This window comes from Heterocephalus glaber, unplaced genomic scaffold, assembly GCF_053883595.1.
Source record: "Heterocephalus glaber isolate CG9 unplaced genomic scaffold, H.glaber_assembly_v1.0 deba00001479, whole genome shotgun sequence".
Taxonomy (NCBI): domain Eukaryota; kingdom Metazoa; phylum Chordata; class Mammalia; order Rodentia; family Bathyergidae; genus Heterocephalus; species Heterocephalus glaber.
In genome coordinates, this window is record NW_028258316.1 from 15,459,461 (window position 1) to 15,531,549 (window position 72,089).

At 39.3% G+C, this 72,089-nt stretch overlaps 1 protein-coding gene across 2 annotated transcripts; it reads left to right on the plus strand.

Annotated features, from left to right (window-relative positions):
• The first annotated feature begins 22,928 nt into the window (after positions 1-22,928).
• On the plus strand, positions 22,929-59,759 carry LOC110350117 (uncharacterized). 2 transcript variants are annotated; one of them, XR_015439857.1, is made up of 6 exons: positions 22,929-23,035; positions 23,239-23,259; positions 27,877-28,050; positions 28,837-29,094; positions 55,525-55,584; positions 59,488-59,759. XR_015439857.1 is itself a non-coding variant. In XM_087183288.1 (5 exons), the coding sequence occupies exons 3-5, from the start codon at positions 27,993-27,995 to the stop codon at positions 46,399-46,401; spliced, it is 378 nt and encodes a 125-aa protein (XP_087039414.1). In that variant the 5' UTR covers positions 22,929-23,035; positions 23,239-23,259; positions 27,877-27,992; the 3' UTR covers positions 46,402-46,572. The 2 variants fall into 2 exon arrangements, 1 of the variants encoding a protein (XP_087039414.1); XM_087183288.1 differs by lacking the exons at positions 55,525-55,584; positions 59,488-59,759 and adding an exon at positions 46,340-46,572.
• Positions 59,760-72,089: the final 12,330 nt, after the last annotated feature.

The following is a 72,089-nucleotide window of genomic DNA, read 5'->3' on the forward strand; positions in this document are numbered from 1 at the left end:
GGTAATGTAAAATGGTATAGCCATTTTGGATAACATTTTTCCCTTTCTTAAGAAGTAAAATATATATTCATTATATATACTAGTTTGCTAAGTCTGGCTGCCATAACAAAATGGCACAGACTAGGTAGCTTATACAAAAGTTTCTAACAGTTCTGGAGGCTAGAAGTCCAAGACTGGGGCCTTGGCAGGTTTGTTTTTTCCTGAGGCTTCTCTCCAAATACATTTGGCTGTCTCTAAACACATTCACACTCTGAAGTACTATGGTTTAGGGGTTTGACATACAGATTTTTTTGGTGGTGTTGTGGGACACAATTAAGCCTGTAACACCATAGAACCCAGAAATCCCACTTAGGTATTTACTCAAGAGAAATGAAAATGTATGTTCACACAAAAGCATGCAGAAGAATGGTTATAGTACCTCTATTTATAATCATCAAAACCTGGAAACAACCCAAATGTCCATCCAGTAGTAAATGGATAAGCAAATTGTAAGGCATCCATACAATGGAATGGCACTTAACAACTAAAAGGAACAAGCCACTGATGCAGACAACATGAATGAATCTCAAAAGCATTATAGTAAGTGGAAACAAGTTAGACACAAAATACTACATACTGTATGATTCCTTTTATATAACATTCTGGAAAAGACACAACTATGGGAATAGAAGTCAGATCAGTGGTTGCTTGGCACTAAAGGTACAGGAGGGAATGGAATGCAGATAGAATGAGGGAACTTCTGAGGATGACAGAGATATCTAGACCTTAATGGCAGTGGTTTCTGTATACCTTTATATACTTGTCAAAACTCAACAAATTATATATCTAAAAAGCTGAATTTTATCAAATGTAAATTATATTTAAATCAATCATACTTAAAAACTACACTTAAAAAGAAACTGTTTATGGCCCAGAGATGCTTATGAGCTTACTCACAATCTCCCTTAATGTTACTAAGACAGCATCAATTTTCACCCAGCACTTTGTCCATAGTATAATCATTAATGAGATGCTAAGATGAGAGGAAAAGTTATTGTCCCACCAAAGCAAACTCATCAGCCAACGTCTCTTAGAAGGACTGACACTGATGAGGATCCACTGATGGCTCTACGACCTGTCTGTCTCCATCTGCATTTTGATCTCAAGTAGAGGTGGGCCTCTGGCATCAAAGGGCATGTTGGGCTAAGAACTTTTATAACATCAGTTTCAACCCTTGAGATAGTCACATATGGTCCATTTCTAAACTGTCTCTTTTCTTTTTGTTTTTTTGGGGTTTTTTTGGTAACTGGGGATTGAACTCAGGACCTTGTGCTTGCAAGGCAGGTGGTGGAACCACTGAGCTACATCCCCGGCCCTTGTCTTATTTCTTTAAAAGTGTCACTGCAGGTTTCTGGACCTCAGTTTCTCCACCTCTCAGAACTATATGTGCCAATATCATCTCAGAGACAAATCCAGTATGTTTTTAAAAATGAAATAATATCTATCATTTTTATACTTAACATGTGCCTTTCTTTTGCAAGCAATTTATATGTATGTGAAGTTCTCATTTCATTCCTTCAATAATCTCTATTTTTTTGGATCAAATATCTAACACATAGAGATAGGCTACAGAATCAGGGAAAATGTGAGGGACTTCATTTCCCTGTACCCCCACCCTGACCTCTTCAGTGCTCCTGCCCTGAATTCCAACTGCCTGAGACTTTTCTCTATTAAAAATTTCTATCCCTGTCTTAATATTTAGATCTTTAATCCACTTCGATCTTAGTTTAGTGCACGGTGATAGGTATGGGTCTAGTTTTAATCTTTGGCAGGTTGAAGTCCAGTTTTTCCAACACCATTTATTAAATAGGCCATACTCTCAAGGGAAATAAATAGGACACACATGTGTAAATACTGAACAGTGTCTCTAGTATGAGAAACTGAAAGTGTAAATAAGGATTAAAAGGATTAATAACAAATAATTGGTATTTTGAAATAGGAAAAGGTCTAAAGGGGTAGGGGTGGTGGGAAGGGAAGGGGAAAAGAAAAATTATGAGAAAAGAAAAAAAAATGGAAACAAAGTCTATGTAAATAGGGAAGGGTGGGGTGGTGGTGAAGGGGGCACAGGTAATGAGGAAAAAATAAGAACCAAGATACATCATGTACAGGTACAAGCACCCAATGATGAATGTAAATGCATTGTATACTGAAAATGTACCAATAAAAGAATTTAAGGAAAAAAATTTTCTAGCCCTAATGGAGCAGTAGAGAAATGACTCCACTGCCCAATGATGCAAGAGTAGGTTGATGGAAAACTCGCCCTGCTTTTTCTCCTTGAGTGGTGTGACTCTGAAGACCATGCTCTAAACCACCTTCTAGAATTTCCATACTTCTTGGGTCCCCACCCTTCATTGGCTGCCTTCATTTCCCCTATGTCACTTCTCCATTTTCTTACTGGTGTTTATTTCCCCATTGGGAAAAGAGATTCATGTGTCCCTGAGCTCCTGCTCTTTAATATGGGATGAGATGAGAAACTGTATCTGAAATAGACTCTTGAGGAAACTTCTTCATCTTGATCACAAGGTCATGAGAATGAGCAAGGACACAATATGACTTGCTTTGTGATCATCTTTTACATATGGGTAATAATACCTATGCTCTGGGACGGTCATGGGTGATCTTACACTTAGTCCTTGAACAATGCTAGGTTTATTCTTGGAGGAAAGATGTGCCCCCAATATCTACTCCATAAAGTATGCTTGAGATCATGATCAGTACTTCCCCAGGCGATGATTTCATGAGGCAATGTTTGTGGAATGCCAAAATCATACTCATTGAATACCATTAAATCATAATCTAAAGATACAGAAGGAGATGACAAACTTGAAGAGAAATGGTTCATATCTTTCCCCGAGTGATCTCCCCCTTACTTATTTTACCTAAGGGCAAAGCTCCAGAATAGAGGGAGTTTCAACATGCAGCTAATGAGCTTGTATTTCTGGTCTTATCACTTGCAGGGCTCTCCCAAAGCCCAGACTGTTGTATTTAAATTTCAGCTTTATTTTTTTATTAAATAGGTCTTCCTTTCCCAACTGGACAAGCTTCATTCCCTTCTCCCCAAATCCACTTCTGGCTGGCAGCAGGAAATTCTTAATGGGAACTTTGTTTTGGCTCATGGTTACTGTCCAGGCGTAGCTAAAGAGTGGATCCAACCAAAATCATCCTCCTAGGCCTACTGTATCTCCTCTCAGTCTTCTCTTCCTTCCTTCCTCCCATAACGGAGTTACAGAATTCCCAAAGACAGAGAGCATCAAATTTTATCTCCTGAACTCTGAATAATGGAAATTATTTTCTCAGAGACTAGGTCAGCCTACAACTTGATTTTCCCATTCTGTTTTCCAGTTTATTTTTCTTAATTTTAATTTTATTGGTACAATTTAGATAACACATAATGATCACATTCATCACAGGGAATGTGTACCTGTACATGATGTAACTCGAGTTCTCTCTTTTTTTGTCATTCCCCTCCCCTCCCTTCAACCTCTCTTTCTCTCCCTATTTATAAAAACCTCCTTTCCATTTTTCTCTTCTTATTTTTTCTTTTTCCCTCTTTCCTTTTCTCTTCCCCCTGCCTAGTTCCCCTTTCCTTTTGAACATGTTTTCCTATTTCACATTATCTATTTTACATTTTCATCCTTATTTACACTTTCAGTGCCTTACACCAGAAGGACAATGCAATAGTTACATGTGTGTCTGATTTATCTCGCTTAAGAGTATAGCTCAATGGAGGTAGCTGTCTGCCAGTTTAAAGGACATTTTCTTCCACTGTACTCTCCCTTCCTTCCTTCTCCCTCTGTCTCTTCCTCTCTCCTTCCTTGGTTTGTTCATTCTGTTTTGGTATTTTTGTTTGTTTGTTTGTTTGTTTTTCTGAGACAGGGCCTCCCTATGTAGTTCAGGATGGCCTTGAACTCAGTATGTAGCCTAGGCTGGCCTCGAATTCACAGTTATCCTCTTGGTTCAGCTTCCAAGTGCTGGGAATACAGGCATGTGCCAACATGCTGTTTGTTCATTCTTTCTTTCCTTCCTTCTATCTATTTCCTTGAAATTAGGAGTTTCATCTTTTCTCTAAAAGGAGTCACTTCATGAAAGTTGGCCAACAAGGGACAAAGAGCTGTCTAAATTTGTTTTTGTAGTCCTGCTCTGGGATCCAATTGTTTTCAGTGGCCTTTTGCGCTCTTAGTTTATGAAAAATCAATAGTTTAATATAGAAAAAAAAGCCCCCTGGCTATCTATTTAGAGCTATGTTGCCTTCATTGCAGGACTCTCCCTCTGCCTCTCCCTGCCAAGAATTCTTAACACAGCTTTCTTTTGTAGCAGCAGCATAGTGAGGGAGTGGACCCTCCAGACACAGGGAAACAACAATAACAGCACTAACAGAGCCCAGGACGTGTCCAGGGTGGAGGACTTCTCAGAGGCACCTTCTGTGTGATGGCACTCAAGTACATAGTGCACGCTCAGTAAGTGTGTAACTCCATTGCTTCAGACAGATAGTTACAGCAGCCAAGTAGATGAGATAGACACCAATATCTCTACAGTAGTTTTTAAAAGGCTGCTATATGTTGGGTGTCTACTGTATGTTCCACCATTGGTATTAATTTTATTTCCCATTCAGCATACTTGCTTAGAGAAATGACTAATATTGCCATTTAATAGATGAGGAAACTGAAGTTCAGGGTGTTTCTCTAACTCAGCCTAGGGCACTGAGGACAAACATGACTAGATAATAACCCCCTTCAGGTCTGATAAACTCCATGGTTTCTCTGCCTGGCCCTAGAACCTCTTGGCATACAGGAATATGCAACTGAGCAAACCTTACTGATGATCTCCTGAACATCCATGCCTTAGACTTGACCTTGTCTCATGTTCTTTCCCCATCTCAGACAGCAGAAGACTAGATTAAGCAATGCAAACTCTCAAATGGAGGGCAGTAAATCCTTGAACTCTACAGTGACCCATGATCCATGTTCTGTCTCGAGATGAGGCAGCCCAGTGGGTTTCTTCATTAGGAGTTTGAACTTGGGAAGCTCAGAGAGTTGGTAATAGCTCCTATTAGGAAGGTTTATAAACAAGTTGGCTAGGGTGGCCCTTGAGATAACAGTGGAAGTAGTTTAGGGAATGAGGAGAAGAGAGAGGGAGCAAAAGAGGGGGGGAGAGAGCAAGAGAGAGAGAGAGACAGAGAGAGCTCAGAGAGAGAGAAAGAGAGAGAGAGAGAGAGAGAGAGAGAGAGAGTGCTCTGAAGCCTGTCAGTTCAGAATTTCTGGGGATACAAAAGAAATGTACCTTTTTCACATAATCTCCTCCCTACTTCTTAATAGAACTAAAATTAAGAGAGCCAAGTCCAGGTCTGTGACTTCCCCAAGTTCATGGAATGAGTTAGTTTTAGGGAGCCAGGAGAACTCCAATTTCCCAACACCAGCACAGTGTCTCTCCTACTCAGCTAAGGGTCAGGAAACTATAGGCTGCAGGCCAAATACTGCCATCTGATTATTTTTGTAAATCCAGTTTTTTTGGAACATAGCAACACCCTTTCCTTGACGTATTGTCATGGGTTACTTTCAGGCCACAATGGTACAGTTGAAAAGTTGCAACAGTGACTAGATCACTCATAAAGTGTAAAGTATTTACAATCTGGACATTTACAGAAAATGATTACTGACTCAGGCACTAAGCTCTAAAAATTCATGGAGACAGGTCAGGAGTTGGATTAATAATTAAGATCATTTTAAGGTTCATAGATTTCAAAGGTTCTTAGTTTGGGAAACCTTGTGAAATACTTTTAAGGATTTTAATGCATTCTTATTTGTTTCCTTAAAAATTAATAAGATAGAGCTACAGTTTACATAGTTGACAGTATTATATTTTTGAGATGTTTAATTAAACTAGCAATTTTTATTTGGAAGATTGCATGTATGTGTGTGTTTTGAATCAAATTGCCTCTAGGCCCTCATAGATGAAACAGACTTGGTGCCTAGCAACTTACGTGTCATTGTCTCCTTTTATTCTCTCCAACCTATTGTTTTAAGGTATAATTTATATGCCATAAAATTCAGTGATTTTATAATTTTCACATTCAAATATATGATTTAATGATTTTTAAGTTAATTTCCAGAGGTGTGCAACCATCATTGTAATCCAGTGTGCACCTCATTTTAAGGCCAATTTAGATCCTATCTTGTAGTATGATTTTTTTTTTCTAAATAGCTGATCACCTTTCCAAAATATTGTGCTCTTTAAAGGCAGGACTGTGTCATATACAACTTTAGCATTTGCACCTGCTAGTAGTCAGACTACACTAGATCACAGACCTTAAATGTAGCAGGCACATTTGTTCACAACTCACAGATGAGAAATGTGTTGTGTTTAGTTGTTCAGCTGCTGGTTCTTGTCCAGCTGACTAGTGTGAGCACTGTAAGAGGGTCACTAGCACAGTCACCCCTGGAGAAGGTTGGGAAAGGATAATAAATAACTAAAAGGAGAAGTCTATGTTCTTTAGAATCATGGCATTCTGGTTAAGTCTGGTTTGGATTCTTGCCTCTGTCTTCCACTGGCTTTGTGATATTAGACAAGTTATTTGCTTGCATCACCTATAAAGGGCAAAAACAGATGCATGTGCAACACCTGCAATGGTATTTGGAAAATAATATATTGTAATAAATTAGAAAATAAATCCTAGTAATTTGTAGACAATTTTCTCTTAAGGTACAACCAAAATTATTTAGGGGAATATTTGATAAATCTGGGCAGATAGAAGCAAAGTATCTTTGTCTGTTATCTAGTGCTATAACAGCATTACTCAGACTGGGTAAATTATAAACAATAGAAGCTTATTTGGGTTATGGTTCCAGAGGCCAGGAAGTCCTTGGGCATGGACTGGCCTCTAGTGAGGGCCTTCTACTTGCATCATAACATGAGAGAAGGCTTTGAATGGTGTCTTAGGTACTTTCTCATTGTTGAGTCACAATATCCAACACCCACAACTATAAGGAGGAGAGGTTATTCTTGGCTCACAGTCTGCAGAAGTTTCAGTTCACAGTTTGCTGGCTCCAAGGCAGGGCAACATGGCAGATGGGCATAGGAGAGGAGAAACAGCTTATGGCATGGCAGGAGGAAGCAGAAAGAGAGAGGGAGAGAGAGAGAGAGAGAGAGAGAGAGAGAGAGAGAGAGAGAGAGAACAAAGAGGAAGAGGAAAGGGATACAGACCCTTTCAGACATCTCCACAGTGATTCATCTCCTTGGACCAGGCTTTACCTCCCAATGTCATGTTTAGCTATAAGCTCATCAGTGGGCTAATCCCCACTGATGAATATCACACTACTCTGATCCAATCATCTTCCAAAAGCCCCACCTGTGAGTGCATGAGCTTTGGGTGGGAGGGCACCTAGATATAAACCATAACAAATGGGAAAGAGAGGAAAAGGAGTTAAACTGTCTCCTTTTATAACTAACTCATAAGGTGATAATGGCCTTATTTCAATTATGGGGGTGGTCTCCTATTAAATAATCACTGCTTTAAAATCTCAGCTCTTAATGCCATCACAGTGGCAATTAAAGTGCAGCAAGAATTTTGGAAGATACATACAAACCATAGCACTGAGTGTTCTGAGTTGGCCCAAAGACATCCATGATAAAAGTTAAGAGGATGGAGGAAGACAGGTTAATGCTGTACAGTATACAATGCTTTTCACTGTATGAAGAGAATAGATATTGAACAAAATCTTGAGGAAAGCAATGAAAACTCTAAGTTGACAAGGAGAAATAAATAGAGCATACAGGGGTGTGGGGAATGTGTGAGAGGGTTTCTCTAAACTCTGGAAATTCACTTGTGCTGAGACATTGAAAGGTTCCAGAAAATTTTACTTAAATTCAAACTAAGACAGTAACACATATCAGGCAGTGTAGGTGCCATTTATGGAGGATACTTATAAATGCCGTGCCTGGTGACAAGAGGGAGAGCCCATTTTCAACTGAGGGGCTCAGGGAGGCTCCATGAAAGAAGCTTTTAAACTTAGCATTAGATTATATGTAGGATTGTTATATGGTAAGATGAGAAACAAAGGTATCACAGAAGTCGCAGTAGTAAATAAAACAGACAAGACTGGAACATCAAGAAGTCAACATGACCAACACCAAATTCATTTTAAGTTGAGTAATAATATGAACAATAATATTTACCTTATACTACATTAGCTCATAAATTGCGTGTATGTTATTTCATTAATTGTTATATAACACTGTAAAATAGATACTATTATCATCATTTGGTATGTGAAGTAATTGAGGTTCAAAAGAGATTTAGCAACCTGTTCTGGGTGACACTACTGAGAAACTAAGACAGTGATGAATTGCACCTAAGACCTGTGGTGTTTCTATGTCCTTGGGTGGAGCTGAGATGGTAGATGTGCTTGGCTGGGTAGAGGACTTCTGGGTAGAGGCCCACTCTCAATTCCCCCATTTGAAGAGTGTACTTAATATAAACACTGCATGATTAGAAGAGAATTGCTTAATGAGGAGAAATCAGTCTGACTTCCTCTCAGTGTGTTTATGCATCCACCATAGAAGAGTGGGATAACTAAACTTCAGATTTTATATGAGGAATAAAATGAATAATAGGGCATGAGAAATTCTTATGCCATGCTATGTAGCAATTTCTGAAGAAAGGAAAACTAAGCATCCTTAGTTTTCTCAGCTATTATGTTCTAGTACCACAAACCAGGTAGCTTATCACAAAATAAATCAGTTATCTTACAGTTCTGAAAGGTAGAGATCCAAAATGAAGATGAGAGCATGGGTATGTTCCCTTTAAAGCTTCTAGGGAAGAGTCTTTCCTTGCCACTGCCAAGGTACTCTCACTTTATACTAATTCTTAGTGTTTTGGGCTTGTAGATACATCACTTCCATCTCTACCTCGGTCTTTCTTTAGATTTTCTGTGTGTGTCTCTGTGTTTACATGTTATTTTCCTCTCTGTGTATCTGTCAAAATTGCCATTTGTCATTGGATGAGGGCTCATTCTGCTCCAGTAAGACTTTATATTAACTTGATTGCAACTATTAAAACCCTATTTCTGATTCTTTATTTTTTTTCCAGTACTGGGGATTGAACTCAGACCTTGTGTTTTCAAGGCAGGCACAGCACCACTGAGCTAAATCCCAAGCCCCTAAAACCCTATTTTTGAATAATATCACATCTGGAGATTCTGGGTGGGCATGGAAATTGGGGTAATATTTTCAAGGCTGTGCAATCATCACCATCTTCATCCTCCTCCTCCACCTCCTCCTCCTCATTACTATCATTGTAGAAGACAAAATACAAATTGCTTGGCAAGGGGCCAGAGATTTAGCTCAGTGGCACCGTGCCTGCCTTGCAAGCATAAGGTCCTGAGTTCTGTCCCTGGTACCAAAAAAAATGTTTAAAAAATTTAAAAAACACACAAATTGCTTGGCGAATGAATTCTGGCATAGCATAAGTACTAAATAGAAGGCATCATTTAACCATAACAATGATAATATAAACAATAATGATGACAACTAAGATAAGTGTGCATAAAGTATCTAGTATTATACTTACCATATTGTAGGTTTGTTCATTTTCTTTTTTCCCAAAGCATCTATCTCATAGGGATACACACAGTAATATGCTCAATAAATATTAGTTGAACAAAATGGGTGGGTCTTGGAAATAGACCCACCATTTATCTCCAAGAAATTGACATCTGATGTGAGAAGGAGCAAAAAGTAGGGCTGTCCCCTGTGAATAGGAGATGTTTGGGTCTAGATGTCCCCTCAAAGCCTCATGCAGTCTGAGATGGTTGAATTTAGAGTATATGATGCTGAGATTAAGGGTGTGTGATTACTAAATCAGTACACTGATTGGTTTGGCACTGCCCTAATCCCAGTAGCCTGGATACAATAATAAGGCACAGAAGGAGGATTCTCTTCCCCCATTGTTGCTTTTACTGTGTTCTGCTTGCCACAAACTGTTTCCTCTGCATTGCCCCTCTCCCAAGCCACCCTGCCTTGGAGCCAGGTGACTATGGACTGAAACTTCTACAAACTGTGAGCTAAATAAACCCTTCCCCCTTTAACTTTGGGTCAGGTATTTTGTCTCAGCAACAAGAAACATAACTAAAACAGGAGGTGTGAGTGGATGATAGGCTAGCTCCCTGCTGCAGGCACTGATGGCCACTCCTAATGAGACATTGTGAGAAATGAGCTCAGTCTGAGGAACTGTAGTTTAATCTTTCCCAAGCCCACAGGGTCCCAGCATAGTAACACCAAATGTTTTCAGATTCTTTTCTTGAAAATCACAAGCTGTTTTCTTTCCTTTTTTTGTTGTTCAGTGGTGTAGAAAGTACCCATATGATTCACTGTATCCCTCATCCCAGTCTCCAGCACAGACATAGAAAGAAATGGTATAGCTTGGATCCCAAGCCTGACTCTGTACACAGAATCCAAATGGTTATGGGCTAATTTTTTCTTTCTATGACCTTTGACATACTACTACAGTCAGTTGTCTTGAGAAGTAATGAGATAATAAGTCTAAAAAGAACTTCAAAACCTGGAAAGCAATGAAAACATGTTACCTACATCTGAGCCTTGCCATACTGAGGCAAAATTTTTGTTCCACCTGGTGATGCTCCTCATTGATGTGAATTTCTTGTTCTCTATTAATCAAAGGACAGGCTTAGGAAACACACAAAATTTATACAAACCCTAATATCCATGAATATTGTCAATTTCACATATTACTTCCTTATGGATTTCTTCCCAATAGGGACAAAAACCTTGAGCTAGATGAATTTATGTATTCATTCTTTTAGGTGTTTATGCATTCATCTATATATACATTCATTTATTCTTAAACTTATTGTATTGGTCAGCTTTCCCATTACTGGGATATATTACCTGACAGAACTTAAAGGAAGAGAAATTTCATTTGGCTCATGGTTTCAAAGGATTCAGTCCATAGTTGGTTCCAAGGTATGAACACAATTGTGAGAAAATATCCTTAGTTCATGGTGGATGAGGAGCAGTTCAGGGGAATAGTACCAGAGAGGAAGGGACCAGAGACCAGATAAAGTACTGAAGGTTACACTTCTGTAGTCTACCCAGACACACCCAGAAGTGTGCTTTGCCAATTTTCTAGGCAATTCCCAAACCAATCAAGTTAACTATTAAACTTAACCATCACAATTCAACACTTGTGAATTTTACATGCAAACATATCTCTTTAAACCATAGTTAATCTCCAAATAAGCATAATAGCAGGTTAATAATTCTGCTTAGCATGGTACAAAACTCCTGCCTACAACCAAACAGCAACAACAACAAAATGCAATAATAATCCTATGCCCAAAGCCTCAACATTTTCAGCATTTCTTAAAAATCCAAGTCAAAGTCTCCTCTGAGACCCATGGCAAACTCTTAGCTGTCAACTAAACAAAATTTAAAAAGTGAAACAAGCTACATACTCCCAATATATAATGGTACAGGATAAATATTCCCATTCCAAAAGAGAGGAAGAGTAGAATAGAAAAAAATAGGACCAAAGCAAGACAAAAACCCAGTAGGATGAACATTAACTACTGTATATCCATGCCCAGCATCTGTCACAGAGTGCTAAGATGTGCATTTTAGGGAGTTGGGCAATGCCACCCCTATGTTCTTGCTGATTGCACTCCACATATTCTCTCCCATAGGCTGGCTCTGTTCCTTTCTTGAACATTTTTTTCCACAGACATTCCAGATTCACAGCCTCTGGACCTTTCCGGCATCTCCACTGCACTTTTGGCTTCATTCCCATAGCTTCACACAACCTCCTCTGAGAATCTTTTGGACTAGTCTCCTAGGCTCTCTTTGAAATCTGGGTGAAATTGTCCCTGACTCCAAAACTTTTATATCCTTTATACCTGAGAACCAGCAACTTGGCATATGGAAAAAGCCACAGTCTGTCAATGGTGTAAGTAGTAGCCAGTTCCCTTTGGAGCATGACTTCAAGAGTTTCTGGATGACTAGCATAATGAAATGAAACCTGAGGAAACAATTTTCAAGGAGGCTATTCTTGAGCAGGGGTCTCAGGCCCTCTCTTCTCAAATGAAATGCTTACACTTTTACAATTTTAAGCCTGTTGATTCTTAAGATCTCCCCAAAGCATTATTCTTCTCCCTGTACAAAGTATTTGGCTTCTTTTTAATGGGACTAATCTCTTCAGCAACCACACATACTTTGATCCTAATTTTAACATGTAGTTTCTTTTATGGGAAAAATTTAAGTTTTTCAAAAATGTCTAATTTTCTTTCTGTCTCCTCTTTTCACCACAAATCTGGCTAACTGTAGGAACCAGTACTTGTGTTGCAGCCTAAATACTGACCTGCCTTGAAATTTCCTCTAACAGATCAGCTTTGGGATCAGCTGACTACATATCAAAACCTCTAGAAACCATGAACCAAAATAAATCAGGTGTCAAGTTGTTGGTGTCAGGTATTATGTCCCAGAGACAAGGAAAGTTACTAAAACAAATTTTAGTACCATAGAAGTAGAGTTGTGGTTGTGACAGTACACAACCATGTAGTTTAGAAGCCTTTGGGACTCATCAGTGGGACGAGTTTGCAAATGGCTGGAGATGACACCCAGAGAAGCCATAGAATGCTGATGTAACCTGCACTCAGTGCCAGGTTCTTGTCAGAGCTCAGAAGACAAGAATGCTCATAGACATCAAGACAGCAAGTCTAGACTCAGGAAATTTCATTTAGAAACAAGAACTTTGTTGGAGATTGTATTCAAGACCATGTGTCTTACACTTTGGCAAAAAATTTGTCTCTTTTTTGCTTATCTCCAGAAACTTTGCTGGCGATGAAGATTAAGGAAAGTAGAATAATTAATCTGTATAGGAATTTTTAAGGTAGCCCAATGTTGAGACTGTGGTATGAGTGTTGCTAGTTGCTTTTAGATATATCTGCAGTTAAAATCAGAAGCAAATATTAGAGTCAAAATATGTAAAATGTGTACAACTTCAATAGAAGAAAGTGCCTAAACATTTCAGGTCATGAAGAGTGTATTTGATGGAAAGATTACCCTTTTAAAAAGCCAAGTACTTTGCATGACATCAGTAGAAAAGATACCTTCAGGGCATCTCAGGAATCCCAAGACCCTACCCTTTCCAGGCTCAAGGTTTTAAAAGGGAATAAATAAACTTGTTTGGAAGAATTTGCATTGAGAAGAGAGTACCAGAGATTCCTGCTTGAGAAAGGCTACCTAGACAGTGCTCAGCTATCTAAGCACTTGGAGGCCTCCACAGCCATAGTCCAAGCTAATGCTTGAGCTAACGACAGAACTTTGTATTATCTATGTGGTAGTGGTTTTATGACCATGCAGAATACAAGAGGTGTGCTGTCTGGGAAACTTCCACCCTGACTTCAGAGCAAGGCTTGGGAGGCCAAGACAGTGTGCCTCTTAGATGGCAGTGTGTGAAGCTGTGGGTGTAAAATTAAAAGTGCAGTAGAGAACTCAGAAAGCAGAAGATCCCACAAATATGCAATGTCTGCTAAGAAAAGTCACAGGAAGTGATAGAAGCCACACAAGAGAGAGCCCTTGAGGGCTTCAAGAGGCAATGCCATAGAAGCAAGGCCACTCAAGCACTTTGGAGCCTACATTTCCCCAAAACTTCCTTCAGGTGCTGAACATGGAACTACAGGATTTAATGTTTTTCCTGCTGGGTTTTGATCTTGCATTTGTTCCATTCCATTCTTTTTCTATTTATCACTTTTAGAATTGGAAAGTTTACCCTGTGCCATTTTATGTTGACAATGTCTAACTTTCTTTTTTTATTTTTAAAGGAGCACACAGCTCAGAGATTGCCTTAAGTCTCAGAACATATTCTGGACTGGAATTCTTCAGCAATGCTGGAACTGTTAAGATGTTGGTCATTCTTAGAGATGGAGTAAATTTTGTATAAAGAGATACACTTGTGTCTTTTGGGACCTAGAGGTGCAGTTTTATATATAAAATGCTTATATTATATGCTCAGGGATAGGACTTCTCTGTGGCAGGCTATCTCATACACTCTTCCTGCCTTTGATCCAGTTGACTATTGATTAAAAATCCTAAAAACCTAGAGATAAAATAAACCTTTCCTCCTTTAACTTGCAGCTGTTGGTATTGTGTCTCAATGATGAGGAAAGTGACTAAGACAAGTTTTGTATGAGAATGTCAGAGGCAATCATCAAGAAATCAAATAATAACAATTGTTTCAGAAGCTGTGGAGAAAAACTAACCCTTCTACACTGTTGGTGGAAATGAAAACTATTACAACTACAATGGAAATCAATGTGGAATTCCTAAAAAAACTAAAACTAGGAACTCCATTTGATGCAGGTATTCCCCTTCTAGGTATCTTCCTGAAAGAGATAAAGACATCAATTACAGTGATACATGCATACCCATGTTTATAGCAGCACAACTCATAATAGCTTGGGAGTGACCTGTATGTCTATTAGCAGATGAATGGATAAAGAAAATGTGGTATTTATACACAATTGAGTACTACTTTGCCATGTGAAAGATAAACTTGAGTCATTTGTAGGAAAACAGATGCACCTTGAGTCCATAATGTTAAGTGAAATAAGTCAAGACACATAAGCTTAAATATCATATGGCTTCTCTTATGTGAGAAACCCAGAATAGAAAAGATAAACAAAATAAAAAACAGATAATAGGAAATATGGAGATAGATATTTCTTAAATGGGAAGGGGATTAAAAGATGAAGGAGTTGGGAGGGAAAAAGGAAGAAGGATTAAAAAAGAAGTAAGATGTGTTACGTACATGTACTAACTTTCCTAGAAAAATGCAATCATTATGTACTGTGCACATGTACTCATAAAAAATTTAAAACTAGAAAAGAAAATGTCAGAAGCAGAGAGCAGGTATTTCATTTTCCTCACCAAGGCTTTCTTGCCATCTTCTTTCTGTGTTTTAGTGTTGTTGGTTTGATCAGTCAGGGAGTGTGGCAGGACCTCAGTGGACTGCAGGCATGAACCAAATTTTCAGGTGGGGTAATTGTGGTGGTCAGCTCTCCATTGATTTGTGTCTTGGTCTTTCATATTTTGGAAGCTCAGGGGCCAAGTCTCACGTATGGGGCAGATAGTTATTGAGGATGCTTGACAATGGTGGAGTGATGCTGGTTGAGGAGCAGCCACACAGCTGATGATGATGAGTGTGGATGTAACAGTTCTGAAACCAGTGACCAAAACTCCTAACTAAATTGTAAAAAACTTCAGAGATTTTGAAGACTTTTCCTGCTCTATGTGCTTTATATAACATCAACTATTTTCATCAGAGAGGTTAAAAGAGGTTAAAAGCATGGTCTTGGGGCCCATCTTGCTTGCATTTGAATTCTGCCTCTTCCACTTTCCAGCTGTGTGATCTTTGACAAATTTCTTAACCTCTCAGTGCCTTAGTATTCTCAGCTATAAAATTCCAGACATAATTTAGGTTAAGATCATTAAATGAGTTGATGTTTATAATACCCTTAAAATAGCACCTGATACATAGTAAGCAATAAGGATGTATAAATTTCATATAAAGTAGGCAGAGAAAAATAATATTACTTATACTAATACCAATAATAACATAACTCCTTGAAACATTTTAGGGCACATTAGCATATTCAGGGTTTAGAGAAGTGATCTTACAAAACAGAAGCCTGATTAACTCTAACTCATTTGTTTCTCAAGTTAAAATAATTCTCCTCTTATAAAACATCTACGAGCACTTCAGAAAAAGTTAGAGGCCAGCTCATTTGTTTATGAGATGGAAAGCCTGAGGTCTGAGAAAGAAAAAGGCTTGCAAAAGGTGATTGTGTTCAATTGTTACTCAAAAATCCATGGCAACACTCTTATGCATGTTTATTCCAGGCAAGTGAAACCCTGAGCCAGTCAAACTAGCAATGTTTACTGGAAGAGTTTTGGAGAGAGGCCATTGCAGAGGGAGAAGACTTCTAGCCTGGTGGGCTCAGGAAGACTTCTTGAAGGATGTTATATCCAATCTGTGATGTGCTCATCATCCTGGACAGGCCCAGGATGGTAATGGTGGAAAGCATGGAAGAGAGCAGCTGGCCCTCCAGGAAATGAACAGGGTTCACTGTGGTTGGAACAGACTGTAACTGTTGTAAAAGATGCAAATAGCACTCCAGGCTCAGTTCTGTAAGGAGCTCATGGAGCAACCTGGGTTAAGCTTTCAAATCTTCCCAAGCCTCAGTTTCCTCACTTGTAAAATGAAGGATGTTTTCTTTAAACAGTTACTATATTCCTTTCACTTTTAGAATTCAGTATTAGCCTCTGTATGATATTTTCAAGACGTGCACATTTATTTGGCTTTGACCTACTCTACATCTTTGGGAAACTGGAGGTTAAATCTTGACTTGATTTCAATCTGACACCTGTCTGAGTGAGAAGAGAAAGAGAGAGAGAGAGAGAGATTAGGACTGACTGATGAGATGTACAGAATGTACACCAAAGGCATTTTTCTCTTTGCCTCCTTTGTTTTATGACATCCATTTCTTTCAAGTACTTTTCAGATAAATACAATACATAGAGTCCTGGAGAAAAAGAGACTGAATAGATGGCCAGAAAGATTAGATTAGAGAACCAACAATCTATGTTACTTTAAAGGTTAATGTTAGCAGACAAAAAAGGGTTAATCTGGAAAAGTAGGTTACCAATGAGGAGAAGAAAGAAAGATGCATGTTAATGGGACAGGGTGGGGAGTTGTAAAGGACCCCCAGCAAGAGGAGGCACAGGGGAGGAGCTGGAGGGATTGAACGCAAGTCATGAAGTCCAGCTGGACACAAACATTTCCAGTCTGCCTGGAATTGGAATTGCTCCTGGAATGTGCATACTCTGCTGAATTCTCTTCCACCATCTCCACCATGTAGCCAGATTGATAATTCTAATGCACAGATCACCTCCCTCCTGCCTACAACATGTAGTCGAGTTGTAGTTGGGCCAACAAAAATGCTTTGCAATCTGGATTCAACCTGTGTCTCCTCCTTCCCTTTATCCTGTGATACTCATCTCCAGCTAAACAGTGCATATGCCTATTTCATAGGCATTTCTCATTCTTTAATGCTTCTGAACTTCCATCTTAGAACCACTAGTCCCAATTCCCTACTTGGTTGTTTGTATGTTGAATGTATCCTTTAAAAAACATGTTTTAATCTTAACCCATGGCTTCTGTGAATGTGACTTTATTTAGCAATGGGATCTTTGGAGATGAGATCATGCTGGTTTAGTGCAGGCTCCAGTAAAATAACTGGTACTTTTAAAGGCAGAGAGAAGCAAGGAAACACCCACAGGAAAGAAAGCCATGCAATGACAGAGGAACAGATGATGAGAGTGACACATCTAAAAGACAAGGGACACCAAGAATTGCTGGCAGCCACCAGCAGCTAGGAAACACAGGAATCAATATTCCTTAGAGACTTTGAAGGGAGCATGCCCTGCCAACACCTTGATTTGAGCTGTAAAACCTCCAGAACTATGGAAGAATAGAATTTATATTGCTTTAAGCCACATGGTTTGTGCTACTTTGTATTAGCAGTCCTGAGAAATAAATATATTTTCTTTTCAATGTTATTTTCCCAATTGACAACTGTTAGTTTTGTCTGCTCGGCATCTCTTCCCATCCTAGGGATAAGATCTCCAGGTTTCGCTTTGCCAAACCTATCTTATCCTCTTTAGATCAAAGAGCAGGCTCCTGGCCTGTTGGGCCATTTGGATACTCTTTGGAAATCTGAATCTTAAAAACAGCATGGGACCCAATGGATAAATGGCTGGAATTAGGTTCTCTCAAGCTTTGTTCTGAAGAGCTGTCCATTGATTCCTTCTTCCTAGGTCCACAGAGCAGCTCATTTCCCCCTTTTCAAGACCAAATCCTTTCAGTAATTTTTGATGGTTTGTTTTATGCTATCTTCCTGAATTAGCTAGAGTTGATTTTTTTTCTTTGCAAGCAAAGAATCCTGATATCATGCAGGCCCCAGCTCAGTTTGTCTCTCTTCTCTGAAGTCTTTTCAGACTCAGGGATGTAGGTGGCTCTTCTGTGCCCTTGTTATCTGCCTGCACACTTCACATCTGACATATAGAGATCTATGAGTGAGTCTACAGGCAGCTTTTCCACCTTTCACATGTAGAGAATGGACCAGGCTTCTCTGTGCCTCAGTAATGTGGGAGAAATTAGAGACAATCAATTATTCAGTTTTGAATGATCAAGTGAAAGGCTCCTTTCTGATTCTCTCATGTTCTTGTGCATGCATTAGGTGCTAAGAAATGTTAAAAACTGATGTATTTAAGCTATCTCCCATCACATCTCCCACAGGACATTTTCCGGAATTCTAATGACAGCATCAGTAGTATGCACCAAAGCCAGGTATACATTGAAGGAAGTAAGCTTTCCTATGAGCAAAAGGTTAAGAGGCACCCACTGTCTTGGTCAGAGTGGTGCAAGTTCAATCCCTCAATGTGATTATTTCCTTAAATCTTACACTTTAATCTTGATGCCAATATCCTCTTATTTTAATTAACTAAACATCCCAGCGTTTCCACATCAAATCTTCAACCTTGAATTTAATAACCCATGACTGGTAGCATGATTCTGTTTTCTTATGGAAAGGGCAAATACAGTATAAGATATGGTGAAAGTAGTGAAATAACTATGGACTAGAAGGCAGAAAAATGGGTCACATTTCTGTGCTTTCATCTAATAGTTGTGTCATTTTGAGGCACCCATTCCAATTATGTGTCAAGTTCATCATCTCTAAAATGGGAGTGATACTAATAAGGCTTATTATTATGATATAGTTAAAGTAGTACAGACAGTGTGATGTTCACAGTAAGCATGATGTAAATGTTAACAGTTATTGTAGTTTTTTGACTGGCTGGTTCTTCTGGGTTAATCTCTTTCTGTCTTTATGAAATGAGGAGTGGACAGATAATATCCATGTACATAACTTACAATACTGGCTATCTTCAAGATTAAGAAAATGTGAGAAAGAAAAAGTATGGACATTGTATCTGAGCCAACAAGGATGGTTATTCTGTAATATGAGCATTTGAGTTCAGATGTTAACAGAGATTCTAATCTCCACTCTGTCACTTACTTGCCTTATGATTTTAAGTGATTCAAGCTAACTTTCCAAGACTCAATTCAGTTATTTTTAAATTAGGGACACTAATAGCCCCTACCCTATAGGGTTTTATCAGAGTTAAGTGGAATTGTAGGTGCAAGCACTTTGCATAAATTCTGATACGCCACAAGTGATCAATGAATAGTAATTGTTATTATCACTGCTGCTAAGGTTTCTGTCAAGGCGGGGGTTAAAACAGCAATTGCCTGTGACTTTAGAAGGTGATTTATGGAAGTCAATGGTTCTCTTCAGCAGGCACAGGGAAAGATATCAATCCACAAAAGTAAGCTGTAAGTGAAAATTGAAACTGTCAGATAGTGTGGGCTCCCTGCTCAGTCTCTGGGAGGTTTTTTCTCCCGTCTTTTAATTAAAAGTTTTTGTCTTCTGATGTAGTAGTGGAATAAATCCCTCCTGACCTTAATATGCTCAGGCCCTACCTACAGCTGACGCTTGCCTTGTGGGCCTAGATGTTTTCCCAGTGGGAATTCTACCATTGAAATCTGTGAAATCGGTTCCCTAAATTGTTCAGTGAGCAATTGATCCAGGGCAAAAGTCATGATGACTTTGGAGGGTTTTTTTAATTGTTATACTTTGGAAATTTTTAAACATACAGAAAAAAGGCAAGAAGCACTTATTACTCATCATCTAAAATGGACAAGCGTTAACGTCGTTGTTGTTTAGATTTATGAAACATTGCAAAAAAGATGAAGTCTCCTCCAATCTCTCTGAGTTTAAAACTTAACCTGGTGACTTCCTGGATCAAAAGTGTGGCAAGTTATTCTGAAACAACATGCTTTTAAAAATAAGGCAGAGGTAATGACATCTGCTTTTAGGGTTTTTTTCCTTTAATAACGAAATTAGAAAAAGTATTGATCACACCAGAAACTTCTTGATGACTTTGGCCCCCCTTTCCTTCCTCCCTGCCCCATTCTGGTCCCTGATGTCATGGTGTCTGGAGTGATCTGACGTTCCTAACCTTAATAACAAAGATTCTCCACTTAAGGATGCAGTATGAGCCCATGCTTAAGAACACAGATCCTAGAATCATACAGCTTGGATTTGAGGCTCATTTGTACTCTACTTTGTGACTTTCATCAGGTGTGTTAACTTCTCTGTTTAGATTAATTATTGCAGCATTTTAAAATTTGTCACAATTTAATGGTTTGCAACAATCATTTGATTTTTAAATTTTTGGGGGGGGTACTGGGGATCAAACTCAGGACCTTGCACTTGCTAGGCAGGTGGCAGAACCACTGAGCTAAATCCCTGGCCCTGATTTTTAAAAATTTTTATTTGTATCAGTCCATGTTTGCAGTACATCTTGATTATATTCATCATGGGGAATGGGTGCACTTGTGTAACTCATTTTAATTATTTTTTCACCCCCCTCTACCCAATTTTGATGGAAATTTTATGAGTAATAGATTTAAGAATAACTGGATAGTGCATCTTGAATACACATGACATCATCTGAGGTGACCTGTTCATTCACATGCCCAGCTTGTTCTGAGATGCCTTGTTTGCTCCTAAGCCTGGTGCCTCAGCACTTCATGGTCTTTATCTATCTCCAAGTAGCACCTTATACCCCAGGACCTCTCCTCATAGTTTGGATTTCTCGCAGGATGACATGTTCTGGGTTGTTGTTTATGCAGCTTCTCAAGGATTCATGAGAGAAAGTGTTCCAAGGAAGGGTTCTTAAGACGGCCTCAAAATTTACAGAGTACCATTTTGGTTGCATTTGTCTGGTTGGCAAGCCATTAAGATGACCTAGATTCAAGGGGAATTAGAGTCCATTTCTCAGGGTGGGAGAAGTGATGACAAAGAATTTGTAGCCATGAACCATTTAGGAGTTTCAGTAATAATAGCTTGAAATTTACTCCTTGTAAATGGAAGGAATTTATAAAAAGAAGAAAATAGATGAATCAACCATGATGCCCAAGTTGTTGACTGGGACAATTCCTTGGGTGGCAGTGATTTTTTTCTTATATAGGAAACTTAAAATTTAGCTTCTGTTAGCTACTGTCTACCATTAGTATACGTTTGTCTTCTCCATATCTGGGCAGCATGCAGCCTTCATAGGAATTTAGACATTGCTCTTTCAGAGGAGTGACATGAAGCAAGTTGTTCCTTTGGAATATTACATGGTTCCTAATAAAGTAAAAGAGAAGACTCTAGCTTGTGTCATTTGATCTGTTCATGTTTAAGACTATTCAACATTCTAACACAACTCCTTCTTTTACATGGATGAATTGCAGTCCTTTGGTGGAAAATCATAACCATAAAAGAAATGGTAAAAATCTCTACTTGTTTTCCAACTAAATCAAAAAACAGGCTATGCAAATTCCTAGGGGGAGAGTATCTGTCAACTTGATCATTATTATGTGGAAGCCCTATCTGTTTATATCACCATCAGCCTAAGGTGGCATTCCAAATGAAGGATGTCTATCATGTTGTCTTGTTTATGCCAGTTTCATCCTCCAGTATTTTTGGTTCAAGTCATTGATCACAACTTTTGTGTATCTCTTGGCTATTCCAAATGCCCTGTGGCCAGTGAGGGCCCTTTTGTAATATTTGATTTTTCTTTTGACTCAAATTAGTGCCAAACAGTTCCAGCTTCTCTACAAAGTAAATGCCCTGCAGAGAAACCCACTAAAAACCACATACCGTGATGAAATTAACTCAAATAGAACTTGATGGGTAATTTCCCCACTTCTCCATAGTAGTCTTACTATAGTCTTTTCTTGAACTTTTCCATACTATGATCCTACACTTCATACAACTGGACATTTAGATCCCATTTGGAGCATTACAGTAGAATATTACTTTAATAATAATAGTAATATCAACAATAAAAAGCAACAAAACTAATAATAATAATTATATTAATGGCAACAGCCAACTTTAAAGTGTACTTGTTACATGCTAAGTTTTGGTTAAGCACTCTATATATGATTATCTCATTTAATCATTGTGGTAATCTTGACCAATAGGCTATTTTATGTCCTTCCTACAAATAAACCTCAGAGAGGCTAAATAATTTTCTCATGGTTAGACATCTAATAAATTGTGAATCTGAAATTCATATCCAAATCTTTCTGACTTAGTTTCCCTGGTGAGTAGGAATGTTCATATTATACTACCCAGGAAGGTTTCTTGGACATATTGAGTTTGACCTGAGCTTTGTCTTGTGGATGAAAGATCTGCAGTCTAGACTAGTTTACTTCATCAAGTTCTGTACAGGGTCCTGACATCTTGGTGGATGAAAAATGATAGAAACATATTAGGCAATCAAAATGTAAACGTTTCCACTTAAAGTGCAAGTTGTGGAACACATAGGGGACTCAAGATCCATCACATTGGAATTCGGCGGCAAGGGCAAGAGATCCAGGGTATGGTAATAAGTTACAGACCAAGGGGATGTCTGAGGAGTGGTGATTTAATTAAAGATAGTGGGATCGGCTTCATCCCCTCCTCTGCTACTGACACAGGCAAGTGGCCAGGGCTCTGGAGGGTGAGTGACAATCAATGTCATTTACTGAGGCTCCAGGGGACATTTGCAGAGACTTCCTGTTTAAACTTTTTCGCCTAAAATCTTAGAACTTATTCATGCATTTCTGATGCCACAGATGCCAGGCGGGAAATGTGAGGAATGTAAGGGGCCTGGTGTAAGAGTGCTGGGAAGTAGAACAATCTGAGAACACGTATGCCTTTGGAGGAGGCAGCTGCCACTTACCTTTAGCTCCTGGTTGCATATCTTTTTAGAGAAGCTGGGCTTTAGGATGTCTTTGTGAAGTCTCCAGACTTTGAAAAACTGGAAAAAGGTAAAGAAAATATTTTAAGTCCTCTGGTCAGGACATCCCAATATCTGTTGGGCAAATAGATCCCTGCTGTTTCCTGTTGGAAATACAGAATTTATTCAAATGTCATTTCTTTCAGGAAAACTTTTATACTAGCTTGTTAAAGTTGTATTAACAAAATGCTACAAACTGTGTGACTTAAAATAACACAAATTTATTTCTTGCAGATTTGGAAATCCAGAATCAAGGTAGGGCCAAATCCTTCCTTACCTCTTCCTAGATTATGGCAGCTTCCTGGTGATCTTTGACATTCTCTGGCTTGCAGATGTAGCACTTTAATCTCTGTTTCCACAGTACATGGAGTTCTACCCTCCTGTGTAGTGTCTCTTCTATTTTTATAAGGATGTATGTCAGATAGGGTCTAATTGACCTCATTCTCCCTTTTATAACATCTACAGAAACCTTATTTCTGAATTTAGTCACATTCACAAGAACTGGTAGTTAGGACTTCAACATAACTTTTAGGGTGACACAATTTAATCTGTAACACATCTCCTGACCTCCTTTTCTGTCTCCAGGCTATCTCACATATACTTGTCATCATTTATTAATCTGTGGGATTATTAGTGCATTGTTTGTCTCTCCGCTAGACCGCACACACTCATGAGGCAGGAGCTGTGTCTGTTTGGATAGGCCATTATAACTCAGGTACTGGGGGCGGGGTGCTTAGTAACCATCTAATAAACATTTCTGGAACGAATGAATGAATGCAGCGCCTGCATTGTCTGGATGTTTTCAACTCCTTTAGCCTCATTGCTTTCTTATGCACCTTGAGTTGAACCTGCCTTTCCCTTCCTCTAGTCTGCCAAACAGCTTCTTTGCTCAGGATCTTCACATAGTCTGCCTCTTCTGCTTGTAATGCTATTTCTGCGCTCTCCTTTTGCTTAGCAGCTTTTGTTTATCCTTTAGGTCTTGACTGCAGTGTAACTTCCTCAGAGAGGTTAGCCCCAGACACTTTAGCCTGCTAAATTAGGCCATTCTCAATTTTTTTAGCACCATGTTTTCTTATTAAAACTTGCGGCAATTTGTAATTATAAGCGTTTTTGTTATATTTTTTGTTTAGTGTCTGTATCATCGCTACATTATATGTTACAGAAGGGCAGGGACTATGTCTGAGCTGCTCAAACTGCTAAGACAAAACTTGATCCCTCAAAAGGTATTCATGGATGCTTGTATGATGCTTTTGTTGAAAAGTTCTCTGAGTGATTAAGCATGCTATTAGATACTAAGTGTACAAAATAAAAGACACTTGTTCCCCTTCTCAGTGCTAAGAGGATGTTATGGTTTGCATCTAGATGGCTTCCAAAGCATCATGTGATCACTGGTGAGTCTCTTGGGAGGTGATTGGATCATGGAGCATGATAATCATCAATGAATTAGCCCACTGATGAGTTAATAGCTAAATTAATATTGGTATGTGGAGTTGGTCAGAAGAGGCAGGTCACTGGGGGTGTGGCTTAGAAAGGTCTATCTCCCTTCCTCTCTGACTCCTTCACTGTCTCTGCTTCCCCATTGCAATGACATGAACAGCTCCCCTCTGTCATGCACCTCTGTCATGCTGCCCTGCCTTGAAACCAGCCAAGTATGGACTGGAAAGCCAAAGTAAACTTTGTTTAAGTACTGTGTCCCAGCAATGAGGAAAGTGACTAAGATAGTGGAGCAATAGATATATAGATGAATATAGTGGAAAAGTACTATATAGAGGGGACACTAACATGCCACCATCAAGAGCTTGGGGCCTCCGAATCATAGCCTAAGTTTGAATCCCAGCTCTGTTGATTAATAGTTCTGAAGCCTGATCATGTTGCTACTTGATGCAATGCCTGGTGCAGAGTAAGTATAATATAAATGATTATTTCTCTTCTCCTCCACGTGCTCCTCCTCTTCCTCTTTGGTTCCATCCTTCTTCCTCATTCACGGTAAATGACCCTTCAGGAAACCAAAATTCTTAAGCATGCAAGCTCATCACATCAAATGACATCATATTTACCTATAACCTATGTAATCCTCCCTATACTTTAAATCTCCTGTAGGTTGTTTATAATACCTAATATGAGGTATGTAAATAGTTGTTATACTATATTGGTTGGGGAATGATAAGAAAAATCCTCACTCATTCAGAATAGGTACAGTTTTTTTCAAAAAGTAGTTTTGATCCATGTTGATTGAATCCACAGATGTGGAGCCTATAGGTGTGGAGGATTATGTTTATTTTAGGGTCCAGAGTTGGGAGAAATACCTCAAGGGGAGAGGCCTTGGACAGTTTCACAAAAGAAGTTTTCTACCTTTTCATCTAAGCCATAGGAGCAGGCTATTAGTTTTCAGATCCTAAACCTATGTTAGGCTGGAGGAGTGAGGTCATGAAGGATAAATAGGGATTCAATAGATTGGAGGAGGAGGAGGAGGGTGGAAAAAGCATTCTGAGTCAGAGAAAATGGTATTTCTCAAGGAAAATGAAATCTTCACGGAAATGTTGAAAGTGTTGATAATAAGTTGGGGTGTCACTGGAGGCTGAGAGGATGCTGCATTTCAAACCATGGAAGTGTCGGAGAACCAAGTGGCTTGTGAAACAGTGGGCTTGATGGGGCATGCAGGGAAAAGGGGTGAGCAGAGAGACTAGGAGACTGCGCTGAGCCAGAACCTGAAGGGCCTTGAATCCCAGAGAAAGGACTTTTGATTAGTGAAGTGGAGGTGAGATGAGGAAGAAGATTTAGATTTGAGTAAAAATATTTGTTCCACAAACGTGAGGGTGCAAGATGTAAAACATCTTTTCCTTCTTATAATTTGATGCAATTTCTATTTTAAGCCAGAGGTCTACTACATAGTGCAAACTTACCAGGTCACTGTGGAATCTCCCATTTCTTTTAACCACAGACCTCTCTGACTTGGTCGTCTCTTTATACCTCATTAGTATGATCCACCAAAAAACAGTTTTGATTTTTGGTAGCTCGAAATGGTCTTGGTCTTCCTGCCCCAGACTCCAGGGTCTTGTAAACTTCTGCCTTTCTACTCATGAAATAGGAACATGCTTACCATCTGTTTTCTGATCCTTAAACCTATGCTGGGCTCTCTAATTTCTTGGTTACTGTTGGGCATGAAAGAGCCAGGGACCCATTCCTCAGTAATATGTAACTTGCTCTCTTTGCTTCACTTCTCATCTTTCTTCCTCCTTTAGATCAAGTCATTGGTTTTAATATTTTTTCTAATCTTAACATTAGAATTTAGCAAGAATTCTTTATCAAACTCTGAGGTTCATGATATGAATTCGTTTAGGCTGTGAATATCCAGGAATTTTATTTATTTATTTGGTACCTGGGATTGAACTCTGGACCTTGCACTTGCAAGGCAGGTGGAGGAACCTCTGAGCTAAATCCCCAGCCCTATCCAGGAATTTAAATGGGGGGAAAATGCTCCTTTATTTTTACCAGTTTCTATATGAAATGTACTTCTTTCCACTATGAATGTAAGTAACAAATTATACTGCTTTGAGCAATAACTGTGAGTTGTCACAGAAATGACAGATATTTTTATCTCACATTATAGTCACTACAGACATTCTGAAATATTTTTGTTCTATATAATTCCTTCGAAACATTCACTGTTGAAATATCATGTTAATTAATTTGTTAATAATGGAGGCAAATCCTATACTATAAAATTTTAAGTTATTTTAATAAGTGTGTTCTCATATAATTAGTTTTCTCTTTTTTTATCCATGTGTTTTATCAGGAAAAATTATTAAAAAAATAGAAAACTTTGAAATGGCTAAAAAGATGAATACTAGATTCGGAAGGAATTCTAAACAACTTCTAGTGGACTCTTGCTACGTGATTCTATATGATCATCACTTTTCACTGCCTTTGAGCTATGAAACAGCTCTGAGTGTTGAGGAAAACTGAGAGGAATGCAGACAATATCAGTCCATAGAGGTGAAATTTTTCCATTAGAGATACTCTTAATTTCCTCCACCTCCTCATTTCCTGACTTCCCATTTAGAAGCAAGGCTTGCATATGTTAGTACGTTCACTTCCACACTGCTGAGTCCCTACATGTTTTTACTTCTTAAATTCCCCTTTGACCTGGTGTATAATACCTTACCAATTTCATCACTTATTAATGAGTTAAATGATTATTCCATTAGCATACTATTATATTTGTATCAGAGTCATGATTTTACCCATTAAAACTCTGTTTGGGATGTAGTTTATACATATAAAAGAATTATTCTGAGCCAGGCATACTGGTACACACCTGTAATTTCAGTACCCTGGGAGGTAGAGTCAGGAGGATCACAATTTGAGACCAGACTGGCCCACTGAGCTACTTAGAGACACTCTGTCTCAAAATAAAGAATTAAAAGGGCTGGGTGGGTACCTCAGTGGGAAGGCCAAGTACTGCAAAAACAACCAAACAAAAAGCATTTTTCTGACAAGCTGTTACCTGAGAGAGAAAATGGTCATGCTAGCAAGAAGCAGAGAGTTTGAGGGATGAGAGGGATCAACTAAAAGTTGAAAATGGTTATGTAACCTCCGAAAGTAAGGCATTCTCACTTCATCTGACAGGAAAAAGGAGACTGAGGTTTAGACCAGTGTGAAGACTTTGTCTACAGTCTCTCTAGAATCCTGGTTCCCGTTTTCCACAGATTGTATTTGCATGGCGTTTGGGGGTGCTGGGGGCTGTCCAACCCTTAGGTAAGGAAAGCTGGAGAAAAGCTGGTTACAGATAGAGCATTCTGGAGCAAGGAGCTGTTTGTTTAGGCCGAGCAGGTGCATGGCTTTTTATTGTAGCTGTCATTTTCTCCGTAGGACCTCGGCAGTGAAGTGTCAAGCTGGTTCTCTATTGTACACATCAATGTAGCTATGTTGTTGCTGGTGTATTTTTTTTTTATCACAAGTCTGGGCCTCTTGGTAATAGACTAAACATGAGCTGCTGCTTGCCGCCTTCCCTCCTTGGATGTCATCAGTGTAATCAGGGAACAGGTGGGTACGGGCGATTAATATGGTAGGAAGGAGGAGGAGGAGAGGGGATCTACTCAAGGGTGAGGGGAGAGTTAATTTGACCTGAAGCTCAGAGTCACTCTCTCCTCTGGCAAAGCTGCCACAGTGGTTATCGGTGGGAACAGCCTTTCTCTAGCCTCTCCATCTCATTTCCAGTCTGGGCATGCTTGAGAAGCCATTACCATATTTATAGAGCTACCTGGCCCCACGGCACACGCATGAAAGGGTTAGAAAGACCTATCTATTTTTCCAGCTGTGCTGCTCTCCTCAGTGGCAAGCCTGGCCGGGGCAGGGGGCAGGGCTCCATCCCAGCATTAGGACAGAGCAGATTAGGCTGCAGAGGCTGGCTAGGGAGAAAGCGCCTGCAGGCCTCTTGCTTGCTTCTTCCAAATGGATGGGCTGAGCTAGTATGGTTAACCTTGGAACTGTGGACTCTGAAGGGTGCAGCGTGGTGGAGCACTTGCTGGTTAGGGAGAGATGTGCAGGGGGAGCTGCCATCAATGTTGGCTCCCTTTGCACTCTGAGCCTGGCTCTCTATTGACATTTGGAGCTGTTGATGGATAGGGAGGACCCTGGAAACACTTCTGGGATGTGGATAGACCATGAGATTGAGTCAAGGAAGTTTTTTTAGTTGTATAACTTTGGGCAGATCATCTCATTTCTCTGAGCCTCATTTTAGTCATCTTCACAAAGAGGCTAATAATGAATTGTTGAGAGGAAGTAATTAAAACATAGTTGAATGTGTCTTTATAAATGTTCATTTTCCAGCATGCCCTACCGAGGTCCTGAGTCACTCGGAAGACACCGAACCACCCTTCTGCAGACAGGCAGGTCTGCCTACACCCTACCAAGGTCCCCAGTCGCGCGGAACACAGGCCGAATTAGCCCGCTGCAGACAGGCAGGTCTGTGCACGCCCTACCGAGGTCCTGAGTCGTGCAGAAGACACCGAATCACCCCGCTGCAGACAGGCAGCCACCTGATTCCACACTACAAAGACGCAGAGGACACCAGACCACCAGACCAAGGTACTGAGTCCCACTGTTCCTGGCCCAGAGGTAGGGACTTCTGAGCCGTTGTCCCACTGCTCCTGGTCCAGAGGAAGGGGCTTCCCAGTCACCATCCCTCCCACTGCTCCCAGCCCAGAGGAAAGGGATTTTGGGCCAACTTCTGTCCCGCTGCTCCTGGCCCAGAGGAAGGGGCTTCCGGCCCACCATCCCTCCCACCACTCCTGGCCCAGAGGGAGGGGCTTCTGAGCCACCATCCCACTGCTCCTGGTCCAGAGGAAGGGGTTTCCTGGCCACCATCCCCTCAGCTGCTCCCAGCCCACAGGAAAGGGCTTTTGGGCCACCATCCCTACTGCTGCTCCTGGCCCCTGTCCCACTTCACCTAGCTCAGAGGAGGTAATCCATGCAGGCGCTAACAACCCCCCTCCCCAGTCCAAATGAGAAAACACGTAAATAAGTCTCAAAACCAGACTTCCAGATCACCTACAGCAACCCCAAAAGGAAATGAGATGGAACATGCTGATACTCAACCTGGACCCACTGAACTGGCAACAAAAGGGGATCTGGAAAAAATGAAATCAGAAATAATTTCTCAGATAACAGGAGAAATTGTGCTCCTAGTGCAAGACATGATTAATAAATCTAGATAGGAGTTGAGGAACATGATGGAATCCCAACATAAGAAACAAGTGGAATCCATAAAACAGATGCAAATAGATTTCCAGGACATGAAAAACTCCACTGAAAGTCTACACAGCAGAATGAGCCAATGTGAGGACAGAATTTCAGATATAGAAGATAAGATTGCAATTAGTAACCAGGAAAAGAAAAATTGCTTCAAAATTATAAGGGAACATGAGAAATCAATCCAGCAGCTGTTAGATGATGCAAAAAATGTTCATTTTCCTTCCAGGATCAGGCCATTCTTTCTCACACTGAAGTATTGACTTCCATCACTTCTCTATACAATGCTTTGTTATAGGGGCCAGAAATACCTGCGTAAATTTATCAGCTGCTCACTGTCACACACCCATTAGCAAATGTGTTTTCTTGCTCTATCTCTCTCTCTCTCTAACATACACATGCGTGTGCACATACACACACACAAAATATCTCTTCTGATTAGTAATTATGGCATGTTTGCTTTTGTTCTTTAGACCAATAAAGTGGATCTAACCTCAGGATTATAGTTCTAAATCAGGGTACTCTGATTCCTGATTGTTTGTGCCTCCTGGCACCCTTTGTTTCCATGCCCATCTGGTTACAATATAAAAGTTGCAATGACAGCAATTAACAGTATGTTTTATTCCCTGCCTTCAGTTCAGCAAAAATCCAACTACATTGATAGCAATCAAAGGATGTATTTTAACACTTGTTCTGACTGACTAATGAGGAAGGGTTAGCAAGTATCTTGAAGCAAACTCTTACTTGTACGAAATCTGATCCACAAAAATAAAAATCCTGTGGACTCTGAGTTGAGAATAGCTCTGTGTGCTATTTACAATCTTCTCTTCCTCTTTTCTTTTATAAGGGAACGGATTCTGGGCAAGAACATTTAATTGGCTGATTAGAAATGTGAACAGTATATTACTCAGAGTTCTCTAGAGGATTAGAAAAAGTAGGATGTATCTGTACCTCTACAAGAAGATTTATTATAAGGTATTAACTCGCACAATTATGGAGGCTAAGAAGTCCCACTATCTGTCATCTACAACAGGATACCTAGGAAAGCTGTGATGTTTGAAGCCCTGAGAGCCATAGACCTGATGCTTTAGATTGCAGAGCAGGTTAGAAAGCCCGAGACCAGGAAGGAGCACAAAGACAGGATGAAATCCACACTTCATCTCAGGTGGTCAGGCAGGTCCTCTTTGGAGTGGATAATGCCTACTCACACTGGGAAAGGCCACCTACTCATCAGCAGCCCACTCACTCAAATGTTAATATTTTCTGGGAAAAGTCTCATAGACAATCCGAGAAATAATGTTTAATTTGCTGTCTTCATATTCCTTGGCCAAGTCAAGTTGACACATAAAATTAATCACTATGGGTAGTGATGCAAAACAGGAGAGCTGGGCTGAGAGACAGCTACATACATTCCCATGAGGAAGGGATGGGAAAACAGAGAAAACATATCTGAAAAGGGGTGAGGGAGTCAGAAGGGCTATGGGAGAGAGACTAAAAACAAAGATGGTGGCATTGATGGTGAGGGCTGATGTGAGAACTGTTCTATAACTGAGGAAAGGGTGCAGATTGAGGGATGGTTGAGGAAGTTTCCTTGTGAGGTGAGGTATGTGGTGACGTCATAGTCTCTTTCTGTCCATGTTCAGTAAACTCCCTATTTCTCAACAATCCTTTGGTAGGCAGATGTGTGACTTGGTGTGTGTCTTGATGTGAAAAATACAAACTGATATTATTTTGTTTCTCTGTATATTTTGACTTCTGTCTTAAGACTTCCATTCTTTACAATGACTACACTGCATACAGGTGATTCTATTTTCTCTAAATCATAGACCTCCAAAAGAAGAAGTCTATTTATATTTTTGCCATTACACAAATCCTCTTAATAGTTTATTTTCAACAATAAAATAGGGCTTTAGTAAGACATATTTGTCTAAAATAACCTCAAGAAACATTATTTGTGCATGTTTATAGAGGTTTATAGAGGTCATGTGACAGAGTCTGCAACAAATGAGGCAGAGACCTTTAACACACATGCAGTGATAATTCATGGAGATGTAGCAATTGCATATGTTGGCTGTCACTGTAAGTGAGTCTTCTAAAGATCACTCCAGAAGGCAATACAGCAAATTTTGGGAAGATGACACTGATGAGATAGCTTTTATCTCCCATTAACAAAGAGAACCAGAGTATTAAAACTGAATCTTATTGACAGCATCTATCTAAAAACAATACCAAAAAATAAGCAAAACTAGAACCTTACTTGTCAAGATATTTTCCAAGTCTTAAGTTATGAACAAGCAAGGACAGTGCACCATTACTTCGAGATCTCGTGGCACTAGATTTTGCAAGGGAAGAGACAGAGTTCAATAGTTTTTCCAATGTCCCTAGAAGAAAAAGAGCTAGGTTCTCAATGGGAACCAGGCAGAAGGACTTGAGTGTAGAACCATTTTCTTCTGCTTTTCTGTGCACTGCCACATGCACTGCAGTTCAGCAATCCTCAGAAATGTTCACTGGGCCCAGAATAGTCTGACCCCAGTGAATTCTCACAAAGATCTAGCTAAACTTCATTCTAGGATGAACTTCTAATGGATGAGTATTGGCAGGAAACAATCCAAATTAGGCAGAGGAGCAACAATAGGGCAAAATACATGGAAGAGAAAAGTGAGAGAAAAGCAAGGATACCTCAGAAAGTAAAAAGGTTTTATTAAACACACAACAGAAGGGAATGCTTTAATGCCTTGAAATGAGAAAATCTGTTTTGACCAACTTCGTCTTCCAATAGCTCAAGAAAATTAATTTCATGTAAGAACTGACAACAGAGAAGAATTAATTCCCATAAAAATTGATTACTAAAGAGAAGTGAGAATATGGAGAATGAAATATTTATTGGCAATCTACTATATGATAATGAAAACAAATCATAAAAGCACACTCACAGAACAGGTTGTAACTGTAAACTAAAATTTCAAAATGAACTAAAAGAAATTAATACAATAATAGAAAAGTGCAAGTAAATCACACCATAAAACATAAAGTAAATTAGAAACAAAAATTATTTCAGAAATAAGGATTTAAGTGGAAAGATCGCAAGAGTAAATTGATACAATAGATGATGCCTTATGAGATAAGGGTAAAAAAGGAGTGAAATTCTAAACATCAAAACAAATGAGAAAAGAGATAAGATTTAAGAGAAAGTGGCAAAAATTGAAGTTAGGCAAAGACCAACTATCATATTATATCATATCATGTATCATATATCATGTTCACAAAGAATTCCAAAGCAGTAGTATAAAATTCATACAAATAGCTTTTTAAATCAACTTTCCTAATATTAGAAGCAAAGAAAAAATTCAAAACCACATAATGACTGCAAAGGAACACCATGTACTTGAGAAAAATGACCGCTAATGACCAATACTGAAACATTCTAAACAATATTTTTTTGGCTCTAAGGCAAAAGGCCCAAGTTACTTAAAGTAGAAAATCCGATTGTCATCAGACTTTTTGACAGCAATGCTTTATGTCAGGAGACAATGGAGTGACATATTTAAGATACTCAAGGAAAGAAAATATGAGCCATATATTATAAACCCAGCCAAACTTACTTTCAAGTATAAAGACTACAGACAAACTGCTATCAACAAGCAAGTACTCAGGAAATATTGTTCCCAGGAGCCTTTGCTGAGCACACTACCAGAGAATGAAAATGACTGGTGAGACATTGACAGAGGGCCTGGTGGCAAGCGTTAAATATATATCTGCCTGAGGAACTGAGTGGAAGTGATGGCTAGAAGGAAAAAAGTGTAGGCTCCCAGGGCCATGTGCTCTGAAATTGTAGGTACAGCACTATTTTTAAAGTGGGGACAGAATGGGTAGAGTATGTAAAAAATAGTTTCAGTTTATGATTGCCCGATTTTTTTTTAACTCGGAAAAGAGATGCTTAAGTTCGATTGCTGAGATGTAGGTAGATGAAAAAGATATTACTACGAACTTCAGTGTTATTCACAGTAGTAAACCAATAGTGAAAGATCATGTGTATAAAATGTAGACAATTATAAAATAATAAAACAAAGTCCAACTATAACAGCCATATAAATCAATGTCATGGGAATAATTCACCTATTTAAAAAATCTTCTCTGAAAATTCTAGGTTCTGCCCCACAAAAGAGATAGAGATGGGACAAAAGTAAAATTAAACTGTGAGATATATGTCAATAATAAAATAAAAAGTAAGAATATATACCATTTGAGTAAAAATAAATCAGATCACATTTTCACCACTCCAAAAACAACTGCATCTCCCTTTGCACCCAATTTGGATTTCCCTAGTCCTTGGCAACCACTAATGTCTTATTTGTCTCTGTAGATTCACTTCATCTATTCTGTATATTTCATGTCAACAGAATCATATAATATGTTCTCTTTTGTGACTTCTTTCTTTCACTTAGCATAATGTTTTGAAGACATCCATCTTATGGGATATATCAGCATTTAAGTCCCCTTTACTGCCAAATAATATTCCATTGTGTGGATAATTTATTGCACTGATGGCTACAAAATACTGTGAATAAAATAAAAACTATTGAATTCTATAATTTAAGTGGATGAATTGTTTGCTATGTAAATTATACCTCCACAAAGCTGTTATCAAAAATGAAATAAATCAGAAATCATAGTTTTATCTCAGAAACAATATAATTTTGATAGAATGATTAACATGTCCAATTTGCCTGAGACTTTCCTGGTTTTAGTGTTGAAATTCTCACAATAGCAAAGAACCGAAATTCATAGCAGTATCTGCCATAGCTCAATCCAGGACATATAAAATTTAAAACATTCAAAAATATTTAAAGTCCTCAACTCTACAATCAAGAAAATAGGTATCTGAAACTTAATAATTCAGAATTGAAATTATTTTTAGTATGCATAGAATACTCATGCATTTTCTCAATATTTAGATTACTCATGTATACACACATGCTCATATATATGCACACTCCTCAATGAATTCCATAGACTAGACATTTAGACCTATATTAGAAGTTTTAAAATGCTTTCTCTGTCAAAAACTTTAAATGGGTTTTTAAAAATACTGACAAAAGTTATGGAATTATTTGAAACCTAGCCGTGAAAATATAATATGGAAAATCTATAGAATAAAGTGAAAGTATTTGGCAGAGAAAAATCATACAATGAAAAATATTGATAAAATTTAAGAAATGAACTTAAATGTGTAAACTACAACTTAAAAACATCTTTAAAACCTACAGCAAAGTAGAAAAGAAAGCAAAAGAAGAGAATAAAGGTAAAAGGAGTATAATGAAATAGAAAACAGAAGTAGGAATAATGAATCCAGATGTGGTGCATTTTTAAAAATGAATAAAAAGACATTTTAAAAACTAAGCAAAAAATTGAAGGCAGAAAATCCATGTAAAGCACTAGTAGTAAGGGAGAAATAATTATTAAAAAAAAAAATCAAGGGACCACTTTGAATGATTCTATGGAGTGATTCTTAAAATCATATAAAATTGAAACTTTTTAAAGAAAACTACAACTTACCAAAATTGACCTTTGTAGATGTAAAAAATCCAAACAGACTAATTATCTTAATAAAAGTGGCAGAAGTAGAATTCCTTACACAAAATCACACCGTTAGACAGTTTTGAATTAGAAATGTATCAAATATTTAAAAATCAGACCATTTCCATGCTACTTAAATAATTTCAGCCTACAAAAACATACGGGAACCTTCTAAATTCATTTTATAATGACAGTTACCATAACTACCACAGGTCATATCAAAAACTAAAAGTATAGATCAATGTTGCTTATGAAATCAGTGCAAAGTGTAAATATCACCACTCTCTTAGTTACTTTCTTTGCTATTGGGACAAATACCTAACATCTCCACTTAAAGAGAGATTTATTTTGGCTCACAGTTCAGAAGTTTCAGTTCATGTTCTGCAGGCCAAACACAGACACAGTGTGATGAAAAGGCTTGGGTGGAGGGAAACTGCACATGGTGTATTGGTCAGGAAGCAGAGAGAAAAGGAGGAAATTTGTAAGGGAGAGAAACACATCCAAGTCCTGCCCCCAGAGACCTGCCCCACACCAGGCTCCACACCCCAACATCAAGTCAGCTAGAGTGCCTCCACAATTCAACCACTCTTCAAAATCCTCATCTATGAGCACCTGCAGGCTTTGTGGGACTGTCTTGATCTATAGCAGCCACCAATTAATGTTTACTCCAAAAATATAATATTAAATATTAATTCAATATTAAGAAATCTATTAATACATCCCTGTTTCACAGCAGCACAGTAGCTAAATCTTTGCAATTCATAGTATCTAAATCATTTTTTATAGTAGCTAAATCTTTGAAGCATCCTATAAGCCCATCAACAGATGAATGAAGAAAATATGATATATATATATAATATATATATATATATATAAAACAGAGTACTACTCAGCCTTAAAAAGGAATAAATGTGAGTAATTTGTAGGAAAATAGACCTGATGAAAATGATTAATCATAAAAATGATGAAGATGCAATATGCATATTCATCAATTCCCCAGGATGAATGTAATTACTATGTATCACAAAATATGCTAATAAAAAGAAACTAAAAATGATAGCTATTAATACAACTCATCACACAAATAGAACTAAGAAGAAAAAAACATGATAGTTTTCTAGATATACAGAGTTATTTGATGAAATTTAGGACCTAAAAAAAAAAAAGAAAGAAATTTAGGACCTAATCATATTGAATACACACAATTAAATAAGTATCACAGGTAATTTTCTTAAGGTCTGTGCCAATATTTGCATTTATTAGCCATATTAATCCTACTAACAACCATACAAGGTAGGTATTATTCCCATTTTACTTACAAGATGTCTGGGAATTTAGAAGTTAGATAATCCAAGAGCACATATGATTAATGTGTGAAAAAGCTTGCATTCAGGATTGCCTCATTTGAAATCCAGTTCACATCTATTTACATTAATCTATGTACTCCAAAATTTTCTGTGATCACTGTATGTCCCGGATTTTACTTCTTTCTCCCCTTCCTCAGTCCCACTTTTCCTTCCTTCTTCCTCTTACATCTCATTGCCCTTTCTCTCTCTCTGTCATTCCCACCAATCTATCTGTACTCTTTAAGTGATCCACGGGAGTCTTAGAAAATTCTACACTGTGACTGTGTTGCAATTACTTCTGTTCGGGCCTTTGGTTCACTACCAGGCTGTGAGTCCTCTGAGAAGGGGCACCTCACATCACACATGCCCCACCCGAAAAGTGACCTTCATGTTGCTCAGTTCAGAGAATTGTTCATGCATAGAGGTGGATCACTCAGCAGTCAGTGCCTGGAATGTCCACACTGACTAAAAAGGTCAGAGTTAGTACTGATTCTTATGATCTGCCCAGCAGTATGATCATTGTCACATATTTTGGTTCTATTCCGATAACCCTAAACATTTGCTTAAAGTTGCCCGGGCTTTCATACTCTAGGGGGATTCCGTGGATTAGAGAGGCTGAGGTTCTGATCCAGATACCTGTTAATTCAAGCCAGGAGTACATGAGATGTGGCATAGGGAGGTGTACACTTTAGGTCCTTCTACCTCTTAGACACACCTTGAACTTTGCTTCTGTCTCACACTATTTCTTTACAACATATAATTTAACCCCTTCTTCATAACTGGCACTCACCACCATCATAATAAAAGTATTCAGTTTCTAGTATATGAGAGTAAACTATATTTCACAGAATTCTAGCAGCCAAAGTTGGGAAGAATCACATCAGCCAGTAGTCATTCTGCTATTATTTCCTAGGCTGCCATTTTCTTCTCTTCTCTCTTCCCTCATCCTCTTTTCTGTTATCTGGAGATTTTCAAATTCATCTCCCTATATGATGAAGAGCTACACCACCTTTCCTCTTCTGCATTTATACCCACTTTATAATAACTCAGACTCTTGTTAAAATTTATAATTATTCTTCTCCAAAAAGATCATTCTCTTTTTAGTAACTTCTGCTGATATTATAAAAAAATATCACATTGTCGAAGCTGTAAGATACAAGCCATTGAATAGGTCACAGAGGTAAATAGTGCGGGGCCTAGGCAGGGACGAGTCATATAAAAATAACCGGTGGTCATTTGCATAAGTGGTTTCATTTCTGGATGACTCACATAAGGGTGTATTCTGTTGATGGGGTTAAATAATTGAGATCTAGGTCTCTTACTCTGAATGCCTTTGAAAGGCTAGCTTGATATCACTGTTTGCATCAAATAGAAGAGATTAAGGACAGAGGAGAAGCCATTATCAGATGTGTCATTGAGTTTTCTTTGGCTGAAACTAGTGACAATCTTTTTTACTGTTAAAGGGTCACTTACAGCATTTATTTACACTCAAATATGTATTTATAGATACTCCCTCTATTTTCCTTATATCATTATTTTGTATTTTTATCAGTTTTAAAACTTGTTTGCTCTTTAAGTACATATTTATGCATAATTCACTAACTGCTAGACACTGAAAAGGGCACTGGCCAAGACAGGAGACAAATTCAATATGCTTCTTTTTCTTTTCGTAGACTTTACAGTCTTGAAGGAAATTTAGAATTGAGCACAAACTTCCAAGTTCCATTAACGATTTGAAAGTATAAACATGACAAGGCATGGAGCATCTCAGTGGGGAGATACTGAAGTTTGGGATATCAGGAAATCTAGAAAGAAAATGATGTCTTACAGGCTGAAGGGTGTGTAGGGACTTGCCAGGTAAAGAAGGGCTGGAAGGACACCATGCAGTGAGCCTTTAAATGCTCAGGAGGACAAATGTTACCACTGCAGTTTTACAAATGAGGAAACTGAGGCCCAGAGAGGCTGTTAAAGGTCATGTCGGTGAGGTGACAGAGTTTAACAGAAAAGCCAGATAATTTTTGCTTTATGAGAGCCGTTCAGGCAAACACCTCAAACACCCATTTAATCTCAAGATTAAATAGGATTTAATTGTATTTGCATTAAATTAACAAAATTCCTCCTGGCTGTCTCAGCCAGGCCTGATTATGATATCAGTAACAGGACACCTGGGTACGGAATACCTTCAGGGATAAATCTGGTGGGTGAATCTATCAAGTTTTTGATTGAAATCCCCTTTCCTTGCGTTAGTTTTACCCATCTCTGTCAAAATTTTAAGCCATTAGTAAAACCCAATTTAACCTTCAGAAACGGAAATATTCCTGGACTGACCTCCAGGAGGCCAGAGCTATCCAGAAAATGTCCTGCTCATGACATTACATATGAGTTAATTTAGTTCCCTTTAATAATCCTCAACCCAGGAAACCTCTCCTTAGCAATCATTTAGTTCCTGAGCGACGTAAACTGATGATGAGAACACACACCAAAGTGTTAGAAATGTCCATGGTTCCAACGAGATTGCTGTGTTCAAATGTGTTTAAAAAGTTCAGCAGTGTGGAAGTAGTGTCCACCCTCTGTGGTTCTCTGAGGCAGAATGGAATGAGACCCATGTTTGGAGTTGCCAGGACTGATTTTGGCTCAGTGTACCAAGGGATCATTGGAAGTGCTCGATGCTGCCCCTTGTGGCTGCAGTGTGGAGTGCAGGCCTAACCTAGCAGAGCTGCAGCACGGAATGAGTTGTCTACAGTCACATAAGTCATGAAGAGAAGATTTATACTGGACAGAAAGCAAAGCTAGCACTCCTTTCTTGACGAAAAATTTTCACTTAATCTTTACTTTTTCTGTGGATTAACTGTCCAAAAGATGAAAATATTGATGTATTCTTTATCCATTTTATTCTCTTTTCAAATAAGCTCATTATGACCTTCACATAGAGTCTCCCAGCTCTTGCTAGGACATTTCCTAAATGCTCATTGTTCTAGAAATTGCTATAGATGTCATATGTTTCTCTCCCATATTATGAAATGTGTATATCCCATGTCATGCCATGTCAAAGTCTTTAAAGATGGTGGCATATGAAAAAATATAGTCTTGCAAGTCAAAAAAACAATAGCATTTGTCATCCCAGGGATAATGTAATGACGGAAGATTTTAGTATCTTCATTCTTAAAGATGGAAGAACAGAATTTTAGGGATCAAACAGCTCAATGTCCCCATCAAACATGTTGGGAGGAAAATGCAAAAATGAATAATCATAGCAAGTAGAGATGGGGAGCTAGAATACCTAGGATTCAGCTCTAGGCCTCCTGAGAAAATGTACAATTTTGTGAAAACTTCAGCTTTGCCAGAGACAGCTCAAAGACAAGAGAGTCAAGAAAAATGCATTACGATAGGAAGGAAATTTTGTTCCAGTGTAGATGGGGTACAGGGAGTGTTCTGGAGTCTTGCTGAAAATTAGTCCTGAGAGGTCGTGTGGGGTGGGGCCAGAGTGTGAAAACTGTTGAATGTCTTATAAGAAACTTACCTTGATCTGGTATAAAATGTGTTTTCACTGAAGATTCTCCAGCAAAGTAGTAGCGTGATCAAAATAGCATTTGACAAAAAGAAAACAGAAGTGTATGACTTTCACCGTGAAGAGACAAATCTCCCTGGACAAAGACTCAGGTCAGAGATATCAACTAACAGGCTGTAGCCCAGGAAAGTGGTGATTTGGTCCTGACTTAGGACAGGGACAGTATAGGTGGCAGTGTCAACAGATGTTTGATGGTAAGGATATACAAAATATCGAGTGATTGTCTGGGGAGAGCTAGGAAACAGTTAAATACCAGTCGGATATAATTGGTCTATATTTTCAAGGGTGTTTTAGGGAGAAAGTGGAACCCATTGGTTAAGAAAACAGAGTTGGAGCTGGGCGTAGTAGTACATACCTGTAATCCCAGCTACTTGGAGGGCTGAGACAATGAGATTGCAAGTCTGAGGCTGCCCTGAGCAGCTTAGTAAGACTGCCTCAAAATAATATTTTAAAAATTAGGTTTTGGACGTATTTCAATGGTACAGGACCTGCCTAGCATGCATGAGGCCCTGGGTTCAATTCCTCAGTATCAAAACTACACAACAACCACGAAACTCAACAGAGTTAGCATGGGACTCATTCTTATTTGACTCTCAGTCCCTCTATTTAACAAACACATGAAATTAGTGAGTAATGCCTCCTTTGAGCTGACTTCTTTATCTCTAAACTGAGAATGACAACATAATAACTTTAAAGGATTACTTTGATGATTCAATAAGAAAGTTCATGAAAGAACTTAGCAAAATAATATGGAAAATGATCAGTGAACATTGCATATATTTATTAACTATTATTTTTTAGATAATATAGGAAAAATACAAAATAAAATGTGTTTGAAGGCAACATTTTCCTGAAGACAAATTTGCCTAGGCAAAAAGTGTGAGTTTGTTTATTATTTCACTTGCTTCTACGAAATGATAGACCAAAATCAAAGGTTAGAATGTTACAAGGTGTGAATATCTGTTTGCTCTGGCTTTTCTTTTGTGAAGTTTTGGTCTCTTGGGAAGCTTTTGGTTGTTGTTGTTGTTGCCACGATGAGAAGAAAGGTTACACTTGCTGAGAATTTCCACTTGACCAACAGAAAGAGGTTGCTTCCTGTAGCAGGAGTTAAGATTTTCTAGGAAAAGATTCTGATTAGCTTTTTGTGACTGGATGTTCATTCTTGGGACAATTAATTGGTGATAGAAACTGAGTGGTAAGGTCAAGTCCTCATTATGTCGTGGTTGGAGGGAGAAAGAAGCAGTTCGAAAATACCAAGTCTGGAGACTGCATTTTTCTCATGCCATGGTACATCTATCTCCTTTGTCTGAATTACCTTTGTTGGGCACAGGAATAGGGAAATATGAAATCCTTCCCTCAACCTCACCACTCTACAACTCTTTTTTCAGTATGTTTAGTGCAGGCTTGCTTGGCCATTTGATATCCCAGACTCAAGTTGTACTTATCTGAAAATGCTGCCTTTGCCTGGGCCAGCCATGCTGCCACCACTGAATATTCTGGGCAGAGCTGTGAATGAACACATTTCTAATGCTACCAATGTTTTATGAATTTCCATCCACTTATTTTAATGGGGAACTGTAAAAGCATTTAACCATATAACACCCCATCTCTCAGGAACTGCATTATTCCAACAGAGCTGTTTTATTAGAGCCAACCACCAGGGTATTTGGGATGGCTTTATTTTCTCTCTTATCAGTCCTTCTGCATATATGTAAGTCTGTTTGTTTGTCTATGGATATATCTTCGGTCTATGCATATTTATCAAATTAAGTCAACTAATAGCAAAGGGAGCAAAGTCCCGATAATGTGTGTATACACATGCCCAAACATTTGCATGCATTTGTATGCCTACTCACTAGTATGCTAAGAATTGTTTCATTTTTGTCCTTGCTTGACTGAACATAAGTTTTAAAAAGACTGGTTTTATGGGCTGCCCTTGGATTCTCATCTGGATCATTCACTCCCTTGTCATCTGAGTAAAAAACATTCTCAGGAAAGCATCTTACCTGAAGTTTGAATATCTGAAATGAATGGTTAAATATCCGGGTACTGAAGTCAGGTGAACTTAGAATTCACATTTCTACTCTACCTCTTACTTTATGGTCTTAGGCAAATCACTTGACCTCCCAGAAACACTTCTATGAAAGAGGGAATTTCATGACCTTTGGGGAATGTTGAAGAAGTAAACAAATGTGGTTAATAAAGTACCAACAGCAAAGGAATGCTTATAAATATGTACATGATTCTAGAAACTAAAGGGCTCAAAGGCTTTTCTCTACCCAATTTCTGGATGTTGGGAATTTCTGTGCTAGAACACGAAGCTCTGTCTGTCTTAACTTACTATAGACGGTTATTACCTGTTGAGTGATACTTCTTTCCCATTACAGCCCTTGACCAAACCCCAAGTGGATCATCTCCTCCTGGACTTCTCTGCATCCTCATCTCCTCTTATAAGTCTTCCTTGATGCCCACAGGGAGGGTTAGAGGACCTTCCTCTGAGCTTTCTCATTACCACCCACTCTGTCCACCATCAATGCATTTATTTCATTCTTTTAATTGTCTTTCTCTTACTAGTTGACAAGCTCTAAATGGGCAGAGTAGAAGTCTTAGTTCTTCACACAACAAACAAAATAAAATCCCTTAGGAGTTGAGCTCTGCCACCCTCATTGCTCAAAGCTTCTATTCACCTCCCGTTTTCTGTCCAATGAGTCCAGCCATTTTGCTCAGCACTTTATTTTGTTTTTGTTTGTTTGTTTTCCGGTATTAGGGATTGAACTCAGGACCTTGAAAGGCAGGCCAGGCACCACTGAGCTAAATTCCCAGCCCAGCACTTTGGTTTGATAGATTTCTAACTATTGTATATGTGATGTGATAAATCACTGAATCCTTACACCTTCCCAAGGTTGAAATTGTTATGATGCTTCATTGTATAAATGAGGAAATTAAGGCTCAGAGAAGAGAGAAAGTTTACACAAAATTCTCAACCAACAGATAGCAGAGCTCAGATTTACCTCTGATGTTCTCATTCTGGAGCCTGCATACATCACTGCTACATTCCCTTTCTTGTTTATATTCTGCTCTGGACCATTGTTCAGACAAAACTGACCCCATTCAGTTCTTCTTATACATACCGTGTTTAATCTCAACTACTTGCCTCTGCACATGCTAGCCCTTCTCTCTGGAGTGTTTCTGTGCTTCCACCACTTAGTTTCCACTAGTCCTTTAAGAGTCAGAATACTTTCCACTAAGCCCTGCCTGTGTTTCCTAACCTGGCTCCTATCATACTGTCTCAGGATCTGTTTACGTCCCTTCCTTTCCATGACACTGGAGGCTTCTTGGTGAAGTGGGAGGTCCTTATCCATGTTGAATACTTGCTGTCTAATGTAGGTCCTAGCCCTGTGTGTAAAATTAGCACTTATCTGTTGATTCATTTGGCATTCCTGAAATCTGAATCAGTTTTCTCAAATTGCTATCTCGTTGATCCTGATTTCTACATAAATCATATATGTAGGTCTCTATCTCTGATGGCATGCTTATCTCCATGACAAGTAACTAAGAGACCAATTCAAACAAAATACAAACCAGATTAAGATAATTGTTGCCATATAAATTGTTTCAGAAATGGATGAGTTCCACTGCTGGACTCCAAAGCCATGGTAAGGCATCTAAAAGGCTTTTGGGCTAAGGTTTTACTGTTTCATTGCTCATATCTTCAGGAAGTCACCAAAGAGGAATCTTCTGCTCAATAGGTCATAAGAAAAAGAGGAAATTGGGGGAACAAAGTTCATATTTTATTAATGAAACCCCTTGGCCAATGTGGCTGTTTTCCAATGCCAAGTATTTTTGCTAGTAGTTACTGGTATATAAGGCTCATATGATGAGGTGAAGTATTCCCTGTTTCATTGAAGCTAAATAGTGGGGTCTAAAGAACAGAATTTTCAAGTCAGCTTATCCAAACAAGTCAGATGTGAATCCATAATGGAGAAGGAGTGTAGGTTGAGATACGCTTCAAAGTACTGAGCTGCTCACCAGTGAAATGAAACCCATTGAATGTCTAGGTTTGACATCCAGATTAGAACATCACTTCCGAAGGGTATGGGTTCCAGTGTGTGTGTGTGTGTGTGTGTGTGTGTGTGTGTGTATAGGGTATCTCATCTAAGCTTAAATATTGGGCACATGTTAGAAAGTTTCTTTCTCTTCTTAATACATCTGATAAAGTATCTAAGAGTAGAGAATGCCAGAGCAATAGAACTAATCAAAGTTCTTAGACAGGTAGTATCAAGTGTTATAGGTAGGAACATCAAGGTAGGATATCAAAGGGGAAGAGTGAAAGACAGGGATTCAATAAAATGGTGAAAAATGAGTAATAAAGAGAGTGAATATCTAGTTATTTCCTATAATCAGAAGTTTGTCAACTTTCTGACCAGAGTCTTTCTGGTCAGGGTCTTGAAAGGTATGAAGCTTAGAGGTATACCAGGGTATTCTGAGTTGATGACTAGTGGAGACCATGGCTTAAGCTGAACTGCTTCTCATTGGCTCCTGTTCTCATCTATCTCTGTAAGTCTGCTGGTGCCATCCGGGTGGGATCTTTAAGCTACCTTCCCTCCCCAGTTCCCAATGCTCTTCCATCATTAGCATTAGAGGGAAGATCATTTCTGACAAGAAAATGAAATCAGCTGCCAAGATCCATCAGGTGCCTATGTTTCTCCCCTCCCTATTCCCTGTAAAACCTTTCTCATGTTCAAACAGAAAACATTTCAGCCTCATGACAGCCTCCTGTTACTCTGAAGCCCTATGTCTCACTGCTGACATAATAACCGAGTGTGTGAGACAGTGTTTGTCTGATGTTGGCAGCTTTGCAGTGAAATCAAAAGGCTGGGATGAAAGAGGCAGTGTAGGGCTGGGATATCCAGGGAACTGGGAACCTGGGAGATCTTTCTTCTTCTGTCCATCTCCTGCCCAACAGGCTGACAAAGCAGCAACAAACCTTCTTCATCTAGGAGAATCTAGCTCCATTGTTCAAAAAGTCTTGAGCTAAAAAATTTTATTTCCAGACCTGGAAGTTTACAGTAAAATATTTCATTCAACTTAATTCAGCACACATTTACTGAGTAGACTACTTTGTTCCATGCAGAGATGGTAGATGACAAGAGACTATAAAGATGGAGAAGAGAAAGACTTATTAATATAATCTCCCTTTGAGTACATCTTATATGCCAAGTCCTGTGGTTGCTATTTGTGTTGCTTAGCTTCTGCATTACTTGGACAAGATACCTGACACCTATAACTTAAAGGAGAAGAAGTTTATTTTGGCTCATGGTTTCAGAGGTTTTAGTCCATAGCTGACTGGCTCCTAGACAGAAAGATCTTAGCAGAAAAAGCATGACTGGAGGGTGAAATAGTAGCTACTCAACTCATTGCATGAAGAAGCAGAGAATAGGGGAAGAGCCACAGAGGGAGGGGCAGGGACCAGATATAATCTGCAAAGTCACTGCCCCATGACCCATACGGACATACTCAGAAGTGGACATTGCTAACCTCCTAGGCACATACCAAGCCAATCAAGTTAACAAACACATTATTGTGTATAAATTTGTATTTAATAATGTCAATAATATTATGAGGAAGGTATTAACAAGTCTATATCACAGGTGATGAAAACAAAGCTCAGAGAGGGGAAATAACTTGCTAAGTTCACACCAGTCATGAGCAATGGATCTTGAACTCTTATTTAGGTCTCTTTAAATGGTGTGGTTAAAAACGTGATGTATGGGGCCAGGGATTTAGCTCAGTGGTTTCGCTGCCTGCTGCACAAGTGCAAGGACTTGAGTTCGATCCCCAGTACCAAAAAAAAAAAAAATGTGATGTATGTTTAAGTAAAAATATATTACAGTTAAAGACACATTGTCAATAATGCCCTTCAAAAATACTAATCTTCACTTTTAACATACTTATCTGATCATTGCTGTCACTTTCTGAAGCAGCTTTGGAAGTCCTTTTTCATGAGTGTCTTTTGTTGAGCTATTGTGGCTGCCTTGATATCTTGAGGCAATTTAAAATTTTTACCTTTTTTGGTCATTTTGGCTTTCAGGAAGGTCCAGAAGTCACATGGTGCCAATTCCAGTGATTAAAGTGGATGAAGACATACTGTAATGATTTTACAAGCCTCCTTTTCTGTTGGGTGGCACGAAGCAGCAACATTCATGTAGTTTTGATGACACCTTGTAGAGGCAAGAAAGACTTTCAGAACTTCTTCAAAAAGTGGCAAGAATGATTGGATAAGCATATTCAAAGAAAGAAGGAGTATTCTGAGGGGGATGAATGGCAATGTGTCTTTTACTGTAATAAATTTTAAAAATTTAAACCTTCACATTTCTGTCTCTTTATATATCTATATATAACATATAAAAATAAATTGATAATAGATATAGATGTATTACTAAGATAATGCTATATAATAAAACAAAGTCTTATGTTTTTTGAAAAAAGCATACCAGACAGTATGCATAGGATTTATAGTAAGGCAGAGCTGGATTTGATCTCCTCCTACCTTTGATAATAGCTGTGTGACAGTTTACTTCCTCTGGACCTATACATTCTCATCTGTAAGATGGAATGACAATATCTGTGTTGTGAATTATGGTGAGGGTTGAATCAGATAATGTGCTGTATAAAGTTCATACAGCTAACAAGTGACTCTTACTTCATAATAAGCCTTTTGATGCAAACTTGCCTAATCCTAATAATAACTTGAAGATGCCATCATTATTTTTCTTATTTTACAAGTAAGAAAAAAGGATAAAAGGGATCAAGTAATTTGTCCACCGAGTTAAATAATGACAGGTGGAGGGCTTGAACTCAGTTCATTCTAACGCCCAAAAATAATTGTACGTAAGACATTGGGCTCCATTGACAGAGTTTGGCTTAAAATCTGTCTGAAGATCACCAAAGACTACCAAATATTCTCTTTCTTATTCAAACCTGCCTGCCTTCATTGGCAGGAAGGACTATTATATAACCTGTGTCATCCTGTGGACTGTATAGGAACATTGTGTTATACAGAGTGTATTGTTTGGAAATTACCCCAGTGTCATCTTTCGGATGATTAATAAACAGCAGCTGAAAATATATTGAAGGAAAATAGAGCTACCTTCTTGGTATTCATGCATAATTCTTAAACTCATACTTCAGAGTAGAGCAGGCTCAATTACCATAGACGTTTTTCCAAAAGAGTTAGATTAATACCAATTAACAGGTCGCGATGGAAGTTGAGACCTTATCCTGTTCACAGAAGGAGTTATGATTTCATGTCATCTGACACATGCATAATTACACATACCAGGAAGCATCCACCAATGCACACATCACAATAAATGTATGCTTAATTACAAGTCACCATGCATATATGCTTAATTACACATCCTGCTACCTGCAGGATTAATTACATGTCATGTTACATGCACACAATCAGAAGAGGTGACATTTGATGACATTAAAAGAGCTAAGAGAACATAAAAGAGCAATTTTTAAACAGTTGCATAATGTGTGTGTTTTTCTCTCTCTACAGAAGGCATCAGACATTAATTTCTACTCAATCACAAGGCAGTTATTGAAATAGTCCTGTCAATTTTAGTTTTATAGTCTCTCCTGCATCTATCCTTTGCTTTCCATTTTTATAATCACCAGTGTTATCTCTCTGCTGACAGTCCAAGGTAATGGGGAGGGTGCTGCAGTTGGCCTCACTCTGTACCTGGCTCCAGGACATGATCATTCTCACCATCAGATCGTTATCATCCTAACATATCTTGTATTTGTCAGCTTTCCAACACTGTGACAAAATACCTGATGCAAAAAACTTAAAGGAGGAAAGATTTATTTTGGCTCATGGTTTCAGAGGTTTTAGTCCATGGTCACTTGGTTCTGTTGCTTCTTGGCCTGTGGTGAGGCAGAACATCATGGTACAGAGCATGTGCTAGAGCAAAGTGGCTCACAACATGGAAGATGGAGGGGGAGAGAGAGAGAGAGAGAGAGCGAGCGAGAGAGCACCTAAGATAAGATAAAGGGTTTGGGGACAAGATATATTTTCCGTGTATTTTCACACTCCTATGACCTGCTCCCTCCAGCTAGGTTTCATGCTCTAAAAGCCCATTCATCCATGAACTCATTAATAGATTAATCCATTGATGAGGTTAATGTCCTCATGATCCAATCACCTTTCAGAAGCCTCATTCTGAACCCATGATCCTCTTGGGGGACATTTTAAAAATTCAAATAATAACAGATACCTGACCTTTCCTGGGTGCTACATTCTCTGCTGCTAACCAGGGCATCTTTAAACAACTCAGTTCTCATTATCTCTATTCCTAACCAAAAGCTCTTCATGACTTTCCATTCCCCTGGATCAAAGCCCAGCATTTTCTGAGGATGGTCTTTGAGGCTCTATATGACCTCATCCTTGCCCAGTTCTCCAGCTTCTGGCCACTCTCCTCTTCTTTCTCTAGAGTCTAGTGACAATGTTTTCTCTCCCTTCCTCTAGCAGTCTAACTCCTCCCAGCTCAAGATCATCCCATACACATTGATCCATCTGTCTAAGCTTTCACTAATGTCTCAGATCAGGTTCTTGCTACTATTATATTCTACTTTTTCTCATAAGAAATTATCATAATGTACTACTTAAAATCTTCTGTGCAGTGCTTTTAGTTAATGCCTTCCTCAGTCACTGTAAGTTCCATGAGGATAATGAGAGAACATATTTTATTTTCACTGTGTCCTCTTCCCCCTGTAAAGTACCTGGTGCTTAGCCTTATATAAATTGCCTTGTAGTAAGGTTGTTGTGTGTAATAAATATAAATAGAAAATGCTAAGTTATATTTAAATTTCAGATAAACAACAAGAATGAGAACAACAACTAGATTTCAGGATAAGTGTGCCCCATGCAATATTTAGGATACATTTATGCTAAAAATTACTTATTATTTATCTGAAATTCAAATGTAGCTGAATGTCCTATTATTTGATCTGGTAACTTTATCTTTCCGCACTTAATATTTGATGGTTTAATGAATAACCGAATGAATGAATAAATTAATGATCAGGCAAAGATTCAGGAGACCCTGTTTCTAGCTCAGCATTGCTTTGTGTTTTATCCTCACCACACACTTCATTTTTTTCTCACCTGTACAATGAAAGTCAGTGACATTTCTCAGACCCTTATAATCACAACGTGAAAAAAAATGGGAAATTGTGGCAAAATCTAACTAATAATCGGTCTGTGTCCTTTCCAGGCCAGTGCTTTGCTTCTAGACTGACTGGCTAAATTATCCCATTCTTGCCCTCCAAATTCTAACTCTCTCTCTCTCTCTTTCTCTCTCTCTTTCTCTCTCTCTCTCTCTCCCTTCCTCCTTCTGTCTCTCTCTCTCTTTCCCCTCTCAACCAAAAGAAAGTTTAAAAATCCCTTTGTTGCATGTCTTCTACGTCTTTTGTAATCTAATACTATCATATTGTAGATCTTACAGACAGGAATGGTGCTGATATCTGAAGTTAATATTTTAAAAAATCAAAATCAATGCAAAAATCTATGATGAATAAAATATCAAAAGTTTAAATAAAAACAGAATCAGTATTACTGATTTCTTTCTTTTGCCTAAGGCTCAAATATGGCTTGGCAGAGAAATTTTTATTTAAATTTTTGATATTTTGCTCATCATGGGTTTCTTTGCATTGATTGCAACTTTTTAAAAATATTGAGTTCCTATGTTATTTATCTTGATTACTCAGTATTTTGGCATCCCTTCCAGTTTGCTCCCAAGGTGAGTGCCTCACTTGTCTCACCCTAATTTGAGCCTTGATAAATGCAGCCAACCTTTGGAAGGAAAGATACAGTGGAGAAATAGGAACCAGATGTGCAGGGTCCAAAGAGCCATGCTGAAAGCTCAAAGTTTATCCTGTGGACAAAGGAGACTGGAGAGGTTTCCAGCAAGAGAGCGGCAGATTCTAATTTGAGCTTTAAAGAGAGTTATTCTTGCTGCTGTCTGGCGTGGAGCCCCGGTTGGCAGGATTATGACTAATTCAGGGACGAAGAGGAGGCTCGTGTAGTGGCCATGTGAGAGCTAAGGGTTATGGAGGAGGTAGTGAGAATGGGAGGAACCATAACTAGTACAGCAAAAATGCGCTGACTGGAGGGAAAACTCTCTTTTGCCTTAACCTCTCTGCTGCTCTTCTCTGGTGTCTTTTCTCTGTTCAGCTTAGCACATCTTGTTGGAAAAGCACAGAGAAGGAGGGAGCACAGAGGGTGGGCTTGTTGGCTTCAATAACTAGGATTCCCATACATGGATGCTCCATAATTTTTGTGCAGACCTTCTGGGCATTTCCCAGCCCCTGCATAAATTAGTTCCCCCAAGATCCATACACTGAGTATCATGCTCATTGTTTCTTGCATATGTGTTCCTAGAGGTAGGCCAACAAATTCACTTTCTGAAATGATCTGGAAAACATCATGTTTTTGACACTTTCTCCTTTGGAATTTGTATTTCAGAAAGCAACCTGGATAGGAATCCATTGTTTCAATTAAAATTCATCTAGGATGTCTATGAAAAAGAAGTATCAATAATGCAGAGTCCCTAATCCAGGAGGTCTCAAATTCGACTTTCAACCTGAAACAACCATAGACTTGCTGTGTGGCCTTAAATATGCCATATGGTTTTCTGTGCCTTGAGTTTAACTTCAGAGATGCTTACAGTAGATGGATGAGTTCATGGTAAGAGATTTAAGTCATGGTTACTCACCAACAGGGTGACCTTGGGAATAATTTTTTTAGCCTTTCTGAACTACACATCTCTCCTTTCTTGTCAAAGAACCTTGCAGGGTTTTGCGGATGAAAGGTGTTAATGCTTGGCAAGTGCTTAAAGCTTAATAAATATCTAATACATATTAGCTATACCCTCCCTTCCCTGGTTATTGGAATTAGATAACAGAAAATAATGTCCCAGAAAAGTGTGGAATGCCATCTTTCAGCCGGTAAAAATACTAAGTGCAATTGCATGCCAAGATATACTGATATAATGGATAATTTTGGAGAAAGTTTACAATTATGTCCATAGAATGCCAAAATTTGAAATGGGAGCATGTTTCCATGAGATAGTCATTAAAATAATTGTAGTGCCATGTAGGAAAATGTTACTTTTGTTTGTGCATATTAGGAATATTGGTTAACTGTGTACTTTAAAAATAATAATTTTCCATCAGTTATCACTTTTTATAGTTTCAGTGATAAGAAAATGAAGCACAAGTGTGCTAATTTCATATCATTGTATATTACAGTCCTAAATTTAAATAACAAGAATAGAAATATGTGCTAAGCCTTTGTTATTTCTCTGTTATGCAACTTAATTATTTTCAATGTTTTAAAGTTGGGTCTCGTGTCAAAATAAGCACAGTTTCAAACACTACTGTCATACTACATTTGAGAACATTTACCGCCTTCTGTAAACTGAGACCCTTGTCTTGGCTTCCTCAGTGTGGTGTAAAGATTAATAAGAGAATACATAAGAAGAATTTGGCTAGTATCTGATATACAATGAGAATTCAGTAACTACTGTGACTATCATTGTTGTAGGCAGTATTTGCAAGAAAAACAGATTTAATGCAGGACACAGAAATTTACAAGATTAGCTGACAATATCTGCCCACAGAGTCAAAGATAGAAGAGTGCAAGAGATCTGTCAATGCACTAGGCTTATATCCCAGGCAGTGTCTGGTGCAAGGCTCTATCAGGAGGCTGAGGAATCTTGGTGGAAAACTGAAAGGTGTGTGCTAGAAAGCCCAAGGGCTGGTGCTGGAGGCTAGAGATTGCCTTGGGAAACTGAAAGGCCATTGCTGGAAGCTGAAGACTTATGGCAAGAGCCAGAAGACAATACTCAAGGGGAAGGCAAAGGCGAGGACCAGAGCTCCTCCCAAGAGAACAGCAGCCATCCTTGGTGAAGGCAAAGACCAAAGCTCAGCCAAAAAGAACAGCTGAAACTTATCCAAAGAAAAGCAGCTGGAATGAAAATCAGCAGCAAAAAAGATCTTCCAAGGGAAATCAGCATGAAATGCTTCCTTCCCATTCTCCTTTTATACCATTTGAACAACAACCTTCTTTAAGTGGGACTTCCATGCCTAGAACTATGCTGACTCAACTCAGTGAGGCATTCCCATCGAGGCTGACAATCCAATCAATTAACCACCACAAACATCATCATTAGGACAGTAATGGATAGACATGGTTTTCTTAATCAAATATTTTCTGGTCTTACATTGAAAAGTTTCTCTCAACAATATAAATGGGTCTTCATTTTAACAGTGTGGTTTTGTAATATTATTTCTTCTTTAGTTTTCCCTCTAAAAAACTTGATGTAAGAGTTCTGGAGGTGTAGCTCAGTGGTAGAGAGCTCGCCTAGCTGATGTGATGACCTGGATCTAATTTCAAACACTGAAAAAAATAAATAATTGACTTTTAGATATAGTTTTTTTAAAATCATTACAATGGTCATTTATTTTATTAAAGTTGTTCTTTTCCATAGCAAAATGCAGTTCCCAAGATTACTGCAATCTAGATTCTTGTAAAAGTTTATCAATTTATCCAAGACCACCAAGAAAAGTCTGTGATCCAAATCACTTTTCACTGTCTTCTCAATTGTTTTAACTTAACATTGTGTCTGTGGATTTTTTTCAAAATAATTTAAATTTGAACCTGACTTTGCATTGTTTAGAATGTAGTTGAAATCCTTCCTTTCTTTCCCCTACTCATCACTCTACTATTCCGTGACATGTGCTCCATGAATGCAAATTCATTTTTGCATCAGAAAAAGCAAAATTGAATAAGAAAGGCCATCTGATATGTAGTAAATCAAACAAAACCGGAATGAATTCTGAAGCCAAGTACAAATTTAAGGTGCAGCATGATATATAGGAAAGAGCAATAAGCTCAAATTATCATTTTCAGTTTAATTCACATTCTGCCACTGATTCTGGAAGACTCTGAGAAAGTCACTTAGTTTTCCCAGATTTCTGTGTTTTCTTTTGTAAAATTATGCATAGTTCTACATAATCAAAAATTAATCGATAATTTTAATTAAACATTTATTTCTCATTGATGACTGTAAAAATATTCATCCTGAACTTCATCAAGTATTGCAAAGTAAGTCTGAGTTTAACCAATTTAAATATTTATAAATTATGTATTAAAGCAGTCTCTTTTTTCTCTTTTCTCTTTTTTTTTTGAGTATATGAGACAGGAGGATCCAAGGTCTGATGTGTCATGCTTTCATCAAATGACTTCGTTAAGTTTCCCTTTCCATATTCCACACAAGTTAGAAAAATGTGGATTAGGTCAGTATAAATAACTTGAAAGATGAGTGGAATCTCGAGAAGAGTTATCTATCTATCTATCTATCTATCTATCTATCTATTATTATCTCAGAAATTCTGATTGAGATGGTCCTAGGTGGGGTCTGGTAATCACAGTGATTTCCAGCTCATTCTGAAGATCATCTTGGTTGACAAACCACTGTGCTAGAGTCCCTAGGTGCATAAATTAGTGGTTGAATGAGCGCTAAAATTACCTGGATAAGATATAGGTTTCTGTCCTTGACTGGTTCTTGTCAATACAAGTATTTGTATAGATATTGCAAACATATCAGGTGACAAAGTAAAAACTAAATTTTCTCAATGGGCAGAATGATCAGTAGAAACAACCCAAATAAAATTTAAAGAGACACATGAACTCCTGTACTTTATTTATAATATTTAAGTTAAAAACTTAGTATCAATTTAATCTAACCTGAGAATCTATCATGTGGGCTGCACATTGAGGTTTACAGAACTATTTATATAGCATCTTTATTGTAAAACTGTAAAATGTTATAAACTTATTATAAAATGACAATGATGTAGTGACTAACCTCAGAAACAAAGTAGACTGGTGGCTAAAAGTCTGAGTGTTCTAGATTCAAATCCTAAATTAGTCATGGTTAAATGACCTTGACTAGATTATTATTATTCCATGCCTTGGTTTCCTCATGTGTTATATGAAGATAATCCCTCCCTTACAGAGTTGTATTAAAGATTAAAACATTTTCATACGTGTAGCACATATGACATTCCATAAAAGATATCTAGCATTTGGGTATTTTTATGTAGTAGCCAAAATGAAAGAACTAGGTCATTTCAACTTTGCAATGGCCAGGTGATACTGAAGAATTGTCTCTAGCTTGACACACCGTACTTTAGAAAACTGACATGCCAAGAAGAGTGTGTTCAGAAGTAGGTGTATCAAAAAAGAAGAGAGTAGATAGTGTTTACTAGAGGCTAGAAAGGGTGGGGCCGGGGGGCAGGAAGTTAAAGGGAGGTCGATTAATACCATAGTAGGTACTGAAGTACAACTAGATTGGAGGAAAAGCTTAGCATTCCACAGCAGAGTAGGGTAGAGTTTGCAACAGAGTAGGGCAGAGTAGCATAGTTTGCAACAACCTATGATATATTTTATAAAAAATTAGAAGAGAAGAGTTTGAAGTTTCCAAACACAAAGATAAATGTATTAGGAGATACATTTGTATAAGAAAATGGTAATGACCCTGATTGAACTAGACACATATCATGCATATATTAAATTATCATACAGTGCTCCATAAATGTAATTATTGTATGTCAACTAAGAAGAAGATACATAAATAATAAAAAATAAAAATTTAAAAGAAGATGGTGATGACCCAAAGACCAGGAGTCGCTTTGAAGAGCAGCTTTGAAGTACCTACTATCAAATGCTTTTGAAAGAACTAAGTGTTTTCTCTTGAGAAGAGAAACCAAAAGAGAACATCAAAGTAGCTAAAAGACAAATATAAAAAAAGTCTGTTTTAACTCCACCTAGCAAAGCTTTGCTTGAATCAGAACACAGAGGTCAGTAGAGTATGTTCTAGGAGCTACTCTCTATAATGAAGGGGGATGGTTTTCCTGGTATAGGTGGAAGTCTTTTACCCTGCTTTTGCTCAAGACCCATGGTCAAGATCTTTGTGTAAGGGACTCATTCCTAAGCTGAGAGTTACTTGCACTAAAGACTTCTAAAGTCCTCTTAATCTTAGGATTGCATGGTGGGAGGCTGGTGGCATTCATTCACTATGCCTTCCCTAAGGCACTCATGTGTGAGTGAGTGTACCTAGAGACTGACTTCATTGCCAGTGACTTGCTGTTCCAAAGATGAAAGTGATTTGTGTCCCATCTAATACATCTGTCTTTCTCCAGGGCATCAGTCAAGTGCCTACATACTGGGCCCATCCATCTTTCCTGACCTGCAAAATTGAGGTGAGGGTGGAATTTGCCTAATGAACCTCTTCAGAAAAGCATACTTCCCCAAATTATGTTCTAATTGGGTTGGGAAGCATCAATTACCTGTGACCTGTTAGTATTTCAGGACGTTTCATCTACCTGAATGATTTCAGAGTTGGCAGCCTTGCAAGACAAGCTGATAGATCCCCAGAGTGGTACCTGCCAACTCCATTTTCCCATCTTTCTACCTTCAACCTGCCTGCAAGAAATATGGGTCTGAGCCTTCATCAGCACTGGGTTACAAAACCAGACATTTACAGAATTTCAACATCAGAAGGTCTTGTCCGGTGGGATTAGAGTTATAGAACCACAACACTTGGACCCTCATGATTTAAATAGGCCTAGGAAAATTCTGTAGTTCTACCCATCATCTGATCATTTAACTTGCTTGGCAGTATCTCAGTGAAGTAGACTCAAATTCTTCCTTAAACAACCCCCAAATCTGACAATCCTGCACCATCTCATAACCCATTGGATTTTTGTACATCTCTGAGAGCTAGAAAAGTCTCACTGAAGCCAGATTGCTATGACTTGCTTAATTCTTTTGAGGGATAATACTAAATAGATGCTGATAATAGTCTACATTTACAGAACAAGACTAAACCTCTAGTGAGGACATATTCTGGTTTGATTCTGGTCATCATTCTGTAGTTTTAATGACATCCATCCTACTTTAAGGACTAAGAAACTGAGGCCCATAGGTTCCAGTAATTTTGTGCACGTGTGTTTGGTACTTTATTCATCTATTTTTTAATTGATAGATAAATTTTTATTTTTTTATTGTGCGCAATGTGATGTTTTAAAGTATATGTAGATTGTGAGTTGATTAAATCTAGCTAATTTGCATATGCAATTATATACACATATAGCTTGTGTGTTTGTGTGTGTGTGGTGAGAACAGTTACATCTCCTTTCACCATTTATTGAGGCTGCAAGATACCCTATTGTAATTAGCTATAATCACTGTGATATACTATAGATCTCTTAAAGATTTTCCTATTTAAGTATAGTTTTATATTTTTGGATCAATGTCCTCCTTTCAATTTCCTTAACCTTTGTTAAGCATCACTATATTTTCTATCTTCAAGAGGTCAACTATTTTATTTTATTTATTTTAATTTTTGGTACTGAATATTGAACCCAGGGTCCTGCAAATGCTAAGCACACATTTTACCACCAAGCTACACTCCTAACCTTTTTGAGTGAGATTATGTGATGTAGTAGTCAGCTTTCTGTTACTATAATGTAATATCTTTAAAATTAACTTTAAAGGAAAAATGTTTACTTGGACTCACAATTTTGAATGCTCTAGATCAAGGTAGGGGCTTTGATGGAACTGCTAGATGGCAGTGGTGGGGGGCATGTGGTGAAGAAAATTATTCACTTTATGGCCAGGAAGCAAAAGAGGTAAAGAAGATGGGGTTGGGATCCCATAATCCCCTCTGGTGAGCTAAGGACTTTCCCACAAGGCCCCACCTCTCAGAGGTTCCACCAGTTCCCAATAGTGCCACCTGGGGACAACAGCCTTTGGAGACACTTATCCAAACCATAACCTGTGGTGTTTGTTTTTCTGTGCCTGGCTTATTTTACTTAGCATCATATCATCTAGGTTCATCCATGTTGTCCCAAATGATAGTATTTCTACATTTTTGTGGGCCAAATGGTAATCCATTGTATATAAACCACATTTTCTTTATTCATCTGTTGATACTTACATTGATTCCTATCTTGGCTATTGTGAATTATGCTGCAGTAAACATAGAAGTATAGTGATTTGCCAAGGATCAGTGGTCAATTTCAAACACAGATTCATGTAACTGAGAAAGCACATTCTCTGAGTCTCTCCCTGTACTCCATTTACGCAGCTTTGTGGGTCCTTTCCAGGGTGGAGCCTCTTTAGAGTGACTACAAGAGGCCACCTCTTGGATCCACGTTTTAACTCAAACTTGTTCTCCAGCATAGCGTAGACCTGTGCACGTGTTTGGCAGTCTGTGAGTTTATCACTGCCCAGGGAAAAGGTTTCCAAATTGCATGTAGGGAACATTTGCAGTTTCATTTTTCATGCTGGTGTTTGGGCCCAGGCTGCCCAAGAGCCTACGGTGGGAGCCAAGAAGAGCTGAGCCGGTAGGACCTGAAAATTTCATCTCCAGCCAGAGTATTTTTGCTTGTCGTGTTTATGTACTGGATTTCTGTATAATGTCTCAATTGTACGAAAGAGTCCATGGCCCATAAAAGTTTGAAAACAAATGTACTAGACTTGAATGTTGACACAAAACAGATAAGAGTGTGGTATCCTAGGTCAGTCACATGTATTACATCAGTCTCTCAGCAAATCCAAAAATAGTTTTGAATCATGTCAATGTAATAAAGGAAGGTGTGCAAGTCTGCTGTGTAGCAAAGCCTTCTAAGAAGTTTCTTTACTTGTTTTTTTCTCCAACTTTTCCATCCCTTTTGGCAGCTTCCATGTCTCCACCTCCCTCTTTCTCCCTGTCTCTCGTTCTTTGACCCACATGAAACTCGCACTCACACAGCTGTTCCCTTCACTCTGTCTCTTATTCCTTTACTTACAGCTATGCCTTTATTTCTTCTCCACGAAAAGTCTTACCTTGGATACCTTATGTCTAAAATGATGCATTGACATCTCAGGGTTTGTTGACTCCAGAGGGGCTGCCAGTCCCAGGGCTGGTCAATTCTTAGAGACAGTAAAGGATTCACCGAAGAGTGTGTTTCTTTATGTTTGTCAGCCACTCACTTTGTTGGGCTCTTATACTGTGGGCCGCTATTACAACCTCCTAATCACTCCAGAACCAGGTAGTAGGAGATGAGGTCAGCCTTGTGCTCTAGAGACCACCAAAACTACAGAAACCAGCCAATCCTAAACCTGCTTAGCTTGTCTCCTCCGATCCTTTCCATAGAAATCACCACGAAGCTTCTTAATCATGTTCTTTTCTGCTTTCCCCTGCCGGCTGGCTGATTCTGGTTCTTTCCCATGTAGACCTCTCTGGTATCACGTGCCTCAACCTCAAATATGTGAACATCATAAACCACCTTTTCAATGGCAATCTTCTTCTGGTCCATTCTCATCACCTAATAACAGAACATATATATATATATATATATATATATATATATATATATATATATATTTTTTTTTTTTTGTACAAGGGATCAAACTTGGGACTTTGCACTTGCAAGGCAGGCGCCAGAACCACTGAGCTAAATCCCCAGCCCAGAACTTATATATTTTTTTTAAATCCTTTTTTGAGTTTATCTCTCCTGCTTTCTGCATTGCATTTTCAGCAATCATTACACTTATCAAAAGCAGACCTGCTTCCTAGAATTCTTCTTTCTAGGAGAACCTCATAAGAGTGTGTTTATATGGATCTTGAATAGTTAACACTTCTTTTTTTTCCAGTTAAAGGCGCACGCGTGCACACACACACACCCACCCACCACATGCTCCTTTACTACAAAATGGTGCCTCTGTTTACCTAAATGCAAATATATATTTAAGGGCCCATAGAAAATACTGAATCTACTTTCCAGTGATTTTTAGGCAGTGTGCCTTGAAATGAGAAGCGGAGGAAGAACTTATTCTTTCTTACAGGAAGGTTATCTAAAGATATGGATTTGTATTCAAGAAAAGAGAAGACAGAATGGTAAAAAAAAAAAAAAAAGGAAGTGATGAGTTGAGTGTAAAAATTGCAGGAAGATAAAAAAGATTGGAAAGAAAGGAGGAAGGGAGAAAGGAGAAGAGAAAAATCTGTTGATTCCTCCTGTCTGAACAAATTCCTTGTTGGTGTTCTCTGGGAGGGTGAGTTTTGCAATGTCATTCTCCCAACCTTAACTTGTTTTCCTGTAAACTCTATTTCTGCGTAGGAAAGTTCTTCTTGGAGCACTGTCAATGATTACACATGGGCTTTGCAACTGGACCGTCTCCTTGCATTTGGATGTACCTTACTGGAAAAAGCTGAACAGATTAATAATGAGGATGAATCACCTTCTGAAGCCTCCTGGATAGGAACCTTTCTTTGTACTATTTTCTCACTGGTGCTTTGTTCCCAGGTCAAGGACATGGGAAGGTTTGTGTGTCCTTATTGCCTTCCACTTCTTTCTCCTTCTCTAAAAAATAAAAGACAGATATGTACAAGTTCTGGATTAAAATGATTAGTGTGACTTATCTAAGCTGTAGGAAGCAGATGGCATTTAAACAATGGGTAAACTTTGGGCATGCCAATTTGGAGGGTGGAGAGCTCTTTCATTCAGGAGAATCAGAGGATATTCCAGGCCCTTCTTTCCACCCCTCCTGTTCATGCATCCAGACACAACTCCACTGGGCCTGCCCCTGGCTTCCTGCTGAGTCGCCAGTAATTGCTACCTCAATAAAGATGTTGCTGGCTCCAGAGGGGAATAAGGACATTTGGGTCTCTCAGCCTGTCTGCCTTCTTGAGCAGAGGCGTCACTCCCCGTCTCTATCTAACCCTTATTTATCTCTTCTTTCTCCTGTTCCTTGTTCCATTTTGTTGTAATATCAGCCACGGGGGAGGAAAGAAAAAGTCAGATGTGGAGATATCACTGGGAGCAAATAGCATTTACTGTTAATGTGGCGGCAAATGGCCTCCTCTCTGACTTGTGATATTTTAACTCTCTTAAAGAAGGAAGTGACACTGCAGTTCCCTTTTCTGGGACAAAAGGCCAGAGAAGATTATTCATCTGGATCATTAACCCTAAGCCCTGATTTTACCCACTGCAGTAGTTGGTGGAGGGCGTCTGTAGGGGGAAATGGTGACAAAGCAGCCTTTGGCAGCCAGAACTTAGGCAGGGCTGAACATGGGGCCTCAGCTGCTGTCTGCATCCACTTCTCCAAGCTGTAAGATCCCGGGGTAACTTTCTGGAGCCTTTTGCTTCTCATCTGTATAATGGTAACTGTGGCCTGCGCCTTACCTTCTTGGATGGTGATGGTGAGTGTCATGGGATAATGCCAAAGCCTTTGGTAGCCAAAGCGCTATATAAATAGGGCTTATAATTACTACTATTGTCTTGTTAGGATGCCTGCAGTTTCCCCTTCTCTTCCAATGCCACATACACAGTACTCTTCCATCTCTATCTTTCTCCAGGTCAAAGCATCCTCAGAACAGCTTGTCATTATCAGTCATTTCCCTGTAACATCATCCCTCCTCACTGGCTTCTCCGATCCAAGGCATTCTCTGTTGTGCCAGCAGAATTATCCTTCTGAAACACACACTGGATCATGCTCACACCCTCAGCCCTGTGGTTCCAGCTGCCCATAAGTTTACTTACACACTACAGTCAGGCTACTTTAGCCATCACCTACCTGCCAGACTTATTTCCGGGTGACCGATCTAAATCTGCTTGGTACAGTTGCCGAACAGCAAGGGGGTTGGTATGTGAGTAAAAGGAGCATGGTAGGAACCGTGGTGAATGAGGAAGGCAGGATCCGGGAGATGATAATGAGTCTCAACTCTATCCTACCTGCAAACAGGAACCTTTCCAGAGGATAAGGCAGGAGGATGACATGATGTGATTTTACCTTTTAATAAGATCACCCTGGTTGCATTGTGGAGACTGGAACTTTTGGTGGCTGAGATTCCAGTTCTGACTTCAGAGCTCTTCCTTAATCAGATCCAACTTCCATTTCAACCCACATCTCCTGTCACAGTCACACATACCCTGTATACTTGGAATACTGTGGTATTGTTTTCTATATGCCATGCTCTTTCATATTTTCAATTCGGCTCTTTGTCTGCTAGTGCCCTCTCTGCTATGCCATGTGGCATCACACATCTGACCATGCTTCATGCTTTAGTATGGGCCAGAACTTGAGCCTTCTCAAGGTTCAAAACAGACCAGGGAGATAATCAGACAGCAGGTATTTAGCACATACCCACTGTGCACCTGGCACTGTGCTGGGCTCCTGAGATATAAGTGGAATGAGATGGATACAGTCCTGGCCCTCAAAGAACTTCCAATCTAAAGGGTAAGAAAACCTCAGTAGCATGGGAAGTAGCCCAAAGAATCACCAACTGGGGTCTCATGTTATTAAAAAGCTTCTGCACTGCAAAAGAAACCACCAACAGAGCTAAGAGACAACCTACAATGTGGGAAAAAAATTTTAGCAGCTGTACCTCAGATGAAGGACTGCTATCTAGAATATACAAAGAACTGAAAATAATCAGAGCCCCCAAATTCAAAGACCCAATTCAAAAATGGGCATCTGAAATGAACAGACATTTCTCAGAACAAGAAGTAAAAGCATCAAATAAATACATGAAAAAATGTTAAACATCACTGGTCATTCGAGAGATGCAGATGAAAACACTGAGATTCCACCTCACCCCAGAAAGAATGGCTGCTATCAAGAAATCAACCAATAACAACCCCTGACGGGGTTGTGGGGAGAAAGGAACCCTTCTCCATTGCTGGTGGGAGTGCAGGCTGGTGCAACCACTGTGGAAATCAGTATGGAGACACCTCAAAGAACTAGGACTAGAGGTCCCATTTGACCCATCTATTCTCCTGCTGGGTTTCTTCCCAAAAGAATTAAAAGAATCACACCTCAGCAGTATATGTGCACCCATGTTCATAGTGGCACAGTTTGTAATAGCTAAAACTTGGAAACAGCCCAAATGCCCATCAACTGGAAACTGGATAAAGAAGATGTGGGTTTTTTTATAAAATGGAGTACTACTCAGCCATAAAGAATGAGAAACTAGAGACATTTATAGCTAAATGGATGCATATTGAGGCCATACTCTTAAGTGAAATAAATAGGACACACAAATAGTTTCTCTAGTATGAGAAACTGAAAGTGTAAATAAGAGTTAAAATGATTAAAATGAATAACTGATAATTTGAAATAGGAAGAAAAGGCCCAAAGGAGTAGGGGAAATGGGAAGGGAAGGGGAAAGGAAAGAAGGGAAAGAAAAAATTATGAGAAAAGAAAAATTGGAAACAAAATCTATGTAAATAGGGAAGAGTGGAGGAAGTGAAGGCCACACAGGTTAGGGGAAAAAAAATAAGAACTAAAATACATCATGCACAGGTACAAACACCCAATGAAAAATGTAAATGTATTGTATACCTAAAATGTACAGATAAAAGAACTTAAGAATTAAAAAAACCTAAAGGGTAAGAAAGAATAAAGAGGAAATATGAAACATGCAGGGGAGCCTGTGCCAGGAAAGATAACCCAGTGCTGCAAGTGCTCATTTGGAAGCACAGAATCATACCTTTATAGTTTCATGGAATCTTAAGCTTGTAGAGTCAAATCATCCCAGGAGGAAAAAAAAAATCAGAAATTAGAAATGAATATTTATCCAGTCTCTGGAGGATAGGGTGGCTGTATAAGCTTAGAAGTGGTAGAAAAAACCACAAAGGAAAATATATAAAGCAAACTAGAGAAATACTCACAGCAAATATGACAAAGGATTACTATCTTTATTATGTAAAGAGTGTATAAAAATCAATTAAATTCACTAAGACCCCAGCAGATAAATGATCAAAGGGCACGGACAATTCTCTAAAGAGGAATATATACAATTGGTTAACAAATACAAGAAAAAATGTTCACTCTCTCTAATAATCAAAGAAAACCTTATTAAAGCCATGAGATAACATTTTTCTTTTTTCTTTTTTCCTCTTCTGTCCTATTGAATTAGCAAAGTTTAAGCAAAAATAAGAAGGCTCAGGCCGTCCAATACTTGTGAGAATGTGATGATGTAGAGACTCCCATGTGTTGCTGGTGGGCATGTAGTCCAGAGCAACTATTTTGGACAAACAATTTAACAATGTGCATGAAGAGCCTTAAAATATGATGCAATTTTAGTCATTTAATTTGGGGTACTTTTTCTAAAGGAAAAAATCCAAAAATAGAGAAAAAGATATGGGCATGGAGATTTTGTTCCTAGAATTTTATTTATAGTAGAAGCAGGGGAGAAGAGACAAAATGGAAAACTAGAGGGGTACAGACATCCCTGTAAGGAAACTTGCCAAGGCCATCTAGAAACATGTTCATGAAATGCTTATGCTCTGTACCAAAGTGAAGTGAAAAAGGAGAATGGAGACAAATTCCATACTTGATACGATTGTGCTCATCGGAAGAAAACCATAGATGCACTGGCGCAAAGCTACCCCGGCTCTCGGGTAGGGAAGGACCTCCCTAGCGAAGTTGCGTGAAATGGTTTGGGCACAGGGAGAGGGACTGGGTTGCCTGCCTGGTACCTCCTCCAGGGCTGGAGATTTGATAAGGAAACAGGGAATGGCTCCAGCCTCTCTGGAACCTGACTTGCAGTTCAATACTTCTCAGCTGTGCGATTTGGAGAAGCCCGACGAGGCTGCCCCCTTGGCTTGGTTCAGAATGGTTTGGTAACTTGATCAAGGTTGCACAGATGAGTGGTAGGGCTGGCACCGGAATTAAGGTTTTCTGAACTCAAATCAGAGCAGTTCCTATCTCAATATGCGTATGCTTTAGTGGCCAATTAGGTGCATTTGTTTGGGCAGGGGTGTGTGTGTGTGTGTGTGTGTGTGTGTGTGTGTGTATGAGCGCGCTCGCGCGTGCTCTATCCATAGACTTGTGCTGGTGTATATGCACTCCTTGTATATATGTCCAGTGGACAAGTAACCAACCATCCTGGATTGCTTGAGATTATATGTGGTTTATCACTAAAAGTCAGGTTGAGACAGCTAGTCACCCTAAATGCTCCTGTTTCACCCTTTGGTGACCACACGCTTTGTGGGGATCCTATGCATCTCCTGATAAGTCTGGGTCGGTTTTTCTGCTTTAAATAAGCCGCCCCGTTGGCTCCAGCCACTGACTCAGCTCCACAGCACCTTCATCCTCGGGCCAGACTCTTCCTGCGGTAGGGGGCTCAGCGGGAGCCCCGAGGTCTGGTTCCCAGGGACGGTGGTCTTGTGCAGGCAGCCACAACGGCACCATCTAGCCGGCTTCTGGGAAGCTGATAGGCGTACTTCCCTGCGGAGCCCGTCGCTGCAACCCAGGAGTATTTCTGTTTGCTTTCATCGTGCAGAAATGCGCTTGCCTCATCTCTCGAGCCTCTTAATTAGCTCTAATGGTGGGGGAGGTTGTCCTTGGACGGCTTCCCGCACCTGCCCTCTGCTGGCCAGTAGCTGCATTGTCGGCTGGAGCCTGGGGACCCAGAAAGTATTTTCGCCTGAGGCCAGGAAGCCTGTGTTTGCCAGAGTCACGGTGCTACTGAGAGACAATTGTGACAAAAGTCTGCATTACCAGTTCTGGCACACTAAGCACCCACAAATACTCCTTCTTTGAGCAAATGTATACAAAAAAAGCTTTTTCCTGTCCCAGACGACCTTATTAAAATTAACCCTGCTATGGGCTGGGATTTAGCTCAGTGGTTCCACCATCTGCTTTGCAAGTGCAAGGTCCTGAGTTCGATCCCTGGTACCAAATATAAAAAATAAAAAAAATAACCCTGCTGTTGGAAGCATAATTCTAACCTTTATACCTTGAACAAGCAGCTTCTCTTCTTTAAAATTCAACTTTCTTGTCTGTAGAATGGGCTCCGCTGTGACATTTATCAGATTCTGGCAAGATGTAGTGGAGAGTGTCTTCGAGGAGCCTTGCCTAGTGTCTGGCGTCCAAGGAATATTGAATAAATGTGACTGTTATTATTAGTGATGCTGATTTCACTGCAATGGGATAAATGAGTCTTTATTGCCATTAAAAGGGAAAGGCTTTGAGGGGGGAAATGCTTTCCAGGCTGGGCCTTGGTGGGTTATGAGGATTTGACAAACATTTGTGTATTTTCAAAACTTTCCAGGAGGTGAGAACTGCATAGTGAACGAATAATTCAGTGGTCCCAAGTCAGAATAACCACAATAAATTTGAAATAAAGTAAAGAAGTGTTATACTCAAATGAAGCATGTTTCTAAAATAATGATAACATGAATTCACATTTGCCTAACATGTTTCAGGATTCAGTCCTTCTCCAGGCTCCTCAGAGAGATAATGGATGAGAGCACTTTAGAAAATAGACAGCTTTCTGCAAAATTAAGGTGATTTGTATTGAGGGGTGAAGTCTGTCTATATTCGTATTGACCAAAGAAATCGTTTGCCCCTCTTAGTGATAAACATGACCACAAAACCATAGGATCATGGACCCTCAGAGCTAGGAGAGACTTCATCTATTTCTATCTGCATCTGCCCATCGATGTCTACAGAATACCTGTCAGGGAGGGATCTATATTTTGTTTGAATGCCTCTGGGGATGGGGCACTCACTTCTACCAGGAGAAGAGGTTGATCTGTCCATTGGATAAGCAGGTATATCGAACATCCCACCTCTCTTTCCCTCTTACTGCCTTAATCTAGACAACCCATTATGTTAATTTTGCCTTTAAATATCTTTCAGCATCTCCGTCAATACTGACCCTGTACAAACATCACATCCATGGCAATGATAGTAATTTTCTAATTGAACTGTCAACTTAAACTTCTTCTTTCCTCTTCACTCCCAATCTGTTTTCTAGGTCAATTTGTCACATGCAAATATGACCTTGAAGTTGTGTTTAAACTCTTTGCCATTTCCTTTTCTAAAGACCTTCAGTCTGCTTGGCAGGGGCTATGATGTCCTTTATAGTCCAGGCCCTAGCCTTTCCTTTCTATCAAAGAAGTTGATAAACCATGGTCCATGGGTCAAAGGTAGCAAGCAGCCTGTGGGTATCATGAAAAAAGAATGGTTGTACATTTTTAAATATAAAATCCAGAGCATAGAATGAGCTGCTTTGGTTTGGAAGTGTCTCCCAAGGGCCATGTATTAAAGATTTCTCCATGTTTAGCCACTGATGTACTTGGAAGCTGCTGCAACCATGGTTCTGGTGGACCCAGATACAGCCCACACCAGCAGCAGACTTTGGCATCAGCCCTGTGATGTTGGTTTTGCAGGCATGCATAATGCAAGGATTACAGAGTCACAGAGAATCCAGCAAGATTTCATAGGAAAGCCTAGGAGGCAAGATGCCTTAGGGACCTAAGATGAGAATATAGTCAATATTCTAGTCCATATTTAAGAAGCACCACTGGTTAAGAGAGGTGGAAGCCTGGTGATCATCCAGTTCAACCCAATTGGGAGAAACCCTTAGGCATAAAATTATCATAAGCAAGAAGAGATTAATTCACTGGAAGGACACTGCCAGTTTGCAACCCTTGTGTAAGGAGTATACTGGGGTCACAAGGACACTGGAATCAGGAACTCCATTTAACCAGAGTTACATCTCTCCTCTGTCTTTCACCCCTGCATGACATTTTTATTCTCTTGGTTTTGTTTTCTCCATGAGCCACAAAACAAGTCTAACTATGGTTCTCACCAGTCATTTTCCATGGCTGCCATCTATAAAAAAGGAGCCCCCATCATTACTCTGTAACCCCAAATACTGCCCAGTTTAGCTACTAAAACCATTCCTGCAAGTGGACTTTCACTTTTAAAAGAGTCCCCTTCCATGTACTTCCAAGTCTTCAGTTTTCTCATCAGTGGATTGAACACTTTACCTCTTTCCAGTACTCAAATTCTGAACCTCTAATTTATATGCCATGAAAATTCATGCCCACCCCTTTTCTTTTCCATCACCCCTCATCCTACTCTGCAGGGATTCCTGTCCCTGTCAGCCTCAGAGCTGGCTCTTCACCCTCCCTGCTCCTCTCTCCCCATCATCCCAGTGACTCACCGGTCTGGCCCCCAGCACCCCTAGAGATGATTCTCAGCAGCAGGCTCTCTCCTCTAGGCTCTTAAGGTGGCCACACACTGGGCTAAATAAGCTGCTTACCAGCATGGGAAGGGATGGCATTTAGAGTGCCATGCCGTTTTTTAGCTATGCTTTAAATGGAAGCTGATTTGGGAATGTATTTGGAAGATGTCCCTAATTTGGTACCTGGAGCTCCATGAATGTGGGAATAAAAGGAAAGAGGTCAAACTATGGCTTCTGTGTCTCCTTTGTGCTTCTTCATGCCTCACACTTGAGAGGTGTTTTGTCTTACCTCCTAAGCCCCTTGAAAATTTTGTATCTCTACCTGGAGCTGCCCATGTCCAGGGACATAGACATACTGCTGGGTGGATGGAATTTTAAGTATTTTTGCAGGCATTGTTATAAAACCACCATTGACCACATTGGCTGTGAGCTGTTCTGGGACACCAAGATAGGAGGATGAGGGAACTGAAGAAGCTGATGCCACCAAGGGTAGAAGGAAACCACCAGTTATTGGGTTGGGCTAACAATGAGCCTTCTAAGAGTTCCAGGTATCCTCTCAGAAGGATAGAGAAAGTTCTGATCTGAGTCAGCCCTGATAACCAAGATAACCTAATCCTGTGTCCTGTAATGCTACAGAGGTTTCCAGGCAGCAAGAGCAGCAAAGCTAATCACAAAGCAGATTATAATGATATAATCTTGTTTTCTGTTGATGGATCACATTTCAGACCATGAGCTTTGGAATCAGACAGACCCAGGTTCAAATGCAAGCTTGACCATTTCCTAGCTTTGTGAACCTGAGAGATTAACTTGACCTTTCTAAGTTTCTGCTCTTCTTATATGAAATACAGTAATGAAAATAGTAGCTATCTCACAGGGCATTTTTGAGAATGACATGCAAAATTGTTTAACATGGCACCTGGAACATAGTAAGCAGTTGCAGTTGTTACTTATAATCATTCATTCTTTCAACATCTCATTAAACAAATGTTTATTGAAAGTTTACTGTTCCAAGTGCTTGTTATCATTGCTATTACTATTGTGGCTTCTGTCGTCATCATCAGACATTGTCTACCTGCTTGCTGCATCTCTTTAGGCAGAAGCTGGACATTCCAAGCCAATCAGGAATTAGAAAAAGGAGGCTGGGGTTTGGGGAACCAAGTCTGATAGTCAAGTGTATGGATTGAGTTACCCCAGTGGTAACTCAAGGAAACCCCAGGAAACCCCAAAGCACTGTTAAACACGCGAGTGCCCAGGCCCTCCCTAATCATGTTGGTAAGACCATTTCCCATTTCTGGTGTGATTGCAGCTAATCCGATGAACTCAGGTCAGGTTTGCATGTACAGCATCTACTGGGAGACTTGTCAGAGCCTGCTTCATTGTATCTGGGAGAGAAGGGAAGCAGAGGCAGCACCCCCTCGGACTAGTGAGCCCCAAATGAGAGGAAAGGTGAGAAAGTGTTTTGCAAAGCAGGAAGATTTTGACAGCACTGGGGTGATGGGAAGTTGTGCTGGCCGGAAGTGGTATGCTGTGGGCAGCTTTCACTGTTTCTTACTGTGTTGCAGAGCCGAGTCTGAAGTCCGACCCTGCTTCCTAGCTGTGATAACTTTGGCAAACTCTTTTCTCTGATCTTCTGGTAAATGTGAGTTATGATAACAATTACTACTTTATCTAGGGTGTATGAAATGAAATGACCACATAAAGGTGTAGATGGCAAGTAAGCCACTGTTTCAATGTGTCCAGGGACTATTGCATTAGAATGCCCTGCTATACTTATTTAAAATACACACCTCAGATTTATACCTGGCCAGATCTCTCTACCCCTGTAATCTGCTCAGTGTTGTCCCACAGAACTTCTATGTGATGTTTTCTTAAATTTTTTATTATTAATTTTGTCCATTTTCCCCCCTGTAGATTCCATGAGGGTAGAAGTTTGCTATTGTATCTCCAACTCCTGCAGCTATCCTTGGTGAGTAGGAATAAAAGAATGAATGAATGAGAATCTCTAGAAGTGAGTCCTTAAATTTGTTTCTCCTATAGTCAGTATAAGGGAGTCTAAAATACACTCAAGTTTGAGAACCACCATAAAATTTGCTTAATCATCATTGCTTATTCTTTTTCTTTCCTTCCTCCCTATAGATGTTTTTAAAAATTTATTCATATATATAAAATTAATATATAATTATATATAACACAATTATATATAATTATAATATATAATTATATAAATATATATAATTAATAACATGATATTTTGATAGACATAGTGAAATTATGACAAATTAGTATATCCATTACCTTTCATAGTCACCTATTTTTCCCCTGGTAAGAGCTCCTACAATCTGTAAACTTTCAGGATGTAGTGCAATATTTTTAACTATAGTCCTCATGCTGAACATTAGATCTCTAGACCACATCATTCTACCTAACTAGAAATTGGGACCCTCTGATCTACTTCTCCCTATTTCTTCCTCCTCCTTCTCTCCTTCCATCCCTCGTAATCACCATTCCAGTCTGTTTCTCTTTGATTTTTTGTTTGTTTGTTTTATTTGCTTTAAAAAACCCCCCATTACAAAGGAGAGAATGTCAGAGTGAACAGCTCCAGCTCCGGGAAGCACAGATGTATCAGAATTCCGATGTATCAGAATAACCCCTCAGTCCCAAAGCCCTTTTACAGAAGTGGAAAGGCCTTGGGACAGGCTTCAGTTGATCTATTCTGACAAGACAATGCTGAGAGTGTCCTGGGCACTGGGCTCTTACAGCTGAGTCTCTCGGGGTATAAACATCCTGGGGATTCAGGAGGAAGAGGCCCGCCTACCAGGTCTACCTTCTGCTCAATTAGACCCAAGTCTGACCTGCTTGACTTCTACCCGTGAGACTTGGAAGGGGACGTGGCTCATGACCAAGTAGGGTAGGACTTCTGCTCCAGCACAACTACTAGTGTTCTGAACTGGAGTCTGCTTCCTGGGCTAGGCTGGCTCTGGGCTCAGAGGAGAGAGAGAAATCCACCTGTTAAGCCTGGGAGACAACCCAGGATACAGACCAGTGAACATCTGAAGGCCATGCGTGGTGCGTGGTGGGTTGGAGGTCTCACAGGGCATTCCAGGGCTGGAGGAAGACAGGAAAGGGAGCTGGCATGCATGGCACACCTATCATGCTGTTGTTTGCACATCATCTCTCTCTTTTTTTCCATTAACTTTATTGGTCCATTTTAGGTATACAATACAGTTACATTCCTCATTGGGATCTTGTACCTTTACATGATGTTTTTTGATTATTTTTTCCCATTCTGATGCCCTCCCTTCACCCCCTCCACTCTTCCCTATTTACAAAAACTTTGTTTCTATGTTTTTCCTTTTCTTGTATTTGGAAACACAGCCCAATTGCCCATCAACTGAAGACTGGATAAAGAAGATGTGGGTTTTTTTTTTTAAATAAAATGGAGTACTACTCAGCCATAAAGAACAAGAAACTAGAGACATTTATAGCTAAGTGGATGCACATTGAGGCCATGTTCTTCAGTGAAATAAATAGGGCATATATGTGTAAATACCGAATAGTTTCTCTAGTGTGAGAAACTGAAAGTGTAAATAAGGATCAAAATGTATAATTGATATTGTGAAATAGGAAGAAAAGGTCTAAAGGAGTAGGGGAAGTGGGAGGGGTAGGGGAAAGAAAAGAAGGGAGGGCCCAGGATGTAGCTCAGTGGTTCTGGCACCTGCCTCGCAAGCGGAAGGACCTGAGTTCGATCCCTAGTACCGAAAAAAAAGTTAGTGGGCCAGGGATTTAGCTCAGTGGTTTTGCCACCTGCTGCACAAGCGCAAGGACCCGAGTTCGATCCCCAGTACCAGAAAAAAAAAAGAAAAGAAGGGAAATCTACATCATCTCTTTTGCCTTTAAAGATTTTGCTGGTCACTAGTTGTAACACTTCAGGTTCACGACTTTCCCCTTTAAGCCAACCGTGAACTAGACGTGGTAATAACATTATTTCACGGTGGTTATCCTGAGGATGTTATAAAGATCAGAGGACTGTCTCTGGGATATGGTAAGTGCTAGATTTTTTTTTTCTTTTTTAACTCCTTAAATTCTAAGCACTTCAAGGGAAATTAAAGGGGAACATCAGATGGAGGAGGGTGGCTGCTGTGGAAGCAGAAGATGAGGCCTGGGACAGGGGCCAAAAGGAGGGAGCTGCTCACTTGGGGGAATTTTAGAGCCACTTGATTAAAGAGGCTCAAACTAATCTATCCCTCTTGACTCATCATGGAACTTGCAATCAGGGCATCACCTGCTCACCTGCTGCTCTGCCCTGGGGGAAGCTGTCAGAGCCAATCACTGGGCATTGTTTTCTCAGCTCTTCTCCTTGGAGAAGCTCTATGGGCAGGGGAGCGCCTGGTCCAGAGGGAGAGCGAGGGGAGGTCTCACAGAATTCCAGCCCTTGGATTTAGATCTGGGCTGCCTGATGCAGATCTTCAGTTCTCTCAGGAGAATAAGGACCCCTTGTAACTTGACAGGGTCACAGGGAAAACCAGACTTGAGGATAGGGTGGGGGAGGGATCACCTTTAGGAATTAGCCCACTTAAAGTCATTTGTTAATTCAACAAGTATTTCAATTAATTCAAGGGGCATTTAAATTTGTCCATTCATTCCTTTACTTGGTAGTAAGCACTGCTCACTGCCTATTACAGGTTCAGGCCCCCTGAGGCCGCATGAGGACCGATTTTATTTCTGGTTCCATGTTCTTTC

Bases quoted from the DNA above. Each gene is read 5' to 3' on its own strand.
- LOC110350117 (XM_087183288.1), top strand. From the start codon at position 27,993: ATGAGCTGCTGCTTGCCGCCTTCCCTCCTTGGATGTCATCAGTGTAAT. The intron at 28,051-28,836 runs GTGGGTACGGGC...TTCATTTTCCAG, and splicing joins TCAGTGTAATCAGGGAACAG to CATGCCCTACCGAGGTCCTG. The intron at 29,095-46,339 runs GTACTGAGTCCC...TTTGGCTTTCAG, and splicing joins CACCAGACCACCAGACCAAG to GAAGGTCCAGAAGTCACATG.